The sequence below is a fragment of the Gossypium hirsutum genome, chromosome A07, assembly GCF_007990345.1.
Source record: "Gossypium hirsutum isolate 1008001.06 chromosome A07, Gossypium_hirsutum_v2.1, whole genome shotgun sequence".
Lineage (NCBI taxonomy): Eukaryota > Viridiplantae > Streptophyta > Magnoliopsida > Malvales > Malvaceae > Gossypium > Gossypium hirsutum.
The window spans coordinates 41276261-41348349 of NC_053430.1; the positions used below are offsets into that span (position 1 = coordinate 41276261).

At 32.9% G+C, this 72089-nt stretch overlaps 5 protein-coding genes and 1 long non-coding RNA gene across 11 annotated transcripts; 5 read left to right on the forward strand and 1 right to left on the reverse strand.

Moving 5' to 3' along the window:
• The first annotated feature begins 14760 nt into the window (after positions 1-14760).
• On the forward strand, positions 14761-20113 carry LOC107952730 (uncharacterized). 4 transcript variants are annotated; one of them, XR_001698895.2, is made up of 5 exons: positions 14761-15380; positions 15512-15580; positions 15833-16167; positions 16277-16393; positions 19791-20113. It is a non-coding gene; the product is annotated as an uncharacterized lncRNA (long non-coding RNA). The 4 variants fall into 4 exon arrangements; XR_001698896.2 differs by having other exon boundaries at positions 16277-16383; XR_005930711.1 differs by having other exon boundaries at positions 15833-16160.
• A 3517-nt stretch (positions 20114-23630) lies between these two features.
• LOC107952728 (pre-mRNA-processing factor 39) lies at positions 23631-34242 on the forward strand. Its single transcript, XM_041118079.1, is given in 18 exon segments — positions 23631-23889; positions 24314-24735; positions 25129-25238; positions 25833-26062; positions 26639-26806; positions 27523-27889; positions 27975-28010; positions 28012-28091; positions 28200-28284; positions 28387-28530; positions 29214-29366; positions 29455-29571; positions 30283-30363; positions 30450-30587; positions 31631-31792; positions 31795-31938; positions 32980-33096; positions 33804-34242. Coding segments are annotated over 17 exon segments (2637 nt in total). The 5' UTR covers positions 23631-23889; positions 24314-24353; the 3' UTR covers positions 33927-34242.
• Positions 34243-34410: 168 nt separating this feature from the next.
• Positions 34411-39309, forward strand: LOC121232327 (nuclear transport factor 2). 3 transcript variants are annotated; one of them, XM_041118080.1, is made up of 9 exons: positions 34411-34909; positions 35010-35144; positions 35263-35572; positions 35995-36251; positions 36676-36871; positions 37182-37315; positions 37420-37488; positions 38185-38263; positions 38814-39309. In XM_041118080.1, the coding sequence occupies exons 1-9, from the start codon at positions 34877-34879 to the stop codon at positions 38954-38956; spliced, it is 1356 nt and encodes a 451-aa protein (XP_040974014.1). In that variant the 5' UTR covers positions 34411-34876; the 3' UTR covers positions 38957-39309. The 3 variants fall into 3 exon arrangements, with proteins under 3 accessions (XP_040974014.1, XP_040974015.1, XP_040974016.1); XM_041118081.1 differs by having other exon boundaries at positions 36682-36871; XM_041118082.1 differs by lacking the exon at positions 34411-34909 and having other exon boundaries at positions 35062-35144; positions 35345-35572.
• Positions 39310-40355: 1046 nt separating this feature from the next.
• Positions 40356-43236, forward strand: LOC107952731 (uncharacterized). The gene is made up of 4 exons (XM_016887893.2): positions 40356-40572; positions 40957-41091; positions 42371-42558; positions 42873-43236. Exons 1-4 carry the CDS (start codon positions 40514-40516, stop codon positions 43064-43066), a joined length of 576 nt encoding a protein of 191 aa, XP_016743382.1. The 5' UTR covers positions 40356-40513; the 3' UTR covers positions 43067-43236.
• A 13299-nt stretch (positions 43237-56535) lies between these two features.
• Positions 56536-59893, forward strand: LOC121232329 (auxin-responsive protein IAA11). The gene is made up of 5 exons (XM_041118085.1): positions 56536-57161; positions 58074-58399; positions 58673-58808; positions 59309-59370; positions 59450-59893. The coding sequence occupies exons 1-5, from the start codon at positions 56815-56817 to the stop codon at positions 59500-59502; spliced, it is 924 nt and encodes a 307-aa protein (XP_040974019.1). The 5' UTR covers positions 56536-56814; the 3' UTR covers positions 59503-59893.
• Positions 59894-59938: 45 nt separating this feature from the next.
• On the reverse strand, positions 59939-63614 carry LOC121232328 (MDIS1-interacting receptor like kinase 1). The gene is made up of 2 exons (XM_041118083.1): positions 60598-63614; positions 59939-60508 (listed from the first exon to the last, which is right to left on the reverse strand). The coding sequence occupies exons 1-2, from the start codon at positions 63281-63283 to the stop codon at positions 60102-60104; spliced, it is 3093 nt and encodes a 1030-aa protein (XP_040974017.1). The 5' UTR covers positions 63284-63614; the 3' UTR covers positions 59939-60101.
• Between the last annotated feature and the right edge of the window lie 8475 nt (positions 63615-72089).

Below are 72089 nucleotides of genomic sequence, written 5' to 3' on the forward strand. Positions count from 1 at the left end.
CGCCCGTGCGCCGCATGCAACTCCATTTTTGCCGTTCATTCTCCCTTTTCTAGCGTTTGTTTACTTTTTTCCCTTTAATTGCACTCATTTTTCATGTTAGTTATCATAGTACTATGCATTTATCATGATTATTTTCATCTTTCTATCACTTACATTTATTCATAGAACAAGTTATTCTATTTTTTTCCATGTTCAAATTCTTACTCTTTATATGATTTCTCTACTTTATTTGATTAGTTAGAAGTAAATATTCATGATTAGAACAATATACATACTCATGCCTTTAGTGTTCACATTTTTCATCCGTCACACATGTTGCATTCCATGAAATTCGTTGCCATTTTTTATGCCATACAATTGATTGCTTTGATTAACTTGTTAGTCTTAGTAATTGCTGAAATTATGATTGTTATTTAAAATTTATCTTCATTTTACTTTGATAATTCCTCAAGATGAATTAATGGTTTTGATCGCAGGTACCATGTCGTCTTCACGAGGAAACAAAATAGCCATACCTACTTCACAGAAATGGAAGGGAGCGTCATCTTCCACGGGTCTAACCACGAAAATTCGTCACCCTCTCCTGTAGTTCCCCTGTGGGCCCCAGAAAGAAATTTTCCAAATTCTTCTGGCCCTACCTTTAATTGCGGGCCGCTGCATTGACTGGGCTGCCATAGAACAAGTTCAGTTGACTGATGCAATTCGGGCCCTCCTAACCACCGACCCTTGGGAGCTGTTTTTTGGGATCATCGAACCAACATACCTCAAGCTCACGATAGAACTGTGCTCAACGTTTCATCTTCAGACCGTAATGACGAACTACGATAATCCCGGCACGGTCCATTTTCACCTAGGCTGGTTAGCTCGCCAGCTAAGCGTCTCAAAGTTCGGTGCTGCACTGGGCTTATATACGGAGGAGTTCAAGGAGGAGAATGAACTACATGCTCTCACTCGCCACATACATTTCTCTCCCTCGAAGTGCTGGCACACTTTGGCCCCTGGCGCAGCCTTCTATAATACTAGCCGCTCCAAGGCATCAGTTCTCCCACCATCACTGAGGTACCTACACGCCATTTTGGCTCACACGATTATAGGGAGGTGAGAGAGCACTGACGTCGTCAACACTCACGATACCTACTTTTTATGGTGTATGTCGCACGGGCACGTCATCGACCTTGCCTATTTCATCGCCGTCGCGATTCAGCACCAGACAGAGCGGCACAGGAAGGGGGTCATCTCCATTGGGTCCTATGTTACTCGGTTGGTTCGACACTTCGGTCTCCTCAACACTGTGGCCCAAGAATCATCCCTTACCCTCATCGGCCATATGTCTCCACAAGGCATCTCGGGCATGCTTAGCATGAAGATGATCGAGAGGAACCGAGGAACCTACCCTCCCCAATATTGTCTCACCCAATCTACCGAGGAGGAGGCCTACAAGGACATTCCTTATGATATCCCTCCACAGTACGAGGACCCACCGACTCAGCCACCACCACCCTCTCGTCTAGTTCATGCGGCGGCTTCACATGCTGACATCTCTGAGCACCTCACTTGATTCGAGCAGCAGTGTTTTCAACAATTTGATAACATTGATGCTACTCTACAACAGATTTGTCAGCACCTCCACATCTCATCTCTAGTCCTACCTCGCGAACCATCGAGCGATGAAGATGTTTAAAAACATTTATTTAGTATTTTATGTTTTTAATTTTTATTAAAACTACTTTTTATTTTTATTAGATTTTAGAATTTTATTTTTAATTATCAATTTTGGTCATTTCTTTATGAGTAATTATTCTTCCTAATATCCCCTAAAAAGGTTTTTGATTTTATCACAGTTATATAGAGCTCTTAATCTCATCATCGCATAGGAGCTAACAACTCTACCGGGAAAGGTTCTTCACGATAGCCATGTCCTGATCGACCACGACCATAACTACCACTAGATATAATATTCTTCTGGCATAGGACTTATGGACTAATGAACCTCTATGACCGCCAGAGTATCCTCCTCCGCTCTCGAACCGATTACTCTCCAAAACTCCAGTTCGAGGAATTCATCATATAGGAAGTTTCACTTCTCTCCCTGTCTTATTCTTATATTCTAATATCTTTCTTTATACATAGAGGGCAATGTATATCTTAAGTGTGGGGGGTATTTATTTCATCATCAGAAAAATCCCTGAATGACTGTCTTGTTCTCTTAAAAAGCTCTCATATCATATTTAGGATAAATTTTGATTGATTTATGATTTTAATTGATATATCTTGAATTAAAATATAGGCATTTCTGCATTGATTGTTTAAACTTTAAGACATTAGAGAATCAAGCATGATAAGTTGATTTTTAAGAATTTAAAATCTTAGGTTGTTTCCCCAAAGTTTAGGCATTACTTTGAGATAGAATTCACAAGTTTTAAACATCAAAAAACCATAATTTTTGTGAGATTTTTGAGCCTTTTGAGCAACTATTAATTCTTTCATGCTCACTTTTATTATTACTTTGAGTGCATCATTATTGACTGCTATTCTAGAAGTTGCTTGATTATGCATGTCGAGACCACACCATTTGATTTGATATGTCAAAATGATTAAGGCACTTAGGATTAACCCACTCGTGCCATGAAAAGCCTACCACCACGATTAACCCCTAGTAGACTCCCTTGAGCCTAACAAGCCATTTCTTGTATTACCCTTAGTATTAACCTTTAACCCATTATTGTTTAAATCCCCTAAATTAATTTGAGCCCTATTTTTTGTCGAGATTTGAATTGAAATAGTTTCTTAGCTATGTTTTATTCTACTTTTTAATTTAACTTGTTCTTAAAAAAATGTGTGTATACGTCTTAATAGTAGTAATCTTCTGAGCTAAAGAAGTTAAATTCCATGTTCTGAGAAAAGCTCTGTTGTACGCAATTGATAACTAGCTATTTTTCTAGTTAGGTAATTTTTCAACTCAATCTCGATTCTAACCCTTTCTTTCAGCTTGTGACCACACCCCCTAACCAAGCCTCATTACAACCCTCTAAAGACCTTTTAATTGATATATCATCTTTAATTATAGTGGTGGAGATTTGATTTCCATGCAAGCTTATGGTAATGACTTTTCATTATTGACTATTGAGTGCTTCATTTATTGTCCTTAAATACCTCAAGTGATTTGAGTGAATCTTTAGTGAGGATATGAAACTCTGTGACATTCTGAATCAAAGGTAATTTCTTAGATAAGGGGAGACACCTATGTTTGCATGATTAAATACTCAACTTGGAATGTTTGAAACTTTTATGTTCTTTTAGTTGAATTCTCAATGTATGATTACCTATGGATTATTTTGAGATATTATCGATAGAAATTATAAGTTGAGAAGAATTTATTTTGATTATAAGTTGAGAATTTTGCTTGAGGACAAGCAAATGCTTAAGTGTGGGGGTATTTGATAAACCGTAATTTATATATATTTTTACCACATCCTTAACGCATTTTATGGATGATTTTCCATTAGAATTGGTGAATTGATGCTTCTAATGCTTTAATTTCATGTTTTATACTTAAGAGAGCATAGGAGAGCAAAAGGAATGAGAAACGTGCCAAAAAAGGAGAAAATGGGCCAAAGTACGAAATCAACATGGCCTGAACTTCCTCACACGGGCAGACCACACGGCCGTGTCAATTTGGCAGTTTCGAAGCACGATTCACACGGGCGTGTCCCTGCTGAGCCCAAGCTGAGTCCAATTAGGAAAAGGCTAATTTTGAGGGCTCTTAGGCATTCCAAAGCCTATAAATACACCCTAGAGGAGGAAGAAAAGGGAGGCACAAATAGGGAGTAAGGAATTACTCCAAGGAAGCCGACTGATCCATCTTAGAAGCCAGATTCTCCATCAAGACTGAAGATCTCTCCACAATTTCCGCTTCAGGAGTTTTAGGTTTTCTTTACGTTTTGTCTTCTTTATTATTTTGAGATGTTTTCTTATTTAGTTATGAACTAAAACCCCTAAATACCTAAGGGGAATGAAACCTAAGGTGAATCTTGTTATTATTTTCTGAATTGTATGATAAATATTTAACTTGTTCTTAATTATGTGTTCTTAATTCTTATTTTGATATCCCAGGATACTGATTCAAGATAAGCTATTATTCAGAGGAGGAATAGACCCTGTCTAAGAATACATTTGTCATAGTTAAGCGGAGTTGTTTGTGCGCCTAGACATAGGGTGACAAGATTTTATCGGATTAGGGTGAAACCTAATAAGGAGATCCATAGATCGAGTTAATGCAACCCTAAGGTGTTAATTAGAGAAAGGTCTTAATTATTCAATCTAAGGATTAGACGTTATTAGTCTTGAATAGGGATAATAACATAACTTAGGGATCTCTATGGAACAAGTTAAATGAATAAATCGTCCGATTCGGAGCCAGAATAACAAGTACAGTCTAGGTGGATTTTTCCTCAAGTATTGTCTTAATTCAATTGATTTTCCCAAAAGCAATTCCCAAATTCCATTCTCTGTGAATTCTTAGTTTAGATATACCTCACACATTGTATTTACTTGTAAATGGAAATACATTCATTTTCACTCTTTCACAAGTTATCGAACTTGATAAAACATCATGTTATATCAAATTCTCAATATATTCAGCTATTATAATAAAGCAAGCCATCAATGATTGAACCATCCAACATTTCATGTGCTACTAGTCATATATCATTGTTCTTACAAATTTTATATACCATTCTTTCATCACTTTTTAATATATTAAATCATGTCATTTTTATAATAATAATATAGAATTTTCAATTCAAACATAGCATTCCAATATTATTGACACACAGACTTACCCCGGCACCAAAATAGCAAAAAGGAACCTAATCATCGATTTTCTATTTTTCACCCGATCTAGGTCTAATCCTCATTTTCCTTAATATATAATATCACATTTAGTCTAATTATTAGTCACATTATTTAATGTGATCCAAAAATCATATTTTGGCAAAATTATGTTTTTGCCCCTAAACTTTGTCAAAATAACACTTTTACCCTTAGGCTCGTAAAGTGATTTTTATTCAATTTTATCACTTTATAGGCCTAGCCGAACCATTTTCATAACTATATAAAAACTAAAATTCTCATCAAAACACCCTTTTATACCATTTTTTAACTTTTACAAAATGGTCCTTTCGGACGTTTTCATCAAAAATCGCTTAGTAAAAGTCGTTTATTTAACACCCAACACTTATTTTCTACCATTAGATATCAAAATTCATGCATGTCACACATGGTTCAATTTTTAAACATGAACCCTAGCTCAAATTAATGGTAGGAATAGATAGATCTTGTTACGGGGATTGCAAAAATGTAAAAATCATTAAAAATAGGGCTAGAACGGACTTACAATCAAGCTTGGAAGCTTGAAAAACCCTAGCCATGGTTTCTCCATGCAAGTTTCGGCCAAGAGGTTGAAGATGGACAAAATTTGGCTTTTAATTTTGTTTTAAATTAATTTTAATAACTAAATGACCAAAATACCCTTAATGAAAAACTTTGGAAACATGCCTAACCATGTCCATTTTGATCCACCAACTTAACCAATTGTCTAATTATCATATAAGGACCCCCAATTTAAAATTTCATAACAATTGGACACCTCTAGCATGTAGAACTCAACTTTTGCACTTTTTTACGATTTAGTCCTTTTGACCAAATTGAGTGCCTAAACGTCAAAATTTCAAACGAAATTTTCACGAAATAATTTTGTGAAATTTTATACCATAAAAATATAGTAAAAATAAAATTTTCCTCATCGAATTTGTGATCCCAAAACCACTGTTCCGACTAGGCCCAAAATCGGGATGTTACAGCCAACATTATGGCTGATGCGTTTAATTAAAAGATGGAGTTTGTAGAAATTAGCCAACCTGATGGTTTTTTATCGAAACGTATTCGAGAGGGATTGTCCCATGATCCTACAGCTAAAAACTTAATTGAGCTTACCAATGAGGGGAAAACGAGGAAATTTTGGCTTGATGGGGAGTTGCTATACACTCATGGCCACCGTATCTATATACCCCATTATGGGAAATTGCACAAGAAAGTCATGAAGGAATGTCATGACTCGAGATGGTCGGGCTATCCAAGGATGCACCGTACCTTGGCCCTTTTGGAGGATCGCTACTATTGGCCTCACATGGGTGATGATGTGGGGACCTATGTGAAAACTTGTCTAGTATGCCAATAAGACAAGGTCGAGTTAAAGAATCTGGTCGGTTTGCTACAACCCTTGCCCATTTCATAAAGACCATGGGAGAGTATATCCATGAATTTTATTATTGATTTGCCTAAGTCTGATGGGTTTGCAAGTATTCTTGTTGCGGTGGACAGGTTTTCAAAGTATGTGACGTTTATTCTAGCTACCAAAGAATGTCCTGCTTGTGAGGCAGCCCGTTTATTCCTTAGACACGTGGTGAAATATTGGGGAGTGCCACTACCTATTATTAGTGATTGAGATGGTCGATTCGCAGGACGGTTCTAGACAGAGTTGTTCAAGTCAATGGGCTCAGACTTGAACTTTTCCACGAGCATGTATTCATAAATCGATAAGCAAACCGAACAAATGAATGCGTTGTTAGAGACATATCTTTGGCACTATGTGTGTGCCATACAAAGGGATTGGCCAAAGTTGTTGGATGTGGCCCAATTTTCATACAACTTGCAGCGAAGTGGGGTCATTAATCAAAGTCTGTTCGAGATAGTAACGGGCCAAAAACCCTTCACACCCAACGCTAGTTTGACCCGTTATACAAGATCAAATCTGGAAGCTTATCGATTTGTGAAGGATTGGAAAGAAAAGAATGACTTAGCTAGAGCTTGTTTATACAAGGCAAGTAAGCGCAACAAGAAGTGGCCGATAAGAATCGAAGAGATTTGTAATTTCACGTGGGTGATTCAGTCTTTGCCAAACTACACTTGATATTACGATATACGAGTTTGCACGAGGGGCTTGTGCGAAGGTATGAGGGGTCGTTTCGAGTTGTGAAAAGAGTAGGCAAGGTGGCCTATAAGCTTGAGTTGCTAACAAAGCTCAAAGTCCACACAATGTTTCATGTAAGCATGCTTAAGCCATTCCATGGGGATCAAGAGGATCAGAATCGAGGCAAGTCTAAACAAGCATCAATAGGGGTAAATGTCTCATACGACTGTGAAGTTGAAAACATTGAGGCAGATTTTGTGATCAAACAAAAGTACCACTGGCCACGGCACGAATATTTAGTTTGATGGAGGGACTTTCCGTCAGCTAAGCAAGTTGAGAACCTGCCGATGCATTGTGGCAGTTCCAAGGAAAGATAGACCAGTTCCATGAGGAGGATGCGACGAGGGCATCACTAGAACAAGTGGGGGAGAATGTCATGGGTTGCGCATGGGAGCCCGCAACCATGACAAATTTGTACGAGCCATCGTATTCGAAGGAGGTCATTTGGCCCAATCGGACTGGTTCGTTGCTTAGAGAGATTGAAAGCCCATCTTCGAAGCTTGACAAATATAGAAGGTGATTTTCAAAGATATGTGATCCTAGACATTAAATGTAATCTTTAGAAGATACAATTTTGTAATCTTAGAGATTTGATATCTAGATAGCTTTTAATCTTAGCCATTGATGTACTTTTATCTTTACAGATGATTTTGGGGAGGCTTAGCTACAAATAGAGGCCTTTCCCCTCATTGTAATTCATTCAGTTATTAATAGAATTTTGAGAGCATTAACTCAAACTTTTCTCTCAAGTATTCTTGCTTTTCTGTGGCTTTTATTCATCTTTCGAGTTTGTTCTTACTTTATTCTTCCGTTGTTCTTCGTGGGTGCCTTAGAGGAATTCTGTTGAATCTTCAATTGTTGCGAGTTAGGCTAACTTAAACATTTTTTAGGAAAGAAACTGCCTAAGGCCGCACAGATCACGTGGGAAAAATCTAAGTTCATGACACTAGCACTAACGACAATCTTGAGTATTTTAGGGTGTTGTGGATGTTAAGATTTCAAAGTATTCTAGGGTTATTTTTGGATCAAGGGTTAGAAGTTAGATAGTGAGAGATGGGTAAGGCTTAGTGTACAATGGGTCTTAGGTAGATGGTTGATAGGAGTGGTGAGTAGGAGTTAAGGGGGAAATGGAGATGACGTCCGGCAAAAGAGGAGATGTTGAGTTAGCAAGGTTTGAGGTTGTCTCAACCAGATTTTGCTATTGCTTTTAAGTCGAATGAAGGGTGACTAGATGAAGCTTCAATGTTTCTTGAGTGTTACAAGAATAGGAAATGATGATGGTGAGGGTGAGTTGAAGATGTTAATACATTGTGTATGATGGTTGATGAAAGGGTAGGATGAGTGTATTGCCAAGAGTGAGAAAGGTTCTAATTGTTTCTTGATAAATTTTATGAGTTTTTTTTAATTTAGGACAAATTGATTGAGTGTGTAAATATTAGAGGGCTAAAATTGTTATTAGGCCAATAGAAAAAGCCTACGTTAGACTTTTGTTATTGAGTTAACAAAAACTAAAGAGAGAGTGATTAAAATATTTAATTTCGAAAGTTGAGTGACTAAATAAAAGAAGTTACTAATTTAGTGACTAAAATAGAACCAAACTTTTTTTTAGCGATGCAATTTAGAACTGACTTAGGGACACGAAAAAGGTTGTAGGCAAAAATAACCATGTGGCAATTGGAACTTGGAAGGAAAAAACATAAGGTACAAAGTCTCGAGATGAGACATGGTGATCTTGTATCAACATATAAAACATTGAAGCTAAATTATGGGAAAATCCAATCCAGAATCTCAAGACATGGCTCCATTATCTCGGGACTTCAAACTTCGAAGCTAAAATTTTTGGAATAAGGTAGGCATGTCTCAAGACATGGCTTCAAATCTTGAGACATTGCCCTACATTTTGCTAGTTTGACCCAAAATTCATAACTTGGCTTCGTTTTTTACTGCCCTTGACATCAGTTTAATGTATATGGGCCCATTTAAACTCGTTTAGCATGCATAAAATGTTTTTAATTGCAACGCCTGAATTGCTTTTAGCATTTTCATAATTGTCTAGTAATTTGAATTTTGAGTTGCTTCGACAACGAATATTACGTCTTATATCCATTGGTCGTCCGAGTCGGGTGTAGGGTGTTACACGGTATACTTTAGTTCCAAATAAAAGTTTTTTAGCTTGAGATATGCCCAAAATACTAAAGTAGTATATGTTGGAAGTCCAATCTGCAAAATATTGCCAACAATAACTTTTAAGCTCACTTTTCTCCAATCTTTTCACCTAATACAAGAAAAATAAAATAATCAAGGACTTAAATAACCCAATTTAAAAGAAAATTTATCACAAATAAATAGGAAGTTATGCAGTTATTATATAATTACTTACTTCTTGGGGTGAGTGTTAAATCGAATTGAGTAAAAAAAATTCGAGTTAATCGAGTTGACAGTCATATTTTATCATCCTAACTCGATTTGAAATTTGTTAGAATTGAGTCGAGTGAAATAAAATTTGATTCGATTCAAATCGAATCGAATCGAGTGAAATTATTCAAGTTAGATTAAAAAATTAAACATGTTAAATTAAAATCTTGTTATAGTATAACTAATTCCATGTTAGAGCACATAAATTTGAAACTATATTTATTTGAAAAAGTAAAAAAAAAAAGTTAATATGATAAACTTGATTCATTAATTTATTTATTTAGGTCCTAAAATTATTATTTTAAAATATTTTTAAAAACTTAAATTTCTTTATATATTATAAATTTTGGAATTTTTATAAATATTTTGTATTTTTGAAAATTATTTTTATTTTTTGTAATTTATGTTGAGAGTGACTAATTTGCTCATTTTCAAAATTGACAGGGACAAAAGGGGTATTTACACCAATCTATTATTCAAATTATTCGAGTTATTCGAATTGTAAAATTCAACTCGACTCGAAACTCGAATTACTTATTCGAGTTGACTCGAATAACTTGATTCATTTAACTTGAAATTCAAATTTTTTTTATTGTTTCTAATGTAATCAAGTTTTGCTCACCCCTAATTACTTCATTCTCAGATCCTTTATCATTTTGAAGCACTTTGGCCTAATGTAGTTTGGGACACCACAATAGTGGAACAAGCCCCGCTATTATATTTGTTCTTCTTCTTTATATGAATCATCTTGGCCTTCTTGAAGTATTTAGCTTGATGAACAACATTTTTGGCCTTTACAAACATAGTTGGTACTATTGCTTTGTAATTTTTTTCAACATATTGAAACCTCATTTTCTATGATCTTCAATCCCAAATGTTAAGATTTCATTTAGCTTCTCAATGCTCCAAAAAGATGTTTATTCCCTTTAATTTAAAGGTAAATATATTTGCTTTATAATTTTTTTTTCATCCACATTGTGAATGCCACATAATTTATTATTAGTTTATCTAATTTTCTTCTCATTTGACTTAATGAGATTTTTACATTTGATGAAATGATGATTATCTATACCTTATATTAAAAAAATCCTCAATCAAAGATAGCCGCACGGAGTGTAGAATTTTATTTGAATAAAATCTCATTTGCAATAAATCTTTTCTTGTTTCTTTTAGAAGAGTTGTGTAACAACTCATTTTCAATGGTACTGAAAACGGTGATTTCAGAACCTCATTTTTCAAAGATCAAGCAAGTAAATATTATTTATTAATATTTAAGTCTATATAGCATTATATTAGATTTTGGTCCGATGAATTGATTGATTAAGTGATTAATTAAGGTATAAGGATTAAATCGTAAAAATCATAAAACTTAATTGCTATAGATTTTTATTAGTTAAAAGATTTATAAAGTGAAAGTAAAAGGGCTTAAGTGGCAATTTATCATTATTTAAGTATAATGGACGGTTTATGATTGATTTATAAATGAATTATATTTTATTTAATATTAAGACTTAAGTAAAATGTAATAAAACACAAAAAAAAAGTTAATGGTGACTTTCATTTTCATCATTTTCTTCTTCCCACCTCTATTGTTAAACATTGAAAAGTTCAGCCAAGCTTGTACCCTTGCATGTAAGTCAATTTTGATCTTGTTTTTCATAAATTTTATGTTTTTCATATTATTGTAGCTTAATCTAGCTAACCTAGGTACGAAATTGTAAAACTATTAAAGATTTTAAAAGTTAACATTGTTTTTTGAAATTTTTTGGATGTTAAATGTTAGAGTTTGAAGCTTTGTTTTGGAGTAGAACTATTTTGTAAACTAGTTTTTGTTAGTTTTAAGTTTAAGGAGTAAAAATGTAATGATGCCGAATTTAACATATAAATTGTATAATTTTTTATTCTATAGATTTATTGAAGGATGAAATTGAAAATGGAATGAAAAACAAAGTTTAAATGTAAAATAAATGCTAGTTTTGGTTTTAGGGACTAAATTAAATAAAAGGTAAAAGTGTAAGAAAATGTTGTAAAATGTTATTAAAGGGGTCATATGCATATGTTTGACATTATAAAGTATTTGAAGTTGATAATCGAATTAAATTATTATATAGATCAAGTAACAAATCAACCTGTCAATAAATGCAAAAAATAAAAAATTGTTGATTAGTCCTTGGGGTCGTGTTTGTTGCTATTTTGGTTAGGTAAGTTTATATGATACTTATTTTGTTTAATATTTGATATGATTGTATTGTGTTTATATGTATGTGTTATTTGTGAAAGAATTACAAAAACTAATGAATTTGGTATTGAAGGATCAATTTGTAAGTTAAGGTTTTATTGATAAATGCAAGTATTATGTATATGAAAATGGTGGTAATTACATGTATATAATGATCTAAAGGATTGAAATGGATAAAGTATGGAATTAAGAGCCAAGTGAACTTAGTGAATGATTAGAATACAAATGACATGTCATTAGGGTTTAAAGTATCAGGCACTGTGTACCGGTGATTATGTTATAACAAGTACTTTATATTAGTGTTTATATTTTATCAAGTACTATGTACTGGTGTTGGGTACCTTACTGATGGTTGAGATCCAACATTTGTTACGGATTTCCACAGCTTGTGTGAGCAGCATCGAGTAAAAGGTTAATGTTCCTATTTACAGCTCGTATGAGCAAAGATAATTATTGCTTACATGAGCAAATCTATCCCGAGTATTCAAGGTTAATTTACTATAGTTCTCCAGGCGAAACTAAGTTATGAAATCGAATTGAGATGAAAGATTATTTGTACAGAGATATTAACCATGAATTGAGTATGGCTATTATAATTATTACGTCACTTATATGTATGTGAGGAACATTATGTGATAATGTGCTAACCAAGTTGGTTATGGCATGAATTGTGTAAGGTGACAAAGAATACCATGTTTGTATGTTATTTTCAATTATTGAGATATCAAAAAATGTTAGGTATGTTGTGTTTAATTTCAAATGAACTTACTAAGCTTTGAGTAAGCTTACCTTTGTTTCGTTTTTCTTTCTTGTAGACTGTCGAAAATCAAGCATTCAGTTTTATCAAGTCGGAGCTCACACTATCCACAAATTCCTTCGATAGACTTTTGAACATTTTGGCCAGTTATAAGTGGCATGTAATTAAGTGTAGATGGTTATATATATAGTGTAAAGTTGAAAATTATGTTTTGGTTTATTTTTATGATGATATAAGTGTAATGTTTGAAAGTGGTGATATTATTTTGGTTGGTTTGCAACATGAGTTGCATGTGTGTTTTGATTAATGTTGTGCATATTATATAATGAGTTTTGGCACATTGAATTGATATTTATGTGAGGAATGCATAAGTATTGATGTTGGGACATGCTTGAAAGTGAATGTTTTAATTTAGCTTTGTTGAAATGTGGTGTCAGTTGTGGCATATTGGTTAGGTAATTAGGAAGATGTTATAAGTGGTAAATTGGTATAAAATGTGTATGTTTTGAACATGGTTAGGTTGGTGGAAAAATATACATGTTGAGTTCCTTTGTAATGGTTGAAATGTGCTATGCATTTAGAAACTTCTTGCATTACACGGTTTGACACGCGGCCATATATCACACACTAGTCAGTGACACGACCGTGTGCTCTTTAGATATTAGGAAGCATGTGTACACACAGTTCTTGAATGTCATATGCGCTGGTCACACGCCCGTGTGAGCACTGTTGATTTAGTTATCTAATTTTCACACAGTTCTAGTGGGATACATGGTCCAGCTAGGGGTAAACTTTCAATCGAATAAAATGAAGTTTTTTTGAGTTAATCGAGTTGACGAATCCTATTTTATCATCCTGACTCGATTTGAAATATTATTGAATTGGGTTGAGTGAGATGGAATTCGAATCAAATATATCCATTTGAGTTAAATTTAAAAAAATGATTTTAGGTAATTGTAATCACTGTCATTGTAATCAAAATTGCCTACTGTAATCAAATTTTTTATTAACTTTCATCTCCTCAAAATTTATTTATTAACATTTTATATATGAGTTAGCTTCTTTGCTTACTTAGTTGCTTCAATTATCTTATGATTCTTGTCACTATGTATTTTAAAATTAAAAATATATATTAAATGTAAAAAATGATTTTTTAATAAAAGTTATTTTAAAGATAAAATGTGAAATTGATACTAACATAAAATTTTAACAAAAATTTATAAAGATTCAATATGATTAAACAATTCGATAATATAAATAGTACCAAATGTGAAATTTAATTTAATAATATAAATAATATATATAGATAAAATTATTACTATTTAGGTTTAGGGATTTTTTTTGGATGATTTTAATTTTTGATTTGGGGCAAAAGGTGGGAAGTAAAGGTAAAAATGTAAAATATTATAGTTTGATATTCAATTTATTCGAATTATTCGAATTCAAAAACCAGACTCGATTAGAACTCGAAATTCGAAAAAAATTCGAGTTAACTTAAATAATTCGATTAATTCAAATAACTCGATTCGTTTAACTTGAAATTTGAATTATTTTCAATTTTTTTAGTCGAATTGAGTTTTGCTCACCCCTAGGTCTAGTTATACAGGCATGTAATTCTATGATGAGTTTATGTTTTTTGGTCCACACTGCTCCAATGAGTTACACGGCCTGACTACACGACCGTACAACTTCTTTCTACACGGTTGCAGTTTATCACACAGCTTGGGCACACATCAACTTGATTCTAACTCACAATTGTTGACAAAAACATAATAAGTAAATGTAGTGAATTTAGTATTGTTTATCTTATGTATTTATGAGTTTAAAATTTGTTTTACTCACAATTTAATATATATATTAATTCCGTACATATTTAATATGTTATTATGATTAATTAATTTTAAACCATCTATTTCATTATTTGTTATTTTTTATTTTTAAACAATTATTTATACTCTAAATATTTAATTTTTACATACATACGCGTGTGATAGAATTTTTAATATTAGGACTGTAATTTTCTTAAAAAGCTTATCACTGAGAAAATATTTTAAAATGAAAATGTTTCACCTCTTAAAAATAAAATATATGTTAAACAATAAAACTTGAATATATTTCTAAAGATTTATACAAATATAAGGTTAATTTTAAAAAATATGTTGCATTTTTTTTGAGAAAAGCCTGGCCTGCTTTTATTAAGTAAATAGAAATCCACATACAATGAAAAACAAATCAAATAAAACAGAATAGGGCCGAGGCCCAGAAGCATAAAACAAAACTCCTAAACAATAATCAAAATACCTAACAAACCTTAAAAATCAGCAGCCAGTCTTCATTCATTTGACGAATCCCTTTCTTTTTTCGCACTTTTTGCATTTCATTTCCAAAGAGATTCATTTAACAAACTAAGAAAACAATGACTCAGATATCCCTTTAGAGAGCGAATTTATTCGCTAAATAGTTACTTTGGTGTGTGAGCAAATTGAGCTAGATATCATAACTGTCAAAACATTTCTCTTTCCCAATCTTCAAAAGACTCAATATGGGTATTCTTGTTTTACCATTTTCTTGTCATATTGTCGATGGTTCCTCATCCCCAACTTGAATTCGTCGATTATGTTCTCCTTCCATCACATTTATCTTCCTCGACAGCCTGTGTAACAGATCTGGGGAAGCCGTTTCTTAGATAAGTATCTTCTTCCATATTGATTCCTTCCTATGCTAATAGATGTGCCACTTTGTTCATTTGTCTCATTGCATGTCTAAATTTACAGGAAATGAAGTAATTTTTTAATCTTTTAGCATCAATAATGTAAGCCCTAATTTCTAATCTGTCTTCTTCTTCAGTTTTAATCTTCTTTATGACGGACAAAGCATCGCCTTTAATGTCACTTCTTAAGAAGCCTAATTCAACCTCGAACTGTATCGCTTGAACACAAGTAAGAGCCTCTGCCACAAACGCCGAAGGAATGTGTCTGTTAAAATGGACTTTTATTTTTAAGACTTGCCCACTTGAGTTTCTAATCACAATTCTAGTGCATGACTTCTTTTGTTGGTTTGTCATATACAGCGTCAAGGTTGATTTTAACATAATTCTCCTCAAGAGGTCGCCAGTTTTCCTTTATCAGGTTGTTAACAGGTAACTGCTTACATATTCCATCTAACTCTTGCAAGTAGGTGGGAAAGAATTGAGTCAGTTTATCACTTTTTTTCATCTATTTTTCATAAACCCATTTATTACTGGCTATCCACTCAACCCATATAGCATACATAATAGTTCTAATTTTATAGGTTGACTTATTTTCTAAGAGAACCTAGACCCAATCCTTAAACTGAAATTGATTTTGCTCCAAGGTCCACCCAATCCTTAATCTGAACACATGTTCTACAGTTTCTTCACTTTGCGAGCATCTTGGACAGATTATGGAGCTTACCAGCTTTCGTCGAAAAAGATTAGTTTGAGTAGGAAGGAAATTATTTAGATTTTTTCATACTAATATTTTAATTTTTGATGATAAATCCACAAGCCAAAGTTTCTTGTACATAAATTTGTATTGGCTTTGCAAGGTCTGTAAATTAATGTCCTAATCATTTTGTAATAATAATTTGTAACATCAGCATATTGTGTAAGTCCCCGAAGCTTCTGCACTCCATACAATGTTATCCGCTTCTTTTTCAGTTGAGAGAGGAATACACAAAATATTCTCAGCCTCATCATGGTGAAAAGTATTTCTAATTAACTCATCTTTTCATTTATTTTCATATTGTTCAATTAACTCAGAAACGTATACTAAATTTGGGTTAATAGTTGATAGTTGAATATTGTAAATTGTAGCATCTGGGACCCACGCTCCATTCCAAATTGAAATTTGCTCACCAGACCTAACTCTCCAACATATCCCTTTTTCAAGAAGGTCTTTTACCGCCCATAGACTTCTCCAGGTAAAAGAAGGTAAATTCCCCAATCTTGCATGCAAAAAATTCGAGTGTGGATAGTATTTTGCTTTTAACGATCTTGCTAATAACGAATCGGGATAACAAATTAACCGCTAGCCCTGTTTTGCAAGAAGTGCTATATTAAATTTTGACATAACTCTAAAGCCCATTCCCTGTCTTCTTTTAGATCCCCAAGTTTCCTCTAATCACACCAATGGATTCCTCGTTTATTATGTTGTTTTTTCCACAAAAATCGACCCATAAGATTTTCTAATTCTGAAAAAAAGATTTTGGTAGTAAAAAGCATGCCATAACATAGGCAGGGATTGCCTGTAGCACTGCTTTAATGAAAACTTCCTTCCCTCCTATGGATAAGAAACGAGCATTCCACCCTCTAATCTTACTAATCATTCTATCTTTCAAGATTTGGAACGTTCTTTTTTTTTTTCTTCCCACCATATTTGGCAGTCCCAAATATTTTCCTGGATCTCTTGATGTTCGCATGCCAAATAAAGTCGCTATTTGTTCCCTCCTTGTTTGGACACATTCGAGCTAAAATAGGGTAACGATTTTTCAAAATTAATACATTAACCTGAACATATTTTGTATTCTCTTAATATAGTTTTGAGAATTTGTGCTCCTCTTTTCGTAGCATCTCCAAATAAGATGCAGTCATCCACAAATAATAAGCGTGTAATACTTGGTCCCTTTCGGCAAACTTTTACTCCTTTTATGGTTCCCTCACGTGGTGCCAATCACATTAAAGATGAGATTCCTTCTGTGCATATCAAAAATAGATATGGGCTTAAAGGGTCTCCTTGTCGTAATTCTCGTATTGGTTTGAAAGATTTCCCTATCTCATTTTTGATGCACACTGCATAAGTAACCGTCTTAACACATTTCATGATAAAAATACACCCATGCATCAGCAAAGCCCATTTCCTGCATGACTCTTTCAATGGACTCTTATTTCACTCTATCATATGATTTGCTCATGTCAAGTTTTAGAGCAATATTTTTGTTCTGACCCAATCTTCTTTGTTTAAGAGAGGGCATTAATTCGTATGCGAGTAGAATATTATCCGTGATAAGTCTCTCAGGCACGAATGCACTTTGGGTTTTATCAATACAAACGTTTAAAATTTTTTGAATCGATTTGCCATTGTCCTAGTAATAATCTTGTAAATTACTGTGCAAAGACTGATAAGTCAGAAGCTCTTTAAGTTGACTGGATTTACCACTTTAGGGATGAGGACAATAGATGTCATATTGATCTCCTCAATCGAACTGTCCCTATTTAGAATATTAAGGCAAAAATTATTAACCTCCTTTCCCACAATGTAGCAATATTTTTGAAAGAAAAGTGCTGGAAATCCATCACTTCCAGAAGCTTTGGTCAGTTCTATGTTTTTAAGAGCGTAAACAATTTCTTCCAAATTAAAGTTTTCCGTTTACATGCGGTTCATAGTTTTTGAGATGCAACTTTTAATCTCAGATAGAATATACTCGGGATTACTTATTCCTTCCGATGAAAATAACTCTTAAAAATATTCTCTTGCCACGTCAGCCATATCTTTTTTGTCCATAACAAGTTGCCCTCGCACATTTTCCAGCTCCTCAATTCTATTAGCTCTTCTTCTTTGGGAGGCAAATGTATGAAAAAAATTTGTATTCTTGTCACCTTCTTTTGGCCAATTCATTCTCGCTCGCTATTCCCAATACCTTTTCTCTTTATCAATTTCAAGATTTAGATGAATTTTTACATCAATAAGCTCCTCTAAATTTTCTTCCGTTCTTTCCAATTCATCCAATTCTGCAATACAAGTAAGAAGTTTTCTTGATAGCCCTTTACGTGATTTCTTTATTCCCATGCCCATCTTTGTAAGCTTTTCCCAACATACTCTAATTTTTCCACCACTTATCTTCTGCTCATTTCCCATAGTCGCTTCACTTCCTCCTCACACGATTGTTCTATGACCCACCAAGCTTCGAATCTAAACCCTCTCATTCTTCTACTTAAATCTTCATGCTTTGTTTGAAATAACAAAGGGCAATGATCCGAAAAAGAATGTGTCAAATGCCGAATAGATAATTAGGAAAAAGATAGAGCCATTTTGTATTAGCCACTCCTCGATCAAGACGTTCTTTAATGTTTGCTTCTGGAAGGTTCCCTATTTCCTACGTAAACCATTTACTTGAAAAACCCATGTCCTCAAGTTGACATAAATAAAGAGTGTTTCGAAACTCCTCCATACGTATTTCATCTGTAGGCAAACCTCCTTCATTTCCAAAAGAGTATAAAATCTCATTGAAGTCCTCACAAACTAACCAATACGTGATTGGTTCTCTATCCAACATCTTCAAGAGATCCCATGTCTCTCTCATTCCTCTTGTCTCTAGGGCACCATGAAATCCAATCATTTGCCATTTAGCCTGAATTTCAAAATCATCAATCTTAACATCAACGTGGTTATTAGAAAAACTTCTCAAACTTACTGATATTTCCTCTTTCCAACCAAGACTCAACCCTCATCGTGTTCCAATTACCGGTACATCAATGCCAAATTGAAAGCCACAGTGTCTTTTAATTCTTTCCATTCGATACTTGTCAATTTCGTCTCCATAATGAAGACTATTTGGGGACTATTCGACTTCAACGCATATTGAAGCCTTCTAACACCCCGTGGACTCCCCAATCCACGGACGTTCCAACTTAGGATTTTCATTGTGGTAAGTCAGCTTGCCTATTGGCAACTGCCGATATTTAATTTGTGTAATTAATTCCTTGTTAGTTTGCTAGTCTACCCTCTCATTTTGATAAAATTCGACCAAATTCATTGATATTTGACCGGTGTTTTTTCTTTCCTTCATCTTTTACTAGAGATATTTCCTTACTATCTTCGTCTATAACCTCACCCTTCTCCACACTATTCCATACAATTCTCTTTCCTTTATTACGCCTATTCCTACATTCTAAATTGATTCCTAGGGTTTGGGTAATAAAACCCTTATTTTGTTGCATGTCAAAATTATATTCCCCATTATTGTTATTCATAGCTGCTAGTTTACCTCCAATTTCCTTCAAATTCCCTTCCATCTTATATCCTCCCTCAACCATACACTTGGTATGACACTGGCTCTTCATGATTGTGCCTTTAAAGAAATATCCCATCCATATTCCACTTTTTTTAGGCCTAAATTAATACTCTGTCAACAAAATTTATCGTCATGCCCCAACCATCCACACAGGAAACATAATAAAGATAAATTTTCATATCGAAATTTCACATAAACAAAACTAGATTGGGAAATCATAATTTTTTTTCCTTTTTAATGGTTTTCTAACATCAATCTGGGTTCTAATAGCATAGAATTTTGATAACCTTGGGTAATCTATTTATATCATGTTCTAGGAACTTTCCAAGAAAATCCCCCAGTTGTTTTGCCACACAGTCGGAGAAAAATCCTGATGGAAGATCATGGACTTGCATCCAAAAGTCAGTATAACACAAAGGTACCAAATTTGGATCATCACCCTATTGTAATTTATGGAGTAAAAGAAGATTATTAAAAGTCCATGGCGTTCCACTCATCACCCTCTCTACATCAACCTCATAAAAAAAAGGGAATAAGCATCGTTTATCTCCTAAATCAGAGATTTGAATTTCCCCCAACGGATGGCATAAGTTGGCTATAGTGTTTTTTAAGGCCGGGAAATTAACTACGCTTGTTGTAAGATAACAACGCACTAAACACATCTCAAAAATAAGTTTTTGTGGCCTAGTCTCCATCGCAAATTTCATCCCTTCATCTTCTTCTTCTTCAAGGCTTAATTCTTCCAACTCTTTCTCCATCGATATCTCTTCTGCCATGATTCAAAAAACAGAGCTTCCCTGGGTATAGGACTTTGATTTTTTCAACCTAAATCATAAATTCAGAAACTAAAGCGTGAAGACTCTGTTTAGTTAAAAGAGTTTTATTTGTCGACTGTAAAAATCCACTTGCAGAAGCAAAAACAATGAGAACAAATTATAGGATTCCTATCGGTAAACCCTAAACTTTTGCTAGACTAAAACGTGCCACCTTAGGGTAGACTAGATTATCTTAAAAAAAATATTATGCTGAATTTTTTAAAATTTAAGGATCCGTGATGATTTTTTTTGTACTTATCGATATATACTATCTTTAAAAAGAGAAAGTGAAAACACGCTTTTTGTCATTGGTTCCTCTTATAAGCATTTTTGTATTTTTTATTTCACTTGTTTAAAGCTTTTTTTATTTTTAATTAATGTTTAATATTAATAAATATATTACTTTCAAGTTTTTTAATTAATAACTCTTTTATTTATAAAATCAAATAATAAATATGTAATCATTTTTTGAAAACTTCAACTAACTCTTTTGATATATATTTTTTATATATAATATTTATATGTCAAATATTTATTTTTTCCACCTATATTGTGAATATGGTGATTTCTAATATGAATTGAAAAATAAATATTCACATATAAAAATTATATTTACTAAAAAAATAATATTTACAATAATTATTTTATTTTATAAATAAAAGAGTTATTAATTAAAAAGATGAATTATAAATACAAAAATTTGAAAGCAATATATTTATTAATTATATACATTAATTAAAAATAAAAAATTGAAATAAAATGAAATAAAAAATACATATTAAATTGGCTTACAAGAAGAAATAAACTTGGAACTCAAAGATAGAAATGCAATTATTTAACCATCTAATCAAAAGAGATAATGTGTTAAAAATATTAATTAAAAAAACTTGAAACAATATGAAAATAAAAAAAAAGTGAAAGAGAAAAATCCAACCTGAGATTTAAGGATAAAAGTACTAACATTTAACTATCTAAGTAAAGAAGCAAAACTACTAGTTTTAGTAAAAATTTATTTTGGTGACGTATTTTTACTTTCTCTCTCTAACATATATCGATAAATATAAAAAAATTAAAATTTAAAAAAATTCAACCCAAATATGATTATTTGAAAGGTGAATGTGAAATATGGGATCCCTAGTAGTTAAATTTAGGTTAAATTACACCAATAGTCACTCAACTTTAGGGTAGCTGACAAAACAGTCACTTAAGTTTCATTTCAATCACTAAACTTTCGAAAAGTTACAAAACAATCACTAACGTTATGAAAAAATGACAAAATAGTCACTGATTAGCATGAGTGTTGATGTGGCAAGTTAACTAGTTGATGTGACCAATTACCTTGCCACTTTGGACGAATAGTCAAAGGGTAAAAGAAAAGAAAAGAAAAGATGATTGGTAAGAATAATATTTCTTCTTTTTCTTCTCATTTTTCTCTTCATCTTCTTCTCCCTCAACCTTTTTCTCTTTATGCTTCTTTTATTTTTTTCTTCTTCTTCTCTCCTTTCTCTTCATCTTCTTTCTCCCACAACATAACAATGGCTACAAATCAAGAGCCACAACAACAGTTGTTGAACAACCCCAAGCCACCCGCATCCCTGAAAAACCATGGGATTACTATGAACCAATGGATGAAGGATAATGACTAGATGAGACCACGAAGGCACTGGAAAATCTCACCCACTTGCCCGACTTTGATTAATGACTGCCTAAAAATGTCCAATTGTTGATGCTCACCAAGAACTAGAGGAAAAGAAGCAGATAAAGAAGAAGATGATGAAGCGGCAGAAGAAGGAGCTACAAATGAAGAAGGAAAAGGTGACAAAGAAGAAGATAGGAATGGGTGTTGAAAGTTAGGTAACTGAGACGATTACATCATCTGTTCCATCAAGCTGGTAGCTTCTTGTCCATGGAAATCAGTAGAACTCTATAGCAACTAAGAGTACTGCCAGTAATCTCTCAGCATATCAGCTATAGGGCTGTGAAGATGTTGGGAATAGTAAAGCTATGGCAATGGCGTTGAATAAGGTGGCCAAAACTGGGTTGTTAAAGAACTAGAAATTGATGTTTGGGTAGTGGGAAAGTTCTGCATAGTTGAAGAACAAGCCTTACAAGTTTAGGAAAATTTAACTTGGCCCTGCTTCCCCTGAATTTCAAAGCAGCTTCATCATAGGCTTTTGCGGCGGCTTCCGCAGTATCAAAGGTGCCTACCAAACTCTTGCTGCTTTGTGAGGATCACGTATTTCGGCTGCCCATTTCCCCGATGGCCTTTGCCTAACCCCCCTATATCTTCTTCTTCTCTCGCCGGTTTAGTCATAGGTGGCTATTATTGCTGTTTCTGCTGCTAGTGCAACAATGCTTGTAGTTTCCTCAACAACTGTTTTTAAAAAGAAAGCTAATCAAATGAGACGTCTACTTTTGAAAGTAAAATATTATTTCTTCTAAGATCAATATGGATTGAGAGGTTGAGTTGCTTAAATTCTAAATGAAGGTGGTAATGCTAGCTCGTTGCAACTTGAGTTGTATAAGCTGACTGATGCAAACTTTATAAACATGCAATATTACATACTAGTTAATATTATTTATTATTTATTATTACTAATAGTAATTAATATTTTACTAAACTAGTGATAATAGGAAAACAATTAAGTCTTTTCTAGATTATGTTATCTTATGTAATCATATGTAAGGAAAAGAAAACAATAGCGGAATCCCCTAGATTTTCACCTAAAGGGAAAAGAGAAAGAAAAGAAAGAGTTCAGGAAGAAGAAAAAAAATGGAGGAAAAATGGTATTTATTGATAGGAATATATATACATAACAAACGTTGTAGCATATAATGAATCGGCATGAGAACTTCTAAAATCAGCAAAACTTCTTTGAACCCTTGGTGCAGTAGACTCAACCAATTGAGCACTAGTCTCATCTCATTCCATTTTCTCTTATTCTTCTTTTTCTCTTCTTCTCCTCTTCTTCTTCTTCGACTGTCCAAGGCTGTTTAGGGTTAAAAGGAACTATTAAATAACAGCTAATCCACCCTTAAATGCCATGTCATTTTTTCGTTACGTCTGTAACGAAAAATAGTTAAAAATACTGTTTTGTTATTTTTTTAAAATTGAATGACTGAAATGAAACTTGAACAATTATTTTATTAATTAACTCAAAGTTGAGTGACTGTAATTTGAGTGACTGTTTATATAATTTATACTTAAATTTATGAATCTGGTTCATAAAATGAAGAAGGCAGGCCCAGTTATGTAGGTTCCTAAATTTCCGCCACCTGGCACCACCAAAGCCCTCCTGAAAAAGGCAACGGCCATCACCCAAAAACAATAAACGGCCCAGATTCACCTCCACCTCCACGTAACCCAAAGAATAAAAACCGCCACGCCCACTTACCCTACCTTTCCTCTCTCCTATTCGTTCTCTTTGCTTCGTTTCTCTCTCTCTCACCAAGAAAAAAGAAAAAAAGAAAAAAAGGAAAAGTGCAAAACTCTTAAAGAACTTTCTAAGAAAACCTCATCTAATTTTACCAACTCAAATCACTCTAAAGTGTTGAATCCAGAACTGGCCTCGCAAAACGACGCCGGCTGCTGCTCCTTCCGGTATGTACCCAGCCTTTTTCCTTTTTCTCCCTGTGTCAATTCCTCCAACTTAGGGTTTTGGTTTGCGGAAACCGTTTCAAGATTGGCTAGGGATTTGTTTTGAAGTTTGGAGTTTTTAGGTTGCACTCTTTTACTTTGTATTGAAGTTTTCTCTGCGATAAACAACTTTATTTTTCCTGCTTATTAGTTCTACTTATAAATTATTTAATTTGGCCGTTCAGTTATTCACCACCATTCTTTAAAAAAAAAATTACGTTTTTTCCCTGTATATTTGTTTGTATGTACGAGTAAGTAAAAAATTAGCAAGTTAGAAGTGAAAACAGGCGTTTAGTTAATTCTTTTATGGAGAAAAGTTTTTGTTAATTTTTGGTTGGTATTGTTTCCCTGTAAAATAATGACTTGAAATTCTTCTCTTGGTTGTTAGTTTGAGTGTGCATACTCCAGGTTTAATTTCCCGACCTCGAATGGGAGATAGTGAAGCAGTAGTTGCCGACTCATCAGCAATGATGGATTATACTTCAGCAGCCTATAATTCTGCTGGTTCTGGCGCTTACTCCTCCCAGGCTACTGGATATCCTACTGCTTCTGGTGGTCATCCAAATTCTGCTGGTCAAGAAGGTCAAAGCAGTGAAATGTATGACGGTAAGCCAGCTGGTGGAGCAACAGATGAGACTGCTGTTGCAGTTGGAAATAGGGCAGCAGATGCATCAAAAGCTGCTGGTTGTAATTATCCTCTAAATGGAAATGTTGTTAATGCAGCAGGAAATGCAACCACAGTTGAGAATGGAAATGCTTTTGATAATTTAGGTGGTGCTTCTGCCGCACCAGAGTTTGTGGATGGTTCTGGTATGTTTTTCTTGGGCATTTTGTCATGTATATCAGTTATGCACAAAGGCACTAAGAAGTGGGCTTGGTAATGATTTTAATATTTTGATTTATTTTTCTGCTATTTGTATCTCAAGTTAACAAGCCTACTGTATGCCATAATGACTTGAAACTCCGTTAGCATAGAAACAGCCTTTTTCTCTTGGCACTCTGCCATTAAGCTTTGTTCCTGATCAACGTGATGTGGTTGATTGTTCTTTATTGTTCTTTCGACATCTGCAGTCTACACTTAGTTTTGATTAAAAGCATCTTATTCAACATTTTACCTTCCCCTTTTATTATTGTTATTATAGTGTTTAAGTTTTAGAAAATGTGAAACTCAATTGTTTCTTTATTTTTATTTTTGACATCTAGCACCAACCATTTCTGCTGAAGAAGAACGTTTATGGAGTATTTTGAGAGCCAATTCATTGGATTTTAATGCTTGGACTGCATTGATAGAGGAAACAGAGAAGGTTGCAGAGGTATGTGAGCATGAAAATTTGTTGCATGGGAACAATTTCACAGACTTGTTATCTTTTACATGTTGGAAATTTCGTGAGCTAGTTATCTGTTTCATGGGTTTAAATTGCATCTGTGCATGTGTTTTAAGCCACGGACATAATGGATTCTTATCATGGTTAATTATGTTATTGGTGGCAGAGAGAGCAAAAATTGCAGAATAGCAATCGTGATGCCATATCACATGTGCTATTTAAATCAGTGATATGTTGCCTAGCTAATATCTAATTTTTTTTCCTTCTTTATTTTTGTATAGTTTAGTGGAGACTATGTAGTTGAAAAGAGGCTCCATATGCTTAAAATGAATATTATTTGGGGAGGGACTGGTGGTTCACCTTAATAATTTTGTGAAAATTAACAAAAGTCGCATGTAATTTTGTTGAACATTTTTTAGTGGGGTGAGGCAAGATCACCGCCCATCTTTCAGTTAATTTTGTCTTTTCTAGGGGGTTTTTGCGTTGATTTGAATTCCTAGGTTATGAACTTATCCTCATTAATTTTCTATCTAAGTTTGCGTATCTTGTCTGCCAATTGAGTTTTCATCTGTCCATATGCAGAACAATATACTGAAAATTCGGAAGGTTTATGATGCTTTCTTGGCTGAGTTTCCTTTGTGTTATGGTTATTGGAAAAAGTATGCGGATCATGAAGCACGCATAGGCTCCATGGACAAAGTTGTGGAGGTCTATGAAAGAGCAGTTCAGGGAGTGACATATTCTGTGGATATCTGGGTGCTATATTGTGCTTTTGCCATTGAAACATATGGAGATCCAGAGACCATCCGAAGGTAAAAACTGCTAATCTACCCATTCTTCTTCCTGGTTTGCAGTAGGAGACCATGCTTGTATGCTTTTCTCAGTTATGTAAATCTGATGATTGTTGTTGCTTTCAAATTTTATTCTGGTATGCCTTCAACAGCAATTCCTTACATTCATGGCAGAGAGGTTTGATAGGGATATAATTTAGTAATTCTTTTTCCCCCCTTCTGTTTATTCCCTTAATTTTGAGGCTAATGTATGGGTGATCGTTGAAACAATTTTAGGTTATTGACCATGTTCCTGAGCTCTTCACACTTCACGTAGTTATCTTTGAGTTATTACTTTAACCTCGATAATTTGAGGTGCATCAATATGCAAAATGCTTTTAGGAAGATATCATCCAGTTAAGAGCTATATGGCCTCAATCGTTGCTCTATTTTAAACATTTGATTTTTACCTGGAAGGTAATGCAGCATATGTACATGTCTAGATTGAATTGTTCCTTCATCTTTAACATTGTTCCCTCTGTCTTCTGTTTGTTGACTTGTCTGCACTGCTGTATGGTTTTTCATGTGTAATAACTATTCTGCTCCATGGTGTTTCAGGCTTTTTGAACGAGGATTAGCATATGTTGGAACTGATTATCTATCTTTCCCTCTTTGGGATAAGTACATTGAATATGAATACATGCACCAGGAGTGGAGTCGCCTTGCTGCTATTTATACTAGAATATTTGAGAACCCTAATCAACAGCTAGATAGGTATTTCAACAGGTAAGCCTATTTTGTGTCTCTTCATATTTAACTGTTCGTGTTATTGGCACAGTTACATTAGTTTACCATGTTCCTTCATTTATCTGAGGTTTTCTAGTGAGATTGGCCAAACTTATGCAATAACCTTGTTATCATGGTTCATTTAGTCGTTATTCTTAAAAAAATTACCTACCAATTTCTGCGAAATTTGTACTTCAATCCATTAAATCCTTTTTTGCCTCTGCATCTTAAGATAAATCTCTTTCCTTCTGGTATCAAAAGTAGATATTAAATGGAGTCTATGGTGCAATATCCTCTATTTACTAATTGAATTTTAAGTAGCAGTGGTTTCCTTTCTTAACTTGTTTTTTCACATTGTATAATCTTAGCAGCAATTGCTCAGGGTTGTTTCAAGGCTACAACATGCTCATCCGAAGCATTGTTTTTTAATTGTTTGAATGTTAATGTTTGGTGACTTTTCTTTTGATTTAAAAGAATGCATATGTAGGCCTGAAGGAGACACTAGAAAATTTGGGACTTTTAACTTGGAGACGAGTTTGAATATTGGGGTGGGGGGTGAGGTTTATGGGGTGGTAGAGGATAGTTCAAAATGCAAATGCATTTTCTCATTAACTTTTAAAATAGTGATTTTATGGATAATTGTGCAGTAGTGCATCATGTTGTTCTGCTTATTATTCCCACAACTTCATTATTCCTTGATGCCTATCGTATTACAGTTTCAAAGAGTTGGCTGGAAGTCGACCTTTGTCAGAATTAGGAACTGCTGAGGAAGCTGCTGCCAATGTATCAGGTCCAGTTTCAGAGGCTGATGGCCTAGTCAATGAAAGAGAGGTTCATCCTGATGCTGCAGAACAAATGCAGAAGCCTCTAACTGCTGGCTCAACAGATGCAGAAGAGTTGGAGAAGTATGTTGCCATTAGAGAAGAGCTATATAAAAAGGCCAAAGAGCTCGATTCTAAGATCATTGGTTTTGAAACAGCTATCAGAAGGCCTTACTTTCATGTGCGGCCCCTCAATGTTGCTGAGCTTGAAAACTGGCAGAACTACCTGGACTTTATAGAAAGAGAGGGTGACTTCAATAAGGTATTTGAGTTTGTTTTTTCCATCTTTCAGTTTAGCTATGGTTCGTAGTGTTCAGTTGCCCTGTTTGTTATATATTGACTTACAGTTAAGTAACATCTGCTGCATCATTTGCCTTATTGGCTAAATCGTTGGGTGAAGCAACTTTTTAAAACGGGAAATGTACTGAGACTAAAGCATGGACCTTCGATTTGGTTTCTTTGAGGCTAAGTACTTCAAACGCTCATTTTTTCAGTGGACATTTTTAGGTTTGTAATGTATTGAACAGTGAATTCATTTTATATATTTTAAAGTTCCAATGTTATGCCTGCAGGTGTGTTCTTGTCTTCCTAACCATTTATGTGTCAGGCAATGGGGGTCCCATCATATTTGAGGGGCCTCTCTGTTCCAACAATGGAGTATTTCTTATGCATTTCTCCTTCTGCTTTGTATCATCCATTGTTCATTGTTTTGCTGCACCAGATCTCTGTCTAATTTTTATATTTTCAATTGTGAATTAGGTGGTCAAATTATATGAAAGGTGCCTTATAGCATGTGCCAATTATCCTGAGTACTGGATACGATATGTTTTATGTATGGAAGCCAGTGGAAGCATGGATCTTGCTAATAATGCACTTGTGCGTGCTACGCAAGTCTTCGTCAAGGTATGAAGTGCAGTTTGTGTTTGTTGTATAAATACTACTTGGATGAATTTTATCTCTCTTCTAGAACGGCCATTTGAGTTTTAGTTGTCATAGTTAAAACTTTTCAACTTTTTACTACTGTCATTTAAATATTTTAAAGAATTTAAGAAGAAAAAAGTTTGGAGCAAATCTATCAATGTTTTTGCTTTGGGGTTTGTTTTGGTACAATTTATCACACAGTCGAATAACACAATATTAGTGGGAAAGTGGGAGCAGTATGGTTTTCAGTCATTTTCACTTGTAATTTTTATGTTGTTATTAATGTATAAAAAAATCATTGCACCTCTTTAAAGATGGTGCAGTTTAGGAGTTCAGAATCTTTTGTCAGAAAATATTATTTGATGGAAATGGCACTTCCCACTTGTATATTCATCTGCTTATTCTGTGCCCTGACTGAATTAATTGAAGAAAGAACATGTGTTTCGTTTTTTTTTCATGGTTAGGGAACTATTTGAGCTTGTGATCTGGTTTTTACTATCACACATGGCTCTTGATTATATATATATATTTTTGGCATCAGTGTGCAAAATGAGTATAATTGCTAGGTGTTTATGTGGCACCTTAAAAAGTGACATCATGCTAGTTGCAGCCATTTGTGTTGTGTTGCATTTTACTGATAATTATTTGTTATCAAAATTCTACAGAGGCAACCAGAGATCCATCTTTTTGCGGCTCGATTCAAGGAGCAGAATGGGGACATAGAAGGTGCTCAAGCTGCGTTTCACCTTGTTCACAGTGAAATATCACCAGGTCTTCTTGAAGCAATTATCAAGCATGCAAATATGGAACGCCGTCTGGTATGAATACATAGCATACAGATGTGTTTTTACTTCTGCTAAATGTTTTTACTTGTTCCAAAGGGGTTGTTTTATCTTGATTCCGCAGGGGAAACTGGAAGATGCCTTCTCTTTTTATGAACAAGCTATTGCCATTGAAAAAGGAAAAGAGCATTCTCAAACATTACCAATGCTGTATGCACAATATTCTAGATTTTCTTACTTGGTAAGTGGCTGTGTTTGCGATACCTAATTTTTTCATTATGAAATGGTCCATGTGAAATGGAAATGGGAATTTTCATTGGTCCAGGAGCCAATGTTAATATCATTGATCTTCTTAAAGAATGAGTTGAATTTTATGCGTCACCTTTGTCTGAACCTGTGTCAAATATGTGCTTTCTAATATTATACTACTAATGTTCCAAATAATTACTCTGTTACCACTGCCATATGCGCATCTCTGTGCTCTTTACAGGTTCATTTTATGGCTTGCATGACAACCAGTGTCCAATCATCGTTCTTAATTCATCATATAGTTCACATATGTACTTTCTAAAACTAAATGGGTAGTATGTTGTATCACAGAATTACTCTGTTACCTCTACCGTATTGACATTTCTGTTCTCTTTATAAGTTCATTCACATGGCTTGCATAACAACCAATGTTCAGTTATCATTTGTAAATCATCATATGATTCACACCAGAAGCCAGATTAACGTCTTAAAATTCCCTAAAGAATAAGATGAAACGCACACCTGACATATCTTATGGCACTTAAGGTTGTTTTTTATGTTATTAGGTCTGTGTCTAAGACTACAGAAACTTTTGTTGAACTCATTTTTAGTCTGATTGCCTCTTACTTCCAAGTGTTTATTATCTTTGCTAAATTCTCACTAATGTCCTGATTCTTATTCCCATTGATATCTTTTTGGGTAGGTTTCTGGAAATGCAAAGAAGGCCAGGGAAATTTTAACTGGAGCACTTGACCATGTCCACCTGTCTAAACCATTCCTTGAGGTTCTCTCTCTCTCTCAAACACAAACCCCTTTTGATCATTCTCCTCAGGTATCTGATTTCTGATTTTTCTTTTGTTTTACATGTAGGCCTTAATACATTTTGAAACAATTTTACCACCACCAAGGCAGATTGATTATTTACAGTCATTGGTTGACAAGTTTATATCCCCAAACTCAGATGGCAGTGCTGCAGACAAGGAAGACCTATCTAGCATATTTTTGGAGGTAATAGTTTTTGTGAAGATGCAAATGACCTGCTTATTGACTGCATTCTGTGGGATTTCTACATTTGGCATTGAGTGCTTAGTGATTAAAATGTACTCCTTTTAAGCTTTGTTTATTTTATTTCTGGTTATGAATTAAATAGTGAGTCACGTGTGGAGGTTTGGGTTTGGCTGTGAAATGGAAATTGCTGATAATCATAACCTTGCTATCAGTTTCTTTTAACACCAATGAAGTGCTGCAGCTAACTTTTTAGTTTTTTAGTTTCTTTTTTTCTTCAACTCAGATACCGTCCATTATTTCCTTCACTGAAGTGGTGAAGCTGACTTTTCTTACTATTTATTTTAAAACTTAAAACATATTCTAATTTTATTAAGTATAAACTTACTACAATTTAATTACGTTAAAACTTTGTTAAATCATCAAAACTCTTAAGCTTCAACATCCTTCAAACATTAAAGTCCTTCAGAACCAAATATAGATATTGCCAATCAAAAGTGAACATGTATTTTTTTCCTCTATTCTTTATCTATTCTACTATTTGTTTTCTTTTTAATTCATTTTCTCCATGTGTAATTTTTAACTGATTTTTGTAACAGATTAGCCAGGGAAGTAGCGAGCTAATGTCTAATGATGACTTCTCATTTCAAACTTTGTTTTATTTTGAAATAGATTAGTAAGTGAATTGTTAGACTTGAACAACAATTTGAGTTTATAAAACAAATTATATTAAAATTTATCTAAAGTAACTATTTATTATATATTACATAAAATTTCATTTATATTTTACATATATATTTTTATATGCATGCGCCTTATTTTACTCTGGCGAGTGCTTTTATTTTGTGTCTTGTGCCTTGGGCCATACAGCAGACTTAGAGAGTGCACCTAGTGCCTTTGACAATGGTAGTTTGAAGATATAGTCGTCGAATGCTGTTGAAATATCTCAAGTTTGAAAATTTTCTTATGTTGAATGCTGTTTGGAATTCTTAAATATTCTAAGAAAGTTTTACTGGTAGCTTACTATTGAAAAAGTGATTTTGCAGTTCTTGAGTCTCTTTGACGATGTACAGTCCATTAAAGAGGCAGAAGATCGGCATGCTAAGCTATTTTTACCTCATAGGCCCATGTTGGAATTAAGAAAACGTCATGCTGAAGAATTTTTATCTTCAGATAAGACAAAGCTTGTGAAATCTTACTCTGGTGCCCTTCACCTGGCCAGTCTTTGATGGGTGCCTATCCAAATGCACAAAACCAGTGGCCAGCTGGTTATGGGGCACAGCCTCAAACTTGGCCCCCTACTACACAGGCACAGGCACAGGCACAACCATGGACTTCTGGCTACAGCCAACAGGTAGATTGCACTTCCAGATATAACTTTTCATTGTAACTGGAATATCCTCGTCTTATTTTCATACTATCCCAGCCTCTGAGTATGATTGATATCAGGAGATACTGTTAACTGGTACCATTTTATTTGGTGATGGTTTAGACTTGTATAACTGGGTGCCTTTAGTTTGTATCTGCTATTTCAAGCACTTCGTATTCCATTAAAAGTTTAAGAAGGCTACCTTGTCTTGATCAATATAATGCCATGTTCATAATAACTTACTGGAAAATATCTTGCGTCTCAGTTTTTCTGAACTCGTCCTTGGTGTATGCTAAAGTATTGAGGTTGGCATCTTTTTTCATGTCATTCTAGATTTACTTCTATGGCTGTGATGATCTTTGGCTTGCACTTATTACTGACTGGTTGCAAGAGTTAAACATAGGATTTCAGAGCGGTAGATGAAATGGAGTGGATTTGCAATTTGTGTGATCATAAGTTCCACTGGAGCTTGATGGATCATTTTTAGGATGCTAGCTAGATCAGTAATGTTGTGCAGTTTAAATGCTCAGCAAATAAGTAGCAACATTTCATGAGGAGATGAGAATGTTAGGATTGGAGGTGTGGGTGTATGAGGAAATACGGCATGATGAATAATGTAGAAGATAACATACATGGCAATAAACTTACACTAGTTTGGACATGAAATAGGATATACTCTGGTGGTAAAGTGTGATCTAATGGATATTCATGTAAATAGGAGAGGAACGGATGGAAGTATAACTTATTACCTTTCTTTTAAATTAGTGAGCTGATGGTGTGATCTTAAATAGAGGATAATGACTCCTTATGATATATACATATATGGCAGACTATGTAAAGGTGAAAGGCTTAGTTTGTCAGTCCTATTTCTTTGTTATGCATGGTATTACATGTTTGGATTATGTTGCCCTCTTATGAAGGGAAAACTAGCTGAAATGTGAGCATGTGATTTACGGTGGAAATTAATTCTTTGTTGAGTTTATATGGTTTCATGGATTTCATACTGTGTTCCTGTTCAATTTGTAGGCTGCATATGGTGCATATAGCAGTTATGGTAGCAATTATGCAGCTCCACAAGTGCCCACATCAGTTCCACAAATTGCCAGTTATGGTGCTTACCCGACTACAACATATCCAATGCAGGTATTCAGTTTTCTATAATTGAACCCTATACTTTTCACAGCTGATTCAAACTATAATTTCAAAGACTAGTGATACAAAAATCACTCTAGTGCACCAAGATCATTAAGGCTTTTCTTGGTTATGTGGAGAAGAAAAAAAAACAAAACTTATTAAGATGGAAATTGGAGGAAATAAGTAAAAAGATGAATATATATATTTATATACTTTTTCTTTCATTGAAGTGCTTGGTGGGAAAAGTAGAAGTCCAATAAAATGGAATTTTCTTTTTATCCTGTTCTTGATAGAGTGGAAAAATAACAAGAAAGTCAAAAGTTATATTATTTTAGTTACTATACCTTCTGTAAATTAAGATAAATAAAAAATAAAATTAGAAAACGATGGATAATCTTGTAAAATTTCATCCTGGTTGCTGACTTGCTACACCGAACTTTGGAAACTTGGACCTCATGTTCCTCAACACCAAACAGTTGGGAGAATTTTAGATATTTATATATATTGAGATTCATGTATATAATTACAAAGGGTTTGAATGATCCTTGGCCCTTAATAGTCCCATATGTTACCGAATTTTGTAACAAGAAACTTGTCTCTCGTTTCATCTGCTTAATAGCTTAGGGTAGTAAGTCAGTACTGAAGTTTAATGTTTTTGGATTGAACAACGTTGAAATTTGATAGTTCGGGCTAATGTTTGCTTTGATTTTGTGTAGAGCTTTCCTCAGCAAAGTTATGCTCAACCAACTGCTGCCACGACTTTAACCCCAGCGCAGCAACCTCCTCCTGCTGCTGCTGCTGCAGCTCCTCAGGCTTATTATGGTGGACCTTACTATTGAGTATCCAGTTTCTTTGGTGTCCCTAATTTTTCCTTATTTGGGTCTTATGCTTATCGCGGACTGTTTCTAACATGGAACAGTTAAGCGGAGGTGGACATTTTTGGGTCTTCGAGCGGGGGTTAGATTTTGAGAATACTAATATGTTTTAGTTGACAGTAGTATTGTGGTGTCCTTTTTTTCACTTCCAATTTTAGATTTTTTTTGTGTGAAGTTTGTACAAATGTTAGTAAAATTATGCTGTGATCTGTAGTTGGGTTTCTTATTTAAGTGACCAAATTGGAAAAAGTAAACACGAAGAAGGAACTTTTAATTTCCAGAATAGGTGCAAATTTTGGTTAGAATATCTTCTCAACAAATGGGCTATCCCTTGCATTTATTTAAATTATTTTGAGCCCAAAAGAAGTAGCTCGGGGCTCGTTGATTCAATCAATCTTTGTAATGTTAAGTGATTATTATATAAAAAATGAAAAAGAAAATAGTTTGAAACAAAAAACATCATATGCATTTCATTCTCTTTTGAGCAAAATCATATCAAAGCCGGTTTTTATATTTGCGTAACACGCCGCGGTTATAGTTTAATAGCCGATGATTTAGGTTAGAAAAAACAAAGGGCTGGGTTTAAACGGACGGCTGTGATATTCATATTTTTTGACTCTGTTTTCAAATTGCGAAGGTTTTTAACAATATATCAATTCATCTTACTCAAACTCTACCGTATTTATTTATTTTTTGAAACGGAAACAAATCGGCAACTGCTTTTCCCCCGTCATTTAAACTCTTAGCAAAAATCATTAAATAATTTATGAAAACAATCACTAGGGCTTCGGCTACTTCACCTGTAGGATTTCAAGACTTATTATAACATTTGGTGGGGGGTAAGGGGGTTAGATTAGATCTACATCCTCTTCACTGCATGTTTTGTTTTGAGGTCATTTAACTAACTCATCACAATGGCTCCCACTTCCTACCCTGGACCTGCTCAGGTGATTCTTTTTTTCTTCAAAAGAAAACGTTTTATGTTTCTCTTTGGATTTTTTTTATTATCTTACTAATCAATGATTTTGTTGTTTTTAAAAATTTCAGGTTGGTTCATACTTCGTTGGACAATACTATCAGGTACTTCAACAGCAGCCTGATCTAGTTCATCAGTTTTATTCAGATGACAGTACCATGATTTGGGTCGATGGAGATTCCTCTGACTCTGCTTCGGCGATGCTGGTAACTTCTCCTTTATTTTCAAGCTTCCTCTTTTCAGGAATAAACTTATCTCAATCCTTTTATTTTACATCATTATTGATTAATTTATAATTTATTGTTTTTTAATCTTTCTCTGCAGCAAATTCATGCCATGGTAATGTCACTAAATTTTACTGCAATCGAGATCAAGACAATTAATTCTCTTGATTCTTGGAATGGAGGTGTTCTGGTGATGGTTTCTGGTTCCGTTAAAATCAAGGATTTCAGTAGTAGAAGGAAATTTGTGCAAACCTTTTTCCTCGCTCCTCAAGAGAAGGGTTACTTCGTTCTTAGTGATATCCTACAGTTTATTGATGATGGAGTGACTTCACAACTTCCAGCTTCCACATTAAAAGAAAACAAGCATGATGCTCAACCAAATCTGTCAAGCCCTGTTGCAGAGCCACAATGTACTGTGTGCAGACTTTTTTCTTAATTTAATCTTAAGTTTTTATTTCAAGTTATAGCATTTTATGGACTTATTATCCGCATGCAAAATGTAGATGACTTAAGTTCTAACTAGTTTAGATGTTCTAACATAGATAGTAGAAATAGTTAAGTATATTTATACTCAATTGCTAATGTTATATACAAAAATTGAGGGATAATTATATCTTTGTGGCTTATTGTTACCTTAAGTTGCCTGCTTATAATCCTACCACTTGAGGCACTGAAGTCAACACCTTATTGTGGTCTTTACTTAACAATAACAAGTTAATCTCTGGGAAATAGTTCTTCTTCCCGCTGGTCTTTGTTATGTGCTATTCTGATGGTAGCGATTTTTATTTGTTTTTTTCTTTTTTGGTTTGGCCTAACATGTTGAATTTTACAGATTCTGACTATGTTTTGAAGGAAGAGGCCAGGGAATATGTCAACTCTGTTCATATAGATGATGATCCTGTTGACAAATATAGTCTCCCTGAGCAACCACAAGAGGAAGGTTTTGAAGATGAAGTTGTGGTGGAGGAGGCTCCTGCAGATGAAACTCTCGCTTCACAGCACAATTTGGTGGACATTGTGCAAGAAATCCCAGCTATCCCTTTGGAGGAACCTGTTGGGGAGCCTCCAAGGAAAACATATGCCTCTATTGTAAGTACTCCCCTATTGCTGATTATGCAAGTTATGTATGTTTATGACTCTTGCTTTTTTTAGGTTTCTCGTTGCCTATTCTTTACTTCTTAAATTACTATCATTTTATCTGAATGAGTATATACTTTCTTTGTCCCTAATGTAACCAAAATTCAGTGAATTCTACTCAAGTGTGTTGCATACAAGATCCAGTCTTGCATTACTGAAACATGCCCATTCATGAAAAAAGTAAACTGTTCAGACATGAACAAATAATAAATTATCAGAGGGGAATTATGGACACTTGCCATGAGTTATCAAATGAGTGTCGAGTATGATCGCACTTTTTCCTATCTGATACCCAGACTACAGATTAATGGTGTTTTATTTGTTGAAATTTAAACGATTATGGTTGGTTAATCAACGTTAGTTGGTGTTAAAAAAGGTGCAGTTGCGTGTTCCAAAGGAGCAAGCCGTTTCATCTGTTCGAGTGCAACCATCTTATAATAAGGTTTCCCAGAGTACTTCAGATTGGGATCATATTCCCGAGCCTACTAGTCGGCGGTCACATCTTGCTTGGTCAGATGTGTCTGAATCTGCAGCAGAAAAAGCAGTAGAGGAAGGGTTGGTCTCTGAAGAAGGTTAGTTTAGCTGTATCTACTTTGGTATGTTTTTTTTTTTTAATATCAGGAGTTACAGTGATATAGTTTCTATTTGATATTTTGGTTTGGCTAATCAATTGCCCTTCTCTAGCATATGTATTGGTTACTAAGCATCAGAGTTTCATTTCTACTCTTGAGGAATTAAAGGTTTAGAGGCGGGATTTTGGAAATACCTTTCAGGTTTAGAGTTGAGACAACTAGACAAGATTTAGAGGTCGCAATTCATATAAATGTTCATGATACTCGGTATTAGGAGTTGCAATCTGATTATTGATTTTCATACATTCAGGTGAATATATTGGTGAATACAAATCTGTTTACGTGAGGAACTTGCCCTCTACTATTACTGTGACTGAAATTGAGCAAGAGTTCAAGAATTTTGGTAGAATCAAGCCTGATGGTGTGTTTATCCGGAACCACAAGGTGATTTTCTTCTTCTTCTTCGTCTTCTTCTTCTTCTTCATCTTCTTCTTCCACCTCCTCCTATGTGGCTTCAAACAAACTAAAATTGTGTTAGATGCATGCAGGATGTTGTTGGTGTTTGCTATGCTTTTGTTGAGTTTGAAGACATTTTTGCTGTTCAAAATGCAATCAAGGTATGAATTTTCGTTTTTTCTCTCAAGTGTATATGTTGGATTGCAGCTAGTAGCCTAGTTACTTCCTGTATTTCTTTTAGAATTTCAAAGCTCTATACTTTCTCAGATTCCTTGCTAGTTTCCCTTTTGAATTATTCATCGAAAGTTTGTAACTATTTGTTTGACTTATGTTTGTCTGTAACATTGAGTTTACTGTAAAAGGAGCTTTGAGCACTCCTTAACATTGTACCACTGTGATTACATTTTAGTTTTATTTTTCATAGTTGTTCATATTGTTGGGAAATTTTAAGCTGCATCCATGTACTTTTGTGATGCTTTTATTACACTGCTTATGATGGATGAGATTGAGATGACTAGCACAACCATGAAAGAGCTTCTTGCGTAAATACATGAAAAAAGAAGCAGATTTTGAGAGGAGGGTGAAGGAAACCATGCACTTTTGTGATGCTTTTAAAAGAAAATTGACTTATAGCACCCTTAAGTGTCAAGGCTTTATAGTTTCTCATTGCATGAAGGACGCTTTATATACATAGATATAATACAATGGCAGCTCCAGGTGGTACCATTGAAATAACATAAATCTACTTTTGTAGTAAATTTGTATGTTTACTGCCATCCTGAAGCTTTGAGGTTTTCCTTTATTGCTTTTGTATTTATATTTTACATAATACTGACCAAGTTTTGTTTCTTCTGTAGGCATCTCCTATACAATTGGGGGGAAGGCAAGTCTACATAGAAGAGCGCAGGCCAAATAGCAGCAGTACACGAGGAGGAAGTATGTACCTTAATATACACTCTTTTGTGCCCTAGGATTTCCTTCTATGGTTTCAGTAAAGTTCTCTTTCGTGATTGCTGCTTTTAGATATCTCCAGAACATCTACAAAAGCATTCTTTTTACTTGTACAAAAAAGTCACTCTTTACAAACTTAGAGTTACTAAATTCTTCTGCCTCATTTTTCTTGTTGCTTCACTAAATTTCTGCATTTCTATGATAATACTCTAGGTGGCTTGGTTTGGTAGTCGCTAAATATGATAGTCAGTAAAATTGACAATCTTGATGAACAGTAAGAAATTGCTTCTATAGTGTCTAACATATTAGGACTGCGTTACTACATTCTTATTCCTTGTGCAAATTCAAAAAAAATAAATAAATAAATAAAAAAGCCCCCAAAACATAACTATTCTTCCTGCCTATTTGAAACATGCATGTGCTGTAATTGATTTGCATTGATGGGTTAGAAATGGTAGTCAGCTTTCTCATTATGTAAGTGAATTTGCTTTGAGTATTGCTTTGTTGACATGATTCTGCCATTCAAAATTACCAGGAAGGGGAAGAGGCAGGGGCAATTATACAGCTGAAGCCTCGAGAGGTCGTTTTGGTTCTCGTAGTTTGGGTAGAGGAAGCAACCAAGAATCTGGTGACTACAGATCAAGAGGCAATGGTTTGTATCAGCGAGGTTCTACATAAGACACTGTGTTTGGCTGAATGAACATTTCAACTTGTGGCACACTGTTGGATCAAAAATTTTTTTTTTTTGGGGGGGGGGGTTTGATTGAGTTCTGAATGAACATTTGCCAACAGTGAGTTAAAAAAATATGCTTGTACCTTTTGGAGTGTGTGATTCCACATAAAAGAAGTGTTGGGGGGATAATTTTTCATGTCATCCTTTAATGAGTGTATGTTGCTCTCCCCTTGAATGCTTTTTATTATGCATTTCAAGCGGATCATCTTATTTTTCTCTTATGGTTTTGAGCTGGTTTATGACCACTTAGATTTGGCACAGCTCTATTTGAGTGAAAAGAATATAAAGTTATGGCAAATTTTTGTTTCTGTTGATGTCAGTTGACTCCAATTATGAGTTGACTTGGAATATCAAAGTTCTTTTTTTTTCCCATTAAAAAAGGGCTTTATCCCCAGTGTTGAACATTTCTGAACTCTTGCAAGTTTCTCAAAGACAAAAGTGCTTTGTAGCTTTTTGGTTTGGAAAAGCAGGAGTTAAAATGACTTTTTTTAGCTCTCATCGATGATTATTATTTTTATTTATTTCAAGTATATTTAACCTGTTTTATACATTTTGATTACTTAAAATGATTATGACAATTTAATCATTCTTTTTTTTTCATGACAACTATATTTATATTAATAAATTCTATGATTGAATTGTTAAAATATTAATCATAGAAAAAATTATGAAAGTGTATAAAATTATGTTAGTTTTATATTGGTATAATTGGATTCTATGTTTATATTTTAACAAGGCAAAACTAGAAAGCTTTTTTAGGGGTGAAATTAATTTATAATTTTTATAATGGTAAAAATGCAATTTTATCATTTTAATAATTTATATTTTAAAAGATTGAATCAAATTTTTATATTTTTAGGGGATCAAAGTGCAAGTTTACTTTTATTAATTTAAATTATTAAAAATTCTAAAGGATTTAAATGGAAAATTTTCTATTTTAGGGGGATCGTGTCCCTACAAGTCCCTTAGTGTTGTCCCTGTATTTTAATATTTAAAATGTTTACAAATAATTTAAATTTATTGCTTGAAAAAGTATTTAAAAATTATATTTCATATATCAAAATATTAATAATGAGTTATAATATTATTTTTTTATTAGATTATTTTAATTTTAATGATAAATAAATTAAAATGATTTTTTTAATTTGAAATGAACATTTATCTCCTAAATAATCATTTAAATCAAAATTTTCACACAAGTGGTGTTTTTGTATGATGTAACTTTAGGTTATTTTATTTTATTTTACCACCAAAAAAACCATAAAAGAATATTTAAACGTGGTAAAGAAAGATTGGGCCTCAAGAACTTTATAACCCATTGATGAAAGTAATTTTGAATGGCCCAAAGCATAATTTTTGCCAAGGAGTTCAAATGGAGTCGAGCCTTTTGGTGACATAACAGAGAGGAGGAATACAACACAACTGAGGTTAAGGGAGGAAAAAAAAAGGGTTTGAAGCAGTAGGTAAGAGCCTTTTGGGGGGGCAAAACGAAGAGGGATATCATGCTGGCCAGAAGGTTGGTTTCTTTCTTCAAGAATTCTCCATCTTCCAAGCTTTCCAGGTACTTTTTTTTTTGAGTTTCCAGTTTTAGGATTTTAGCAATTCGTTTTCTGGGATTGAATTAGCCATAAATTTCTAGCACCCATAAATTTTCGTAAGATTTTTTTTCAGATACTGAAAGTGGGTTAATATCCAAACCAGGAGAAATCAAGGGACTTTGAGTTTATTTATACTTTGGTTTGTGATAAGAGTTCACCCCAGATGATGTTTAGGCTCTGTGTCAAATCCCAGTAACAGAATTACAAATTCAATGTTCAGATAGTTTATTTTGAGTTTCCACTCTGGGTTTTTTTGCAACATAAAATTGTTTTTTGTTGTTGTGGTGGTAGTTTTTAGGTTCTTCCAAAAGATAAGTTAAACTTCATCATGTTTTACTTATTTGCAGCAATGGAACTTCTGTGAATGACGAAAAGAACAAGTCGTTTGCTGGTAAAGCGGTTTCTTTTATCTTGATTACGGTAACAGGCGGTGTTGCTTTGAGTGCTGTTGATGACCTTGCCATCTACCATGGCTGTAGCAGGTATGATCCATTTCATCTGGCTCTGCTGTAAGAGTTTTACTAATTGGATGACTTTGTTTTTCAAATATGCAAAACGAGATTTGAGTTATAAAATGGAAAATACCAATACAATGCTAGAACCTTATTATGTAGAAAAGAAGTAAAATGCTAATTAAAATTAAATAGCCTAGTTATTTGAAAAGATTGCTATCAGATGCATAAAGTATAAAATTAATTTCTAAATAGTTCAATCTCTTGATTAGCATACTCCGATCTATATTAATATTGGATTCTGCATGTTCAACTTCGCCAACTTTTGGATTTTGATCATCTTCTGGACATAACAGAAGAATAGAGGAAGTTTATTTGCTTATTGTCACTGATATTATAATAGGATAGGAATTGTTGTCAATGGTCCATGACTCCACTTGCGAAATTAGCTATACCTTGGATTTCCTTCTGAACTCAGAATGCATACACTGAAACTGTAAGCTTATGTGCTTGAATGTTGTATCTATTTTTTTTTTTTTTGTAGAACGTAACATCTTTGAAATATTAGAATTTGGGTAAAAGTACCATGGAGGCCCAATCAGATTGCATTTTGCTCCCTTCACTCAAAAGATGAGAAAATTAGTCTTTTTACGTTAGATGATATAGCAAACTGGTCATTTCTATTAAACATTCATCAACTTCTACTGTTAAAAACTGGTATGGCTAACGAAATAACCAGACAGTTAACCAGACAGTTACACATGATGTGCCATGGGTACCTCATATTGACGTACATGGACAAGTTTTTAACAGTAAAAATGGATGGATTTTTTAACAGAAAGACTAGTTTGCTCTTTGATCTAACGTATAGGAACTAATTTGCCCATTTTTTGAGTAGAGGGGGCAAAATGCAATCGACTCCTAGTACAAGGGTCTCCATGGTACTTAGAATTTGTTAGCGTTGTAACTTGTATTGTTGTTATATGATCTCCTTACGCACAATGTTGTACTTGATCCCCTGGAGCATTCGTTTAGTGGACAAAATATTTTCATGGATATTGGGTGAAAGGATAGAATTTATTGCTATATAGTTTCTGGTTTCTAATGGAAATAGCTACTTCCTTTTTCTTCCAGTAGTAACCCCAAGTATGATACTTTGGTTTTCATTTTTTAGCAACTTCCAAGTCTTCTTGTCTTGTTGTTTATGTTCCAAAAATTAATGTACGATGTTGGATTTTCATTTCATTCTGCATTTTCTATTTGCAATGATGAACAAGTTATCCTTATAATCGACCCTACAACTTTTTAGAAAGGCAATGGAGAAAGCTGGTAAGAATCAAGCAATCATAAATGCTATTGGGGAACCGATTAAGAAGGGACCATGGTACAATGCTTCTCTTGCTGTAGCTCACAAGAGGCATTCTGTATCTTGCACATTCCCTGTATCTGGACCACAAGGCAATGGAGTATTACAATTGAAGGCAGTTCGTAATGGAGGTTGGTGTCGTCTGATTTATGTTCTTCTTTACACCTTCTGTCTTTTCTTTGGTTCAATCTCTCAAATCCCTCTCATTAATTACATGCGCAAAACACATATTCTCTGAGATCTCTCACCTTTGATGTATCAATTGTCTCAATTCTTAGAAGCCTCTTTTGTTAAGTAACCTCTATCCGGGAAGTGTTGTATTAGCACTTTTCGGGTTTTTTAGAGCAAGTTTTAGTATTAAACCAGCTTATTCCAAACAATTCATAAGTTGGTATATTACTTCTGTTTTAACCTGATACGATTTTGAAATGGGATTCTTTTACAGATGATAATTGGTATTCATATGTCCTACCTCGGGACTGGGAGATCCTAATAATGGAAGCCCTCCTATATGTCCCGGGGAATGAAGAGAAGCAGCAAACATTACGGATTAGTCTCCTTGAAAATGCACCTTCTCCGGCTTGCGTAGCATGCACTGAATGCAAGCCTCAACAATCTGAGAATCAAGAGAAGAAATAGTGGAGGAGGTGATGAATCTTATCTTTTTTATCTTGTTAGTAGCAGAGAAAGACGTCCGTATCTGAATGTATACCTGAAAAGAATAAATTTTGAGAGACCAATTGATGTTGTCATTTTCAGGCAGGTAGAGTTCAAATAAAAATTCATTCTGAGATATTTATTTGATGAAATTGCAGTTCCAGGTTGATACATGAGAAAATGTGAATGATGTGTTTACAGTTGTGAATTAAAATTAAAATTTGAAAGTTGTATAATCATTATCCCTAGTATTCATTTCTTTAACAATAAGCCTCCTCCCAGTGAATTTTGAATTTAAAAACTGGAGAGAATGGAGCAAACGCGGATTGATTACAATGTTGGTGTGGGTCGGCTATGTTGGGTCTTGAAACAGAGGGAAGCGGAGACTCTTTTTTTCTTTTTTGCTTTCCTCTTTTGTGTTTCTCTCCTTTAGACTATTGCTCTCACTGTTAGCTTTTCAGGCCTCCTGTACTTTCATGGTTGAGAAACTAAAAACTTGAAATAATTTCATTAAAAAAAAAAACTTAAAATTGAAAATGGTTTAATCTTACTGATTCGAAGTAGCTAATTCAAACCCTTATTTTATTTATCAACATAAATGATTTGGGACAATGAAAGACATGATGGTAACAAATACCAACTAAAGCAGAGGATTGGAGGTGGGAACATATAAATGATTCCATTCAAAACCCGTGTGCTTTGGTTTTAAGGTTTTTATTAGATGAGATGATAGTCCGACGGGCCCACCCTTGTCGCCTTGTCCTGCTTCCTGGAAATCCCCATTTCACAACTAGGTGGTTTTTATTTATTAATTATACTCTACTCCTTGTACTTTCTTCACCTTTCAAATTTAATCTCTTTTACTTCTAATTTTAGGAATTTTTTCTTCCCATTCAAATATATTAAGTTTAATCACTCTCTATGCAGAATTTTGTTTGTAGTAATTTGGATATATCCCTTTAAAAACACTAAAATTTTTAAACTACACCTTTCAATATTCAAATTTAACAAACGTGTGTTATGAAAATGGACTTTGATTTTTTAATTTTTGAAATTAAAAGTAGACTGACTAAATCTTAAAAATTCAAAATGCATAAGGATTAGGCACAATAAACTCTTTATAAAGTTTTAAAAAAAAAATCTTTATCCTCACATATATGTTGAATGGTAGATGTTTAAACTTTATTTAAAATTACATTTCGACCACTCAACTTTCAAAAGTTACATAATAGTCACTAACATTTTCAAATTGTTACATTTTTTATCACTCCCTTGTTAAGACTTTTTAAAAAGTAAAATTGCACCTTAAGTCAAAGGGTGAATACCTAATTTGGTCCTTGAGATATAGTTAAAAAATTTATTTTTGTTATGAATATCTTATTAAGTGGATGTCTAACATGATCAAGATAAAGTTTTGATGTACTTTAAATTCTAATAGTTATTACAATTAAATCTCTACTTCTTTTATACTTCTTAAGCCTATAAATAAAGACTCCGATGAAGCATTATAATCATCCCTTTGATTAGTAAAGTACATTCTCTGTTGCTTTCATATTTTCTTGTCCTTTATTCTCTCCATCTCTCTTTATTTTATAACACGTTATCAGCACAATCTTGCTCAAAGTGATAGTTCCTTTTATTGACGATCAAATTTATCCTTCATGATTTTCAATTTTTTTTACAGCAAGATGCAAAGTTTTTACAGGAAGTTTCTTTTATTTAATGTTTCATATCTGATTATTATTTTTCATTCTTCTTTCATTATATGTTATTATTATTTTGATTAACTTATTTTACTTTTTGTTCTTAAGGATGGTGAAAGATTTGGTACCGTTATCTATATGAAATCAAGAATATTTTCGAACTAACTTATACCTTCTAGTGATGACAATGATGTTAAAGATCTTCAGGTATATTTACTATGTTTTATTTATTATTTTTTATAATTGGAGACTAATCATGACAACATGCATAGATAGATTTTGATTTGAAATCTCATGCATGTTTGCAATGGTAATTATGAAATAAAGAATCTTTTGAGATGTTTATAAATTTATCCTACTAGATTTGTTGCATTCCCCAAAGCGAATGTAAACATAAAGAAAATAAAAGATATACTAATAGACCACTAAAAGTGGGAACATAGTAATAAATAAGAGAACAATGTGAGTTCTCAAGATAACTCTTTAAAGGATAAAGATAACTCATGTTATCTATATATATATGAAATATTATTGGCCACATATGTGGCATATACCCAAATATTTTGTTTCTGTTAATATTCTTTGGGAAGGATATGAAAATGTAGGAATGAATTCTATCATTACAGATAGAAAATATTTATCTTATTTGGTATTGAAACAAACAAATATTATTCCAATATTTGATAGTACAAAATTAGTTGAAAGTTCCAGAAGAGTTACTATATCACTATTTAAAAAGCACAAAATTTGTGATGGTTAATGCATTACTTTTAAAAGTTATTTGTAATGGATCTCATATTAAGATTATGAATGAGGAAAAGATTATATTTCATATGAATAAAAAAAAGGGGATTGAGTTATTAATTTATAATATTTATGATATTCTTTTGTCATCATCCTTATTAAAAGGTTAAAAGTAAAATATTTGACTGTGAAAGATATACCTATGAGCAATAGAATATGATAATTCTATCTAAAACTTACTATGGTTGGATGCACCTAAAGTTGCAAGTTTTTTTAAAAAAAACTGTGAGTATAACTCTATAGTATTCAGAATAAGTTCTCAATTAAAATTATGTAGTAAAATATTACTAATGAGAACTTACAATAGAGAAAACTTATATATGAAAAGTCATTGGTTATGTACCTGTTGTATACCTGGAAAATAGATTTTTGGGCATTTGAAGATTTTGGCATATTTCCTGAATCGAATATTGCATACAATTATTTGGAAATTATATTTATTGACTTGGTGGCATTATAGACTTCACATTGATTTAGACATTTTCAGTAGTAAATGTCACAATAGTACTTATATGTGGATACAAATTAAAAGGAATGATAATAAAATTATCAATTTGTTACAGCTTAGTACAATTGAAACATTTGTTAAAGTAAACCAGAAGTTTACTAATACAAATGTGTCTACTACTTGGTGTGACCAGTTAGACCATCCTGGATTGTATATGATGCGAAAATTAATTAAAAATTTATATGGACATTCAATTAAAGAATCAGAAGATTCGTTAATTTAAAGAATTCCCATTTGTTGTTTGTTCTCAATGAAAATTGATTATTAGAAACTCACTAGCTAAAGTTGAGATTTAATGTGTTGCATTTCTGAAATGAATATGGGCCCATTCATCCACCATGTGGATGATTTTGATATTATATGATTTTGGTAGATGCATCTACAAAATAAGCACATGAGTTATCAACATGCAACCTGTCATTTGCAAGATTGCTTGTTTAAATGATTAATTTCAGATTATGCAATTAAAATAATTCATCTTGCTAATGTTGGTGAGTTTACATCCCAAGGTTTCAATGATTATTGCATGTCAATTGGGATAAAAATTGAGCATCCTATAACTCATATTCACACACAAAATGATTTAGTTGAATTGTTTATCAAATGCCTCCAACTAATAGCTAAACCATTACTTAAGAGAACAAAACTTTCTATTTCAGCATGAGATTCATTCTTGTACTTATTTACATGTACGCATCAAGCCAATAAATTATAAATACTCCCTACTACAATTGATTTTTGGTCATTTCCCATCTTACAATTTTTTGATGTGCGGTATATGTTCCAACTGCTCCACCACAACTCACAGGTCATAATAAGAGATTGGGAATGTATATTTATATGAGTCTCCTTATAATATCTTTGAGCAATTAATTCGATATTCAATTGTGACATGAGTTGTCAGTTTTCCCAACATTAGGGGGGGAGAAATAATAACTTGTAATGAGTTAGGGGAAAAGTAATTAAACTAGAAGTTCAATAAGGATAACTCATTACAAGTTAACTGTTAGATGTATTTACAACCTTAATGAGAATAAACAAGTGTTATATACCATCTAATATTTTAATTTGAATCAAAGTCCCAGTAAGATAATCAGTTAGAATAAATAATAGATTGATCGGTTCTAAAGATGAAAATTACTCTAGATGGTCATATAGTGGAGGCGGGTGCTCTAGAAGAGACCCAAGGCATAACTAATAAGTAAAACTTCAAAAAAGATTCAGGTACCTGAAACTGAATTTTAAAATAATGAAAATAAGAGATCACGATAAGTTATGTCAATTAGAGAAAATGTGGAACCGAATAATAAAAGTGGTCGACAATGATTTTGCATGCAATATTAATATTGAAATAATGACATAAAAGGAGGATCGTGAATAAATCTATTGAGAAATATAGATATTGAATAAATTAATCAAAATAGAAAGACTCAACTCAAGTACAATTAAATTCAAGGAGTTTTTGGACCAGTAGTCCAAATATCTAAAGGTATAAAGCCAATAAGGGTGCAATTGAAGTAGTTTTGCAAAAGCGGAATAAAAATATGAAGTATTTCGCTAAGTCCTGACATTAATTATGAAAAAATATAATATTCTTTTGTGGTGGATGCAATAATCTTTAGATATATTATTAAATTGACAATTCATAAAAGATTTAACTTGTGTCTATTGGTTATTGTTACAACCTTTTATGAATCACTATATAGTAAAGTTTATATTAAAATCCTTGAAGGATTTAGGATGCTAGAAGCATATTGAAATTCTTGAGAAATTGTCCATTTATATGAATTGAAATAATTTGAATATATGTGGTAAATTTGATTTAGTGAATAGTAGTTGAAGAAGGATTATAAAATGATCCAAAATACCTATTTGTGTTTTTATAAAAGAATCATGATTAAAGTTTGTTATGATTATTGTTGAATCTCCTGAAGAGATCAAAAATATTTCTCCAAATTTCCCTCACTCATGATTTTCAAAAGAATAGTGATATAAATGGTTACCAATACATTCAAATAGTCATTTGAAAAACTAGTATTCAAGATTGAATACGTAGAATATGAGAAAATATGTGATGTTTTCATGAGGGGGAGTAAATACGCATTGCACTCTTTTTCCCTTAATCGAGGTTTTGTCCCATTGGGTTTTCCTGGTAAGGTTTTTAATGAGGCAGCATATTATGCGTATTATAAATTGTGTACTCTTTTTCCTTCATTAGATTTTTATCTCACAGGGTTTTTCCTCATAAAGTTTTAATGAGGCACATTATCTATCAATGGACATCCAATGGGGAGTGTTATGAATATCTTATTAAGTGTATGTCCATCATGATCAAGATAAAGTTTTGATGTACTTTAAATTCTAATAGTTATTAGAATTAGATCTCTACTTTTTTTATATTTCTTATGCCTGTAAATAGAGACTCTGATGAATAATTATAATCATCCCTTTGATTAATAAAGTACATTCTATATTACTTTCATATTTTCTTTGTTCTTTATTCTCGTCATCTCTCTTTATTTTATAACAATTTTGATATTTTAAATATTTCTTAATAATAATTGTAAAAGAAAAAAAAATCTTAAACTAAAAATTATTAAATATCTATAAAAAATGACAAAAAAATTTATTTTTAAATATAAAACTATTTAAAGATTTATAAATCTAAAAAAATTTTAAAACTAGAACTAAATTTTTTTAAACTAACGTTTTTTGCAACTTTTTACTATATAAAAAAATCTTAAAATTTTCAAACAGAATTTCATTTTGTTTTTCGCTGTTGTTGAACTCCTTCATTCATATCAAGAACTTCGTAATGGCTCGATAATCACGGGTAATCGAAAAGTGTATTTTTGGGTATCCATTTTTGTAAAATGGATTCGTATATATTTATTAAAAATATTTACGAAGTTAGTTGTGTGGTTAGTTAAGTCTTGGTTAGGTAAATTTACTTGAATTAAAAGTAATTAAGTATAAGGACTAAATTGCATAAAAAGTAAAAATTTAATTATAGATTAGAGAAAAAGTGAAGTGATTAAATAAGAAATTAAACCCTAATTAACAAGTGTATGGTGATTGTGTCTGCATGTGTACAAATAATATATATATGTATATAATAATATATGAATACTTAATATTTAAGTATATAATAATATAATATATTATATTATATTATTATAATAACTAAAAGAATAAATAAAATAAATAAAAGAAAAAGAGACAACGAAACCAGAAAATTGAAACGAAACTGAGGGAAAAAGGAAAGAAAAAGAAATTAGGGTTTTGAAGGGTTCAAAGCTTAATTGGTAAGTTAATTTAGTCAATTTTCTTGTAATTTTTATGTTTTTAGAATCCTAGAACTAAATATTACTCAACCCATGTCAAAATTTTAGAAATTATCGAGTTTTTAAATGTTGTCTATGTTGAATAATTAGAGTATTAGGGATTAAATTGATAGATTTTTAAGTTAGAATTGAAAAAGGATTGAATTGTGGAATAAATTGTAAATTTTGAGTATTGGGGACTAAATTGTAAAAAATTAAAAATTTAGGGATTTGAGTGAAATAAGAGAGTTGAATTTAGTTTAGAGTGGAAATTAAATGAAAATATAGAATTAATTGTGAAGAAATAAAGTTAGTCTCAGTTTAGGGACTAAATTAAAATTTAGGTAAATGTTGAATAAAAATTTAAAATATTCAATGTGAAATTGAATTGTATTGTATTGATGAATTTTAATTGTTTCAATTTCGTAGCTAACGTTGTGCCGAAAACTTCAACTAAGAAAAGAAAAGATAAAGTCGACGAGGAGTAGCTCAGAAATTCTGGTTTGTATTTCTATAATTCGAATCTAATAATTAATTGTTGTATTTTGATTTAATAATTATGGTAAGTGATTGAGGTGGGTAACTAGAATTTTGATATTGAATTGAATTTATATGAATTTGTGATTAATGTGAAATGTGGATATTGGATATTGATTCTTTTTTAATTGTGGAATTAAACCCTATTAACTGTATTAGACTGAGACGGATATAGATGGCATGCCATAGGATTGGAATAGTTCAGGGATTCTTCGACCTCGAGTCGATGAGACACTGGGTGTCAATTTATTACTTCAGATATATTCGATGAGGCACTGAGTGCCAAATTACTTCGGTTTAGCCGATGAGACACTGAATGTCAATTTATTACTTCGAATTATCTGATGAGGCACTGGGTGTCAAACTGGTGTGTTTGGTTGGATCTGCGTATCCGTTCGAGTTCGAGTCGTGTTAATAGGGGTAATTAATTGAAATTGCATTATGATTGATATTAGATGATATTGCATGTGAAATGAAAATGAGACAGTGAATTGAAATATGGATTGAGACACATGAATTGTGTATTCATGAATTAGATATGGAATGAACAAAATTATTGTTTAAATGATGTGTGTATTATATTGTGAAAAGCCATTTATATAGCAAATATGAGAATTGAGATATTGTGAAACAAATGAAATGTGATATGGTTATTGAAATATTTAGATTGTATATTTGTGATTTCATATTTTTTTTATATTCGAATTATAGAAATACCACTGAGTTTATACTCAGCGTACGGTTTTATTTTCTGTGCGTAGGTTAGGACTTGATTTTGATTGCTGATTTAGTATCAAACAACGATCCCGATCTTAAACGTGGTGATATTTATCCTTTCGTGTTGGCATGTACCTAGGATGTCTAAATGTTAATCATTTTGTGGACTGATTGTACATAAGGTTATAATTTAATATTGGTTGGTTATAAATATATATATATATGAGTATGTGTTTATGTTTGAGGTTATAGTATGGCATGTTTAAGTTAATGTTTAAATGAACATGTTATAGGTAAATTAGATTGAATTTAGCATGTTTACAAATTAGATTTATATGATGTCTTATTGATGTGTTTCGACGATAGAATTTTGGTACCTATAAGGGTACATTGGTTAGATAACTAGATTGACTGTTCTGACATATTTTGAATGCATTTGATCTAAAAAATTCGGTAATGCTCTGTAACCCTATTTCGGTGACGGCTAAGGGTTAGGGGTGTTACAAACTTCATGTTATTTTACTCATAAATTGTTTTGCAAATTTTATTTTGTTTTATTTTTGTCTCAAAGCTCTAGCAAAATACATCTCAATGCAATATTCGAGGCTATTTCACCTAAATGACCCAAAAAAATAATTAATTTCATAAATGATCTTGGTTCAAAAACAATCATTCAAATAACCTAAAATGAACAATAAACTTGGGTTGGGGGACTTAATAACTAGCACCACTTAATTTTCAGACACAATCATTGCCTAACGATTGTGTCAAGGGTTCAAAAAATATTTTTTAGATGCTGAACACTAGATGGTCGGCATCCATGTATTTTTATTCAAACCGTAGCATATTGGTATATATTTATACTAGTATTTAAAATTTATTTATTTTTGGTATAGGACACTAAATGGCCAGCACCACTTTTTAATATAAAAAATTATTTTTTTGGGTTCTAGCACATTGATGGCCGGCATCTAATTTTTTGAGAACCAAAAAAAGTTTTTTTGGTGCTGGCACACTAATGGCCTACACCCTTGTACCGGATTAAAAAAAATTGGGTAATGGGATACTGATGGCTGACACCTTTGTACCAAAATTAAAAAAAAAATAGTGTCGGGATACTGATGGTCGGCACCCCCAGTACCTCGATACCAGTATCAAATAGGTGTGATGTAGTGAATTGCATATGGGAGTTTTTGGGTGTGTACCATCATAGTTGCACTCCCACGCACTCCCCAAAAAAATATTTTTTAAAGCTAGTATAAGGGTGTCAGCCATCAATGTCCCAACACCAAATTTTTTTTAATCTAGTACAAGGGTTCTGACCCTTAGTGTGTCAACACCCAAATTTTTTTTTTGGTTCTCGAAAAAGTAAGTGCCGACCATCCCTTTCCCCTAACCCAATTTTTTTTAGTCTAATAAAGTGAGTGTCGACCATCAATGTGCTAGCACCCACAAAAAAATAATTTTTTTGTATGAAAAACTGGTGCAGGCCACTTAGTGTCTAGCACCCAAAATGTTTTATTATATTGTTTAGCGTCACAAGCATTACTAACGAATCAAACAATTAATTTAATCATAATCAACATATAAACTAACTAATAACATTATAAAATACAGGGGAAAGTCACGACAATCTAATACTTTCATACTAGATTCTTATACATTCGAATAATAGATTATGCTATGCATTTGTAAACTTGGTTTTCCACTATTTACACTTTTATCACTATTAATACATTGCTAAACTTAGTCTTCCACTGTCTACACTCTTATCACTATTTATCCATTTTTGAATGTCAGAATTTGGATACATATAAGACTATTCCAATTATTAGCATCAGAGTATTGGTCCATACTTCATCTACGATAATCTTTTTAATTTATTTGCAATGATGTTAGTGGAATGCACTTAATTTAGGTTTGCTAATCCACCTCAATTCAGAGTAAAAGTTACTCTTACAACCACTATTACAAGTCTACAGAACCCTAAAAGTAGTTAAAAATAGACAGGGACTAATTTGAAACAATTCTGGGAGTTTAGGAAATAATTAAAAAAATTTAGATTTCAAGGGTCACACACCATGTGCCTCACATGCCCGTGTGTCAAAGTCGTGTGCCTCACACGCCTATGTGTTTAGGTCTTGTGTACAGGACGTGTGCCTCACACGCCTGTGTGGCCGGGCCATATACCTCACACGGTTGAGACACACGCCCATATCTCAGGCTGTGTAACTCTCTGACTTGGGTTACACACCCATGTGTGTTGCCCGTGTGTGACACACGCCCGTGTGGCTAGACCGTGTGCACCCAAAAGTACTTTAAAACTCAAGTTTACCATTTCCTATTTACTTGGACACTAAGCAACTCAATTACCAACCGTTTAACCTATTCAAAACACGATTAAATATGCCCAAAATACACCAAATTATCACCTAATATGCCTAACCAATGTACCCTCATTAGTACCACATTTTATATGTTCAAATACATCAACAACACATCAAACATTCAAGACTTTCATTCATATCACACTTACCATATTTGAACTAACTTTCAAACTTTTAAAGTTACCAAATATAAAGCTAAGCATATACCAAACATTATGCTAAGCTACCAAACTTTAAACTATCACATGCCAAATATAAACTAGGCTAGCATACCAACATAATCTCAACCACAACCATACACACATTTAACCATCATTTCACTAGCAACTAAATTAACAAAAGCTTATAAACGATGTCAACAAAAGACTCCCTAGGTACATGCCATTACAAAATGAACTATCACCACACTTGAGCTTGAAATTTGTGATTTGATGTTGAGTCGGCAATAATTCAAATAGCACCTAGCTTGCGCACGGAAAACAAAACCGCATGCTGAGTAAAACTCAGTGGTATTTCTATAATCTGAATAACATAAACTTGATATAAGTATTTAAAATGCAAAATGAATCAAGTAAGCTATGTTCATGTGTTTCAATTCAATAGTATAATTTTTGCTCATTCCTTATTCACATATACTAAGATTTTCATATGTTCAAATATATAAGTATATATCAATGACATTTTATTTAACATTTAAATACATCATCTCATGCAATAGCATGATTCATTTCTTTGATCAATACTTGAATTCATTCAAGTTTCACATCTCAATTCATCATTTCATATTTGATTTCTCATCTCATAATCATTTATCATATTTGCCATTTCAATATTTTCTCATCTCATATTCATTTCTCATCTTTGCCCTTTCAATATTAATCATATAAATTATTATTTTACTTTTCCCTCTTAACAAGACACAGATTCAGACGGATACATAGATCCAACCAACACACCAGTTTGGCACCCAGTGCCTCATTAGATAAATCCGAAGTAATAACTGCGTCTAGCGCTATATAAATTGACACCCAGTGTCTTATCAGTTAAACTGAAGCAAATTGGCACTCAGTGCCTTATCGACTCGAGTTTGAAGTAATCCCTGAACTCTTCCTATTCTATGACATGCCATCTATGTCCGATTCAGCCCGATACAATTAATAGGGTTTCATTTCACTTTTCAAATACAACCAATATCCAATTTCATGAATATATATCATCACATATAAGTATATATTCAATTTGATAATAATCACATTTTTCTCAATACACATATATTCATAATCAATATATTTCATAATATATTAAAATCAGCCCATTTTATTTCAATTATGAATTTAATTCAATTCTCAAGTACCAAAATACTCACCTCAAATACTTACAATATGCAAACAATTATATATGCAATAGTCTACTATTTAATTCGAATTATAGAAACACAAACCGTGACATTCGAGTTATTTGACGTCGATTTTATCCTTCCCCTTTTTACTCGAAGATTCCGATACGATGTTAGCTATGGGATTAAACAAATAAATCACATTAATATTAAAAATTTCAATTTCACATTAAATTTCAATTTTTACACTATATTTTGCTTATTATTCAATTTAGTCCTTAAACCGAGACTAATTTTAATCATCACATTTAACTTCATATTTTAATACTAATTTCACTTTAGACAACATTTAGCTTCCTCTTTTCCAATTCAACCCCTTAATTTTGATTTTTTTTACAATTTAGTCCCTATTTCTCAAAATCAACAATTAACTCCACAATTTAGTCCTTTTCCATTTCTAACTTAAAAATCTATCTATTTAATCTCTAATACTTAAACTATTCAACAATTTCAATATCTAAATCTTGAAAAATATTAAAAATTACAATACGGGTTGAGTAACCCTAGGTACCGAAATTTTAAAAACATAAAAATTACAAATATAGGGACTAAATTACACTAACCAATTTGAGCTTGAACTTCCAAACCTCTAGCGCGGTGCGTTCTCTTCTCCTTTTTCTTTCTTCTTTTGTTTTATTTGCATGTCTCTAGTTTCTTTTCTTTTATTATAACTTTAATTTTAATTATTATTATAATATATATACATTAATGTTAACACACACATATATATAATATATACATGCATTTTACTAGCCATGTTCGGCCACCTATACACAACCATTTATTAAATGGTTTAATTGTTATTTTAGCCTCTTTAATTTATTTCAATTTATAATTTAATTTTTATCCCTTACATGATTTAGTCCCTGTACCTTAATAACTTCTAATTTCACAAAATTCACTAATCCAAGAATTCATTAGCTACCCAACTAACTTCCTAAATATTTAATTAAATATTTACAAGTCCAATTTACGAAAACGGAGTCTCAAAAATACGTTTTCTGACACCCTCGACTATCGAGTTGTTACACTCTACTTCAATTTTAACCCCATAATTTCTTTTATATAATTCCAATTATTAGATTATCTGGGGTTTTAAGTAACTTTCAATTTTAGAATTTTTAAATTTATAACAAAGTGCTCTTCTTCTCCAAAACCACCATTTCTTCTCTCAAATTTCAAGTTAAGATTTTACTAAAGGTGAAAATGAAAACATGCCTAGGATTAAAGTGAAAGGGTATTTAATGTTTTTTTTTCTTCCAAAAGTTCAAAAGCAATGATTTTTTTAATCAGATTGGATATTGAAAAATTAGCTGTAAAATTTTTGGTTTTTCCTTGCCGCGATAGATTTTTTATATTTATTATTACATTTTTTTACAATTATTATAAAGAAAATTTTAAAAATATCAAAAAGATTTTTTAACTACAAACTAAGGACCAAATTAGCTAATAACCCTTTAATTTCAGGTGCAACATTACTTTTTAATGAAAGTTACTAGTCGAGTTGATTGACAAAAATGTAACAACTTGAAAACACTAGTGACTATTATGTAACTTTGAAAGTTGAGTGACTGAAATATAATTTTAAATAATGTTTGGGAATAGTTGGTGGAATTTACCCTTATGTTTATGGCTATTTTAAGGTTAAGCAAAATATTTCCCTAAATTAGGAAAAGAGAGAGAGAGAGAACACTTTCATATTAAAATAAGAAGGAAGGCAAAAGAATAAAATGAGAGATTCCTATTTTCCAAGAGGAGCATATCATTTATTAGCCTTTTGTTTTGATGTGTGTTGTTTATTTGCTTCACAACCATTATTAAGAGCTCAATTCTAAACATAAAAACAACAAACTCTCCAAATTTTCTTCTCAAGGTTCCTGAGAAATTGAAGATATAGTCCTAAACTATTTTAAAAATGCTAATTTGGTCCATGCTACAAAGCAAGCTAAGCAACTTGGGTTAAAAGGAAAAAAGGAAAAAGAGTTTGATGGAGGCACATAATAAAAGCAAAGCAGACAAGGTAGGGGCCCAACTAATGACTACAAACCCCCAGCAGCAGTACCACCACCTTACCCAACACCTTCCCAACCTAACCAACCTTTCCTTTAAATCTCTTTTTATTATTATTATATATATTTTCTTTCTTGTTTCCTTTCATTTTCAGTTTCCCAATGCCCCCACAAAACTTTAGCCTTAGTACCCCCTCTCAAATTCTCCTTTCTTTCTTCCTTTTGCTTTTTTATAATTTTCCCATTTTTCTTTGTCTACAAAGTTGCAAGCTTTACATGTGATTTCTCTCTTCTAGACTTATAAAGGTTTGAAACTTTGGTTGAACCAAGGAGGCTTTGATTTCCAATGCAAGGAGGTGGTGGTGGTTCTGAAAGTGGGTCTTTGTCTACAGTTTCAAGGGAGGACAACATGGTGGTGTCCTCAGAGGATTCTTCATGCCCTGATGAGTCTGAGTTGGAGTTGGGTCTTGGTTTGTGCCTTGGTGGTTTTAAGATGCACCAAGTCTCAAGAGGTGGTCAATTTGCTAGGATTTTGACTGCTAAGGATTTCCCTTCTGCCATTTCTGCTTCTCCATCACCTTCTTCTTCATCATCATCATCATCTTCTTCTTCTTCTTCTTCTTTAAGTAGGGCTAATGTCACAGCTGGGACCAAGAGGACTGCTGATTCTGTGGCTGCTGCTAATTCCTCTAGGTATGCTTTACTTTCGCCCTTATTATTTATTATTGCTTCATTAGGCCGGCCCTGACATGAATTATTCTTATGTTCTTGGATATAATTGGTATTTCTATTAATTTATCTGCTTTACTATAGTTATATTATAACATGTAGTTACCTTTATAGGGTATGTGTGTCATCAATTACAAAAAAATGGTACTGCAAATCCAAGATCAGGAGAAAGACAGATAACAAAAGGAAGGTCAAATTAGAGTCCTCCATTTAGGCTCCAAAGAAAACTTGTTTTTAAGTTGAATGTACTAATGTTGTCAGTAGATTGCAATTAGAAAGATATATTCATATGATTATTCATTCAGAAAGGAGTTGGCAAGGGAGACAACTTTATTGGTAGGTTGTTGAGGATTTGGGAGTTTAGTGCTTCATCTTATTTTGATGATATAAATGTTGATAGATGAAGCCTACTTCCTGGTTTTCGTACGTCATTCCGGATTCAATATATGATCCTATTTGCTTGGTGATGATTTTAGTAATTATCTCTGGATCAGATGATTGCAACTGTCTCTGTACCACACTCCCAATATTTATATAACTGATCCAATTCTAGAGTTCTGGAACCAAGTCTTAAGCACAAACTTCTCTCAACCCAAAAGAGGGAAGTCCTTTGGGCCAAAAATTGACATGTGCCATCGATGAATAATACACCATTTTATATGGAAACCTGCATATCTCTGGTGCCTTAATAACTAGGCTCCATCTTTATTGACAGGTTTAATGTGTATATTTGTTCTTTCAGGGTAACCGTTTTGACACTTAATGATTACTTATCTTTCTGTTAACTTATTGTGGAGATTGGATGTTAATAACATATTGGGAGCTTTTAGGCCTTTTCTTAATTTCTGTTATTTTTTTTTCTTAAATTTGGAACAGTCAAGTCGTGGGATGGCCTCCGATCAGAGCTTATAGGATGAATAGCATGGTTAACCAAGCAAAAAACCAGACCACCGAAGGATTTAACTCGACAATGGAGAACCATAAAAGTGAGACCTCTACGGTTGAGAAGGGTACTACTGGCATTAGCAGCTACCATAATAGTGGCAATGCTAAACTCAGAAAATCCCTGTTTGTGAAGGTGAACATGGACGGAATTCCAATTGGAAGAAAGGTTGATATGAATGCCCATGAATCCTATGAAAAGTTGGCAAAAACTTTGGAAGATATGTTTCTGAAAACCACTCTGAATGTCAATCCAGCAGGTGAGATTTCCTTTCTTTTTTCTTGGTTATGGGGATGTCCTGTACTATGTGAATATATGGAATTTAACTGAAGTGATATAATGGTGTATGTGTAAAACTCGCACTACTTGTGCATTATGCAAAACGTGAGTGTGGACATGCACGAAGCTAATTTGACAAGCATGTGTTCTGTTTCTCAAGTATTGTATCAAAATAGGAAACAGTAGACTGGAACTTTGAGAACTTTTGTAAGTGTTTCTCTTTTACGAATGTTGTCATGATTTTTGTGATTAGGATCAAGGGCTCTAGAGCTTGGTATGATGAACAAACTAACAAGATCCTCAAAACTGCTGGATGGATCATCTGATTTTGTGCTCACTTACGAGGACAAGGAGGGGGACTGGATGCTTGTTGGGGATGTTCCTTGGAAGTACGTATAGTTTCAGTTATACGTGTTGCTTTACATTTTCATTTTCCTATGGTTTTGCTCACATGAGATTTATAAAACCAACTACTGTTTTGCTTTATCTCCAGTTAGGAAACCAAATGTAGGATCTCCATTAGTTTCACTTTGCCTACATGTGTTGAATGAATTTTAAACTATGGAAGTGCATATTCTCTTTTAGCCGTATATATAGTTGCATTTATAGGATGCCCTCTGCGGTTCTGAATAAAACCGGAGGAGAGTTAAAGAAAAAGCTTGAACTCTTCATGAATGCATCTTTCCTCAAGTTCCCCCGAAATTAATATATTCTCTAGAAGACTTGCTGTATATATCTTGGTGAGTCATCACTTCCGGTTTGTCTCTTTTAATTGTAAACCGAAGTGGGTCAACTTAGGACTTCATGATCATAACTTGGACAGATGCATTATGCATGGAAAGTTGTTTTCTCTTGACACTTATTGTGAATCTTCTCTGGTTTGCTACAGGATGTTCCTTTGCTCCGTGAAGAGGCTTAGAATCATGAGGACATCCGAGGCTACTGGATTGGGTATGCAAATTCATATTCTCTCCATGTTTTTGTAGGTTTTGCTTCTTATTCTAAGGTTGCTTTAAATCATAATTTACAGCTCCACGATTGCACGAGAGGAACTGCCAGAGACAAAGAAGCAAGCACATCTAGAATATGCCAGCAAACATACAAATCAAAATGGAAATACGGAATAGTTAAGCCACTTTGACTGAGTAAAGTTTGAACTCCGAAGACTTGGTTTGTTCTCGATTACAATATTATTTTGTTACATGTTTTCGTCAACCTCTCAATTACAGTCTTGAGGAATAGTTGCCATACTTATTGAAAGGCACCAATATCTCAGTTTTCAATATGTAATATTATATTATACGAAGGTACCCAGTAAATGCTGTAATTTTTTTGTTTCTGTAAATAACACAGCCATTGTTACTGTATTATTTTCAAAAGCAAAAAATTGAGAAGAATTCTCAGAACTGCTTTGTATGGCTTGTGAAAAAAAAGCTGGATATTCCAAGAATTAATCTATAGATGTTTACTACTACAAATACATTTGACAATGAGAGTCAACAATTTCAGGTACTATGGGTTTAATCTTCTTGCCTGACACGGGAGAAATCCCAAGCTTGATTTATCTGTTAATTTCCTGAACAACAATATGAACCAGTGACTACATGCATTAACAAAAAACAATGCTACATACAGAGAAGAATATAGTTTAGTTTTGGCCCAAAAAACCAAAAGGGTGGGTGCTAAACGTGGCCATTTACAGGTGATGTGCTAAACACGGGGATTTCTTTGTTAGATGCATTTCCGCCATTGTTGCTACTGCTTTTTCTTCGGGGCTTTGCCTCCACAAGCATTGTAATTACATCCCTCATGGATGGTCTGTCTTTGGGGAGCTTGGCAGTGCAAAGAAGTGCTATCCTAGCAACTAATAGTGTCTCTTCTTGAATGTGCCTACAGTTTCCTAAATTGGGATCTAATGCCTCTTCTAAACTTTTGTTATCTCTAAATTTTCTCCGGATCCATTCCACTATGTCTACGGATTCTCCGAACTCCGGGTCTAAAGGCTTCTTTCCAGTGAGAAGTTCCAGTAAAACCACCCCAAAGCTGTAAATGTCAATCTTTTCATCAACTTTCAAGGTGTAACCATACTCTGCAACAGTCAATAAATATGGAATCATCAATGATTATATAAACCGAGAATGAGATCCATTGAAGAGAGCTGTTAATTTGTAAATTTACCAGGAGCTATGTATCCATAAGACCCTGCCACCATTGAGACTGTCTCATTCTTTCTCACCATCATCCTTGCCAAACCGAAATCTGCAATTCTTGCCTCAAGGTTTGCATCGAGCAGTATGTTGTTGGACTTGATGTCTCGATGTATAACTGGCGGATGACAATCATGGTGGAGGTAAGCAAGCCCTTGTGCAATTCCGAGTGCTACATTATAACGTGAAATCCAATCTACTAACAACCTACCAGCTTGCTTGCCGTGCAAGGCTTCTCCTAAGCTGCCATTTTGCATAAACTCGTACACTATCATCATGCTAGTGTCATTGTGAAGAAATCCCAATAACCGAACTATATTTCGATGCCTTAGCTTCCCTAAGAGATTCACTTCTCCGATGAAATCATCACTGTTTCCTGTCTCGATGTCGGTTCCTGATTTCCATAACTTTTTAATTGCCACAGTTGTGTTCACCTGCGGCATCTCAGCTTTGTATACAACACCAGTGGCTCCCATTCCGACCACGTTTGATTCTTTAATACAGGCTAAGATGTCGGAAGCTGTGAAATCCAGTCTTTGAAATGCCATTAATCTCCATGGCCATTCTCCATTGCCTGCTCCAAACCTTCGTTCAAAGTAACTGCTGTTCAAGTACCAGTTTTTATACAGCAACCGCCCACCAATAAATAAGATTCCAGCTGCTAAAATTGATGAGATCCCAATGAGCCACCCTGCAACAATATGCTTTGCTCGCAAGCTTCTCTGTCTCGATGACATCGGTGAATATCTGTTACATGGAGGGAGAACACCACCACAGAGGCCAGGATTGCCAACAAGGTCATTGGGATTGATTGTTCTTAGCACACCATTTGCAGGAACGGGACCCTCAAGTTTGTTGTATGAAATATTGAGCATTTCTAGAGCTGGAGAAGTTCCAAAATTATCAGGTATTCCACCTGTTAGAGAGTTGTTAGATAAATCAAGAACAGCCAATGTCGGCATCATAGAAATCGATTTTGGAATATTGCCGGTCAATTGATTATTGCTCAGATTTACAGTAACTAATTTCTCACATGAAGCAACGCTAGCTGGTATACTTCCTGTAAAATGATTTGTTGAGAGATCTAGCACAGAAAGTGAAGGGCAATCTTGAAACTGATCTGGGATTTCACCAACTAAGCTATTGTTCGAGGCAATAAAAGATTGCAAACTCGGGATCGAAAAAATGCTAGAAGGGAGAGAAGATCGAAGGCGATTACTCGAAACATCGATAAAAGAAAGTGATGTAGAAGAAGCAATATCATCAGGGATTTCACCAGTGAGACTGTTATTTGCCAATTCTAACCTCTCAAGACTCCCAAGTTTGCCAAGTCCAACAGGAATGGTCCCCGATAAATGATTATTATGCATTCTGACTCGAACAAGTGACGGACAATTCCATAAGCTGACTGGTACTGGACCTGAGAAAGCATTGTTGAATAGAATGAGCTTGGTGAGATTGCCTCCATCGCACAAGGTTGCCGGGATTTCACCCGAGAACGAATTTGACGATATGTCCAACCACTGCAATGGTGAACTCTTGCCAAGGTCAACCGGTAATGGCCCTGAAAAAGAATTGTTCCACAACTGGAGCACCTGCAATTGTGTCAACCCTCCAAGTCCAGCCGGAACCAAGCCTGATAATCGATTGCACATCAAGTTCAAGAGCTTCAAATCCTTAAGCTCAGCAATCTCAGCAGGAATTTCACCAGATAAATGATTATCAGACATATCAAGAAGCTGCAACGAAGTGATGTTGCCAATGGACGATGGAATCTTGCCTTCCAAATTGTTCTTATACAAGAAAACGGTTTCTAATACTTGGAGCCTCCCTAGTTCAACAGGAATCTCACCACTAAGGTTGCCAACTGCTAAATCCAGATACTTGAGGTTTGTAAGGTTACCAAACTCCATTGGTATCCCACCTTCAAATCCATTATACCCCAGAATTATAGTCTCCACTGATGAAAGCTGCCCCAGCTCTCCTGGTATGTAACCAGTGAGATTATTTCCTGAAAGACCAAGAAATTTCAGCTTCTGCAAGCTCTTGAAAGACTTAGGAATAGAACCCTGGAAGAAACTTCCTCTCAGGTCTAGAATCTCCAATGAAGTAGCATTGCCAAGATCCTCAGGGAGAATCCCTGAGAAGTTGTTGCTTGAAGCATTCAACAAAGTCAGTCCGGAAGCCCTTCCGAAACCGGCAGGAAAGCTCCCAATGAATAGATTTTGGCTCACATCAATGCTGTTGAGTGTGGTGAGATTGGAAACAGATATGGGCAAAACCGACGACAGTTGATTGCAGGACAAGTTGAGAGATGTAAGGCTTTTAAGGCGTTGAATATCATCTGAAACTCGTCCACTGAGGTTCATATGGGAAAGATCAAGCTTCTCAACTGACCCATCAGTGTTGCACCATACACCAGTCCAGTTACATTGAGCAGAATCCTTGAGACCCACATTTGCAGGCAACCTCCAATCATGGAGCATATCCAATGGATCAATGAAACCAGCTTTAATCGACAGTAAAGCCAATGCTTCCTCATTCAGGTTGGAGGTTTCAGACTTAGCGGTGGTGTCCCACAAGAACAACAACAGAAGCAAAAACAAATGGAATTTCAACTGCATAATATTGTTCTTCTTACAAACTGCCATCATCATCAATCTCTTAGAACACCATTTTGAGTCATTTGTATGAAAAACATTGAGGAAGATTAGTTATAATTTGAAAAGAGGTGTTGGGGTTGTGAAATAGCAAGTACTGACAGAGGAAGGAACCTTTCCATGTTAGAGTTAAATTAAAGACAGATCATCATCCCCCATCATGTCCTAATTAATTGAACACAATGTCTGTGAGTGGGTTAGTTATTCGGTATGATTGAATGCCAAGGAATCTTTCCATGTTATGGGGTAAGTATTAAGAAAGACAAAAATCGAATGGCCAACATTTTATGTTCTTTGCTTCAACATCTTTTCATACCTTATTTGGATTTCTACCGCGGATAACAATCTATTATCTATATCTTTTTTTCATTTTCATTTTCATTTTCTACTATTAATCCTTTTATTATGCTTTTCTCTTTCCTAACCTAAATAATAACATTTCAATCTTTTGCTATTAGTCCTATGTTCATCATTTTTAGTTTCTACACTTTTTCTAACACATAAATCTCAAATTTTTACATCAATTTTAATTTAATATGTAATTATACACGTGAAAACTCTACTTGAAACTTTAATTTTGATTATTTTATTTTTATATTGGATAAATATAATTATTTATTTATGCATTATATAAACATAAAATAATCTTATATCAATTATTGTGTTAATAATGTATAAGAATTGGATCAAATCAAAATTTATGTATAAAATCGTACAAAATCAAAGTTCATATATATAATTGCATATTTAATCATAATTTATATATAATTTTAATATTTATCCCTTTTTTTAATTCTAAACTTTTAGTCTTAACTTAAAGTCTTAAACATCAGTCGTTAAATCCATTAACATATTAAGTAAAAATAATAAGTTGACATAACATTAAGCACGTGGCAATATGTTTTTTACATTAAGATTTTAAAAATTACAAAATTTAACAACCATAAAATAAAAATGATCAAATTAAAATATAAATATCAAATATGTAACTTATGCATTGTATAAGAAGACACTCAAATATCAATACAAAGCATTGATATTAACAGTGAATAATCAAATTTACTGATCATCTCACATTAAAGCTTAAAGTACTTGAAAGTTTTAAGAATTAATCCTTAAAATGTTAAAAAAAAAAAACTAGAAAAAGGAAGTACATTGCCTAATAATAAAGTATCCCAAGTTTAGAAGTGGACTGGAAAAAGCTTTGGTATCCAATGAAAGGCAATAGCATTCTTTTTTTCTCTCTTAATTAATTTTGAAATGAGAAGAGATAGTTGGAGAGAAGAATGCATGTGGACATATTTGTCCCTTTAGAAACTGTGAACCCCAATTTCATTATTAAAGAAAAAGAAACTCCAAAAACTCATTAACTATTCTTTCATTCAGATTTTCTTTTCTCTTTTAAAAAAATAAAATTATATTTTTATTTCTAAGAATTTTAGTCTTTTTATTTTTTAGATTTTAAAATTCAGTCTAATTATTAATATTTTTAAAATTATTTTGTTAAATTCAAGTTTATTACCATATCATTTTTAGTTTTAAAATGTCACACCAACATATTTAACAAAAAAAAAGTAATATTAACAATTGTAGAAGGAGAACACGGATTTGAGTGTGGTGAAGTGCATTTATCTTCCTATTTAAATGTTTGAGAAAAGTTATGTATAATTTTAAACATTGTATAAAAAAAATAATGAATTTTAAATTTTAAAATTTAAAAAGTAGGACTAAATTCAAAATTTATAAAGAATAAAAAGAGTTATGATATATTTTAACCAAAAAAAAGAAGAAGAAGGGGGAGGAAGAGAAGAGAGGGAAAGAGTGGAGTTCACCAAACTCCATTTTCATCATCTAGAGAAAAAACCAAATCAATCATAAAAGGGGAGTAATGTCAGTGTCACATGGCAACATGTGGGGGTGATTCATCACTACCTGCATTTCCTATAACTAGCTATTGCTTATGTTTTTGAATATGGATGCCATGTGAACCTGCTAATTTCCTATTATTATTACACACACACATTTGGGTAATTATTTATCCATTTCCAGTTGGTGGTATAGTAATGGTATAAAGTAAAGGGTATCTAGGAATATGTATGATGAAATGAAAGCTGACATGCTGCATGTCTACCCACATGTATGCTATACCTAAACTACCATTTACATAAGGAACTAGATCCAGAATAAGGCAAAAATAAAGGGGTTAGACTATCATTTTCTTTCTAATCTAACCATCTACTTCTACTTGTAAATGTATTATAAGAGGACCAATACTTTTTTTTTTCTTTTTTACTTGCTTATCTCTCTCTTTCCCTAGTGATAATTGTTTAAATGTATAAAAAAGAAATTTAATGCATAATTTGGCACCTAAATTCAGTATTTTTAAATATGATATGTGTTATGTTTTGATTCAATATGGTACTTGTATTTAACGAAAGTTAAACATTTTGGTACTTGGAGATAACTTTTTAGTGTTTAATTAGGGTTTTAGAGTTGATTTTATAAAATATCATAATTAGCAATAAACTTCCAACAAATCAACCCTAAAACCATAACACATCCATGAAACTATATTTTACACACTAAACACAAAATTAAACAAATTCATAATTAACATTGATTTTTATTCTAGATAATATTAGCAATTAACTTTCATCAAATTAATCCTAAAACCTGAATTAAATACTAAAAAGTTAATATATAAATTTTGTCAAATATAAATACCAAATTAGACTAAAAAACATAAATATCACATTAAAAAAAGTGTCAAACTCGAATAACAAATGATATATCAAGCCATAAATGTATAAAAATTAAGTCATGTATAATGTTGAAGATGCTAATTAAAATGACACATTCATAAATTTCGAGATCTAGTCATTTTATCTTCAATATTTAAATATTTTTATTTTATTTTATTTAATATGATAAATTCCCATGAATTAACACGTATCTATTTTAGGTAGGTCCCCCTTCCTTTCGACCTTAAGAAGGCCACAAAAATGACTAAAAATGGAGTCTCTTTCATTCACGGATTTGATTAAATTATTCTCTCTATTATTAAAAGAATAAGGTCAAATTAAAATAGAGTTAACATTTTCTGTTTAATAGCATTTATGTTTTTGAAGTTTTTATGGTTCAGTAAATATAATCTTTTGTTTGAAATTCAATTGTAATTGAATAAAAATTCAAGATATTTTTTTATATACTCAATGTTAATTCTATTACAATTTGGATTTATTTAATTCTTTTTAATAGTATAAACACTAAATTGATATATTTAATAATAAAAAGAACTAATTTGATCTAGTCCCCATAATACATGGACCTCCTAAATACTTTAATCATAAAGTATCCTTCATGAAGTTAATGGCTAAGGCTTCCTTTGGATCATTGATGAGATTGTCTCTAGCAAGGTTACAAACAATGATGTGATGATAATGAGATTAGTTACTGTAGTGGTGAGATTTGATCCTATAATGATGATATCAATGGTGAGATGCATGTTTAGATTCAAACACTGCGATAGTGGCGTGGTGAACTATAATGAGAAGAGAAAATTAATATTGAGGATATTAGAGTAATATTTGTATTTAATGGACCTTATAACATAATAGAAAATATAATAAATAATTAAAAGTATTAAAATCAACATTATTTTAAATATTCTGATTAATTAATATATAATTATATAATTTTTTTATATTAAATGAATGAAAATATTTAAAACTTTAAATCAAAAGAATTAAAAGGGAAATTGTAAGTAATTAAAAATAATAAAATATATATTGAAATTTTATAAAAAGTGAATAAATTTTAAAACTTGCATGAAGTGTAATAAAGTACTTGAAAGCTTTTAAATAATAATTGGTAAAAGGTAAAAATAGTATAAGAAAATGGGTATAAGTGGTCGAAATAAGGCAAGTGATGTTGGTGAGACTTGAGTGGAAGAAATTTGTCCCGTTTAAAAAGATAAATCCAAAAGGGTTTTGATGGCTGATTTAACTAAATATGCTCAGAAAAAATTGAGTGTGTATGTCGCTTTTTTTTTTAAAAAAATTTATTTATAAATGTTGTTTTTGGAGAGGGAGAAAAAAACGCATCTTACAATACGTGTTTTCAATGCCACATCAGTGAAAACGTGTCTTGTAGGACACGTTTTCACTTTGTTAAAATTTTTTCTTTTTCTTGCGGTTAGATACTAAAAGTTTGCAAATTTATTTTTGTCCACATTTTGAGATAGATATTGTTATTGTTTTAAGGTATGTTTGAATTTACGGTGATGTAGTGGAGTTGGGTGACCTACAAATTTTATCTGCCATGTGAGTATGGAGCCATCACTCGAGGAGTTGGACCGCGTTGCATCTGAAGGTCCTAGTTGACGGTAATTATACGGTCTTGGGTTGAGGTGTAATTAGGGCTTTAAGTTTACAAAGGTTATGCTGTCAAAGGATGAAGTATAATTGGGGCCCTAGTTGGCAGTGGTTATGCGGGCATGATAACGAGTTTTTCCTCGTAACTTAAGCTCTGTTTATTTCATTGAAAATGACTTCTGGAAAATGATTTACTTTTCTGTAAAAGCTAATATTTTCTAGTGTTTGGATGAATCTATATAAAGCATTTTCTGTTGTTTGGCAGATTTTCTGAAAATATTTCATAAAGTGTTTTCAATGAAACAAGCATACATCTGAGATTTTCTTATCTTTTCATTATTTAATTGAGTTTATTTTATATCTATAAATTTATATTTTACATTGTTCTTCCTAAAACAAACACGATATAAATATATTTATTATAAAATATCATAGTGCAATTTCCTTTTAACAATTGAATTTTATTTTGTAATAAGAAAATATTTTGTAATAATCAATGTCACATATAAACTTAATAATAAATAATGCTTAGTTAAAACTTAATTTAAATTACATATACGAGAGTACATATTGACACATTAGAGTTGTATGGGATAAATGAAGCTAAATATTATTTAAACAAATACTCATATTTATATAATTAAAATATTCATATTTTTATACTAAGTTAAAATATGTTATAAGTCCTTGTACTCTTCATAAATTTGAAATTGAGTCCATGTACTTTTATTTTTGGGTTAGTCCTATTTTTTAGATATCAAAATTCAGGTTCAATTGTTAGCATTATTAAAAATACTTTGTTAAATTCATGTTCATTATAACGTCATTTTTTAGTTACATGAATATTGAGTATTTTTTATTCAAAAATGTGACATCAAAAAAATTGAAAAAAAATTAACGATGTTAACAATTGGACTTAATTTTCAAATTTGAAAAATAGAGGGACTAAATTCTAAATTTGTAAAGAGTACATAGACTTATGGCATATTTTAACCTTTATATTACAAAACATTTTTTTATTAATATATTTATAATTATAATAAATATTTATTATTAAAATATTAATATTGAATATTTTTCAATAATATATGAAGAATATTATTTAAAATTTATTATTAAAATAAAATTAAAATATTAAACAATTTATTTATATGATTCGATATAGATAATTAAATATGTATGTTTAATAATATTGAAAATTATAATATTTTATTAATTTTATATATTTTTATAATAAAAATAAAAAATTATTATTAATATAATAATATTAAGCTTGATTTAAGTTAATTTTTATATAAAAATAAAATCAACCATAAATGAGCTAAGCGTAAGTCACTTTACAAAAGAAAAGGTTTATTTCATTAACCTGTAAGTCATTTTCTGTTGACTAAACTATTTTTCATGAAACAAATACAGGAAAATGTAGAAAACATTTTCCGAAAACCATTTTCAGTGAAACAAATGGAGTCTTATAAAAAAATTTTCAAATATTTATTATGCCAATTTTTATGTCTACAACAAATCAAAGTTAATTTATGCAAGCATTTTGTCTATAACAAATAAAATATCTTACTTTACAAGTATGATTATAACAAGTGGTTGATAATTAATTTTAGCTCAAATGATGAGTATGAAATTTACCTTAATATTTGCCAAGAGTTTCACCCTTTCACTTCGACATTGAAAACTTAGAAAAACATATCAAATTTAAACAACTCAAACTTAGATGAAAAAGATATATTAGATATAAAAAAAACTTGAAATTTTACACGAATAATGAAACAAACACTTAACAAAAACTATTCTAAAACCAAAGGCTATTTATAGAGGTTTGTGAAGCGGAAAATGACAATGCAAAGGACTTATTAATAATAAATTTCTAGGTCTACTTTTTTGTCATCTTTTGAGCCTTTTTCCACATGTTAAATGATGACTTCTTTTATCCAAGTTAACGTCTCCCAATGGAAAAAGTCCAAGAAAATTGATTGGTGGTTTGCATCTTGTCTATTCCCTGTAGAAATTTCAACTCCAAACTCCATGTATAGGAGATATGATCCAAACAGGAAAATGCGTCAAAACTGTCTATTAATGTGAAACTTGTAACTTTATCTTTACTTTTGGATTTATTATTGATGCATTTTGGTGTTGGCGATCCAATATTTGAATAGATCTTCAAATTCCCTTTCCGACGATATAAAGTACTTTTGAACTAGAGTCCTGAAGCTCGAGACATGATCGAAACACTAAGAAGTGTTCCGAGTGGAAGTTTTGAATGTGTACAAATTACAAATTTTGAATCTTTGAGCATTGAACTTTCACTCTTCATCTTGGATAAACTTTAAGCTTAGTGCATTTAATCTCATGGTTCCATGTATTGGCATTTTCTTCCCAAATATGTTTTACCTACAAATTCCACATGGAATATTTTATTGAAACTAAATACATGAAAAACACTAAAAACACACAATATTTATAATACAAACATACAAAAAAAAAGGTCAAATCACTAAAATGAATTTAAAATATATAAAAATACTCAAGAAACTAAGCAAATGTAAGTAAAATATAGTCCAAAATAATCATATGCTGACGACTCATCAGTAATAGGGCCATTGCCTTCGGTAGAGATGGACAAAATGAATTACTTGATTATACTGGAAGACTCCTATATTTTTCTTCTTTGACTTTTGTATAGGTTTTAGAAAGCATTCTCTTCTAGTGAGGAGAAACTCATTGTCATGCCCGCATAACCACCGTTAACTAAAGGGCCAATAATACTCTATCCTTTGACAGCATAACCTTTGTAAACTTGAAGCCCTAGTTACACTTCAACTCGAGACCATATAATCACTGCCAACTTAGACCTCGAGTTGCAATGCAATCCCGACTTCTCAGGTGATGGCTCCATACTCACACAGCAGGTGAAATTTGTAAGTTATTGAGCTCCACAATATCACCGTGAACCCAAACACAACTTAAAACAATGACTATGTCTCCTTCAAAGAAAAATATAAATAAATCTTTAAACATGGAAATGTTGGCCAATTTTCCTCGAGTCTCTCCTATAAGTCAATCTTGTGCAGGTCATCAAGCTTCTAGGGGTGGCGGCGGAATACGTTGCGTACACCTAAACTGTCACATCACTTGGTTGGATTCATGCATCTCAACCATTGCAAAAACGATCAATGACACTTTGACGTATCAGATGTTAAGATTGGCAAAAAGTTCAGCCAGGACGCATTCTTGAATTCTCGAATCCGTATATGGCATCTATACAAATTATAGTACGAATTTATAAATTTTAGCACGTGCCTAATATTTAATTTCAAATGCTAAAATCAGTATTATATAACTTTGAAATTCATAAACAAACCTCCTCTTTGGTTTGTTGATCTATAGCTAGTCGGATATCCTCGAGCTCGATCGGTATACCTGTGTGTCTTGCGGGATTGTTCCACCTATTCAAATAATATGTTAGTTCAAAATTATAACAATAATAATATTATCAAATGAATTTTACCATATTACAAGTGGGAATCCATAAGGGGGTCCACTCGGGGGCATAAAAATGGTAGTTGATAACATGCCTAAAATTGAATAATGAGCATGCAATCGTCGATTTTAATTTTTTCTGGTTTCATCGTCCGGTACATCTCTTCGTATAATGTTTCTAACGTTATTGATCCCCAACTAAGTTGTCTCGCTTCTTTCAAGTCAGCTAGTAGTAGTAGCCAGCTTAAATGTACCAGATTCCGAGATTTATCTGGCATAAGTAGACCCTTAATCAACCTTAAGATGAATACGCGTGGGAATTATTCTTTTTCAACGTCACTCGTGGAAACCTTGATAGTTTTGAAGTTGTCCTCCAACCATTCCATCTCTATCCGATTGTCCTTAAAACTTGTTCGACACCTTCCTTAGTAGTTGCTCGCATGTTGCACTCCAATTGACACTTGCCATTGGCCCCGTAATGACTTCCCCATCGACTAGTAGACTGAGTTGTAAACCAACGTCCTTGAGTGTAATTGTACACTCACCGCAAGAAAGATGGAATGTGTGTTTCTTCGGTTTCCATCTTTTGACCAAAACATTGATAAGTGGGGGATCCAATTTAGTCCCCCCGAGCATGCGAGCTACGTATAAAAATCCTGCATCTTACAAGTGTCCATAAATGATATCCAATGCACCTTCGCTTAAATTATTTATGTATGTCTCCAAAACCCGATCTTCAGCCGAAGTATATAAACATAAAAATTAATAATGTTAACAACATAATAATTAGCTATTTAAAGTTACATAATTTATTAATATTTTCTTACCATTTGTAATGGAACGTTGGAGATATCCTTGTCATCCAAATGAATAAATTAACTTGCCATTTTACAAATTATAAGGAATAAATTCAAACCGAAGAGAATAAGTTCAGAGAA

Coding starts and splice junctions, on each gene's coding strand:
- LOC121232327 (XM_041118080.1), top strand. CDS start 34,877: ATGGCTCCCACTTCCTACCCTGGACCTGCTCAG. Junction 35,145..35,262: donor ACTCTGCTTCGGCGATGCTG/GTAACTTCTCCT, acceptor CTTTCTCTGCAG/CAAATTCATGCCATGGTAAT. Junction 38,264..38,813: donor CAGCAGTACACGAGGAGGAA/GTATGTACCTTA, acceptor CAAAATTACCAG/GAAGGGGAAGAGGCAGGGGC.
- LOC121232328 (XM_041118083.1), bottom strand. CDS start 63,283: ATGATGATGGCAGTTTGTAAGAAGAACAATATTATGCAGTTGAAATTC. Junction 60,509..60,597: donor TTATGGATACATAGCTCCTG/GTAAATTTACAA, acceptor TGACTGTTGCAG/AGTATGGTTACACCTTGAAA.
- LOC107952731 (XM_016887893.2), top strand. CDS start 40,514: ATGCTGGCCAGAAGGTTGGTTTCTTTCTTCAAGAATTCTCCATCTTCC. Junction 40,573..40,956: donor CCATCTTCCAAGCTTTCCAG/GTACTTTTTTTT, acceptor ACTTATTTGCAG/CAATGGAACTTCTGTGAATG. Junction 42,559..42,872: donor GAAGGCAGTTCGTAATGGAG/GTTGGTGTCGTC, acceptor ATTCTTTTACAG/ATGATAATTGGTATTCATAT.
- LOC121232329 (XM_041118085.1), top strand. CDS start 56,815: ATGCAAGGAGGTGGTGGTGGTTCTGAAAGTGGGTCTTTGTCTACAGTT. Junction 57,162..58,073: donor GCTGCTGCTAATTCCTCTAG/GTATGCTTTACT, acceptor AATTTGGAACAG/TCAAGTCGTGGGATGGCCTC. Junction 58,809..59,308: donor GTTGGGGATGTTCCTTGGAA/GTACGTATAGTT, acceptor GGTTTGCTACAG/GATGTTCCTTTGCTCCGTGA.